Source organism: Globicephala melas, chromosome 15 (assembly GCF_963455315.2).
Source record: "Globicephala melas chromosome 15, mGloMel1.2, whole genome shotgun sequence".
NCBI lineage: Eukaryota > Metazoa > Chordata > Mammalia > Artiodactyla > Delphinidae > Globicephala > Globicephala melas.
Window position 1 is genome coordinate 78,540,801 of NC_083328.1, and position 72,089 is coordinate 78,612,889.

The 72,089-nt window shown below is 42.3% G+C and overlaps 1 protein-coding gene across 2 annotated transcripts; it reads left to right on the forward strand.

Moving 5' to 3' along the window:
* The first annotated feature begins 10,251 nt into the window (after positions 1 to 10,251).
* PFDN4 (prefoldin subunit 4) lies at positions 10,252 to 19,956 on the forward strand. 2 transcript variants are annotated; one of them, XM_060284674.1, is made up of 5 exons: positions 10,252 to 10,399; positions 16,622 to 16,729; positions 17,559 to 17,699; positions 18,963 to 19,144; positions 19,567 to 19,689. In XM_060284674.1, exons 1-4 carry the CDS (start codon positions 10,376 to 10,378, stop codon positions 19,116 to 19,118), a joined length of 429 nt encoding a protein of 142 aa, XP_060140657.1. In that variant the 5' UTR covers positions 10,252 to 10,375; the 3' UTR covers positions 19,119 to 19,144; positions 19,567 to 19,689. The 2 variants fall into 2 exon arrangements, with proteins under 2 accessions (XP_060140657.1, XP_030694995.1); XM_030839135.3 differs by lacking the exon at positions 18,963 to 19,144 and having other exon boundaries at positions 10,261 to 10,399; positions 19,567 to 19,956.
* The last annotated feature ends 52,133 nt before the right edge of the window (positions 19,957 to 72,089 follow it).

A 72,089-nucleotide genomic window follows, 5' to 3' on the forward strand; every position in this document is an offset into this window, starting at 1 on the left:
AATTCCTTGTTGTTTACCTATTTTTTATGTATAGCAGTGTGTATCTGTTAATCCCATACTCCTAAGTTATCCCTCCCCCCACCTTTCCCCTTTGGTAACCATAAATTTGTTTTCTATGTCTGTGAGTCTGTTTCTGTTTTGTAAATAAGTTCATTTGCATCATTTTTTAAGATTCCACATATAAGTGATGTCATATAATATTTGTCTTTCTCTGACTTATTTCACTAAGCATAATACCCTCCTGGTCCATCCATGTTATTGCAAATGGCAAAATTTCATTCTTTTCATGGCTGAGTAATATTCCATTGTGCATATATATATCACATCTTCTTTATCCATTTGTCTGTTGATGGACACTTAGGTTGCTTCCATGTCTTAGCTATTGTAAATAGTGCTACTATGAAGTGTTCTTACAAACAAGAGAAGAGTTATCTACTTATATCTATATCTCTACATCTTTCTTTTTAATATTGGGATAATTATTAAAAGTTTATAGATTTAGTTACAGGTTAAGTTGGCAAAATAATTTCTTATAGCAAACATATTTACAGATTAAGTGAATAAATGTAATTTCTTATAGCAATCATATTTTATGAGATTTGTGCTCATCACATTAAAGATTAAATTTACAGAAACATTTAAAAAATGTAGTTAACCGTTTAACATCTCAGAAAGCTTCTTGTTCCTTTTCAGAAACTTAGGGTGATAATGTTGAGAACTATTTAGATTTAAATCCTTTGCTTCTGATGATTGAGGTCCTGTGATTGGTGGAATGTGAGAATTACCTAACCTTTTTTATCTTTATTGAGAAGGTTAATAGCACAGTCATGTCTTTTAAAAAGAAGTTTCCCAAATATTATTAAAGTGATCATAATCATTAAATGAAACCTGAGAAAGTACAAATAAGAAAAAATAATTGCATTTCATGTCACCACCTGGTGACAACTACTGAGAATAGTTTTATATATTTTTTTCTATGTATTCTGCCTATGGGTAGATTTTAAAATTCTAGTTGGAATCACCATATGTCCATTTTATAGCTTGCTGTTATCACTTACCATTACATCTTACATTATTATGTATCAGCTAATATTAATTTCTACATGAATATAAGAGTAATCCACATTCACAAATTTAGAAAATTGTGAAGATGCAAAGTAAAGTCACCTTTAATCCCTGACACCTAGATATCAAATCACTATTATATAGCAACATTTTTATGGGTTTCATCTCTATATTTTTCCAAGTATATCTACCTATATCTATACAGATTTTTTTTTTTTTTGCGGTACGCGGGCCTCTCACTGTTGTGGCCTCTCCCGTTGCGGAGCACAGGCTCCGGACGCGCAGGCTCAGCGGCCATGGCTCACGGGCCCAGCCTCTCCGCGGCATGTGGGATCTTCCCGGACCGGGGCACGAACCCGCGTCCCCTGCATCGGCAGGCGGACTCTCAACCACTGCGCCACCAGGGAAGCCCATATACAGATATGTTTTTAAGAATAAAATTGGAATTGGGAATTTCGCATGCTACCTGTTTTTCAGCATGGTTTTCCATGTCACTACTTTTCAAAACTGTCATTGTGATAAATGCATGTCACTGTGGGTGTCTTATAGGCTGAACAGAGGGTAGTTCAAATGCTTCATTTTTATAAACTAACTGCTTTAATACCACTCTTGTACAGAGTCTATTTCTGGTTTTAGACTTATTTTCTCAGAATAGGTGGCCAGGAATATAATTATTCTTCAAACAATAAAAGTGCTCATTCATTTTCTTAAGCTGCTTTTCTTAAGCATTTCTAAGCATCCATCTCTCTTCCCGGGTGGCCACGTATGAGCATGAGGGCAGGGGTTGCTTTTTTGTTCCTCTCCTCAGCCTTAGTGCCTGCAAAGTATTTTGCTCTGAGAAAGACTAAAGAGACATCAATGATTGACAGCAAGGTTTGCCACGACATTCTCCGTCTTATCCTTTGCTTATCGCCAAAAACGAACCAGGTTTCTCCAGAGAGATTAGTCATGATGCCTTTCGAGGCTTTATAAGCATTAAGCAGTGGCTGAGGCATCACTTCTCTCTCGATTGTTTTTTCCACTTACACGTGTAACCCGTATAGCTGATTATTACGTGGTAATGGTGGGTGGTGTGCTGGCCTGGGGGCTTGCGGTTGACTTTGTGTGGTTTTGTTATCCCCTCAGCCTCGTCTCTTCATTAAAGTCTGTGTCAGTGTGACACAAATGCCACCTACAGGTTACTTGAGTGTGTGCTATAGACGATAAAAAACCTTAAAAGTCAGCACAAGGTCCCTGGCTGTAATTGGTGTGCGCCAATAGTTTTTTATTTTCAGATAGAATTTCACCTCTGTAGTTATCACATCAGAAGCACCGCAAAACAGCCTAAAGAATATCACAGCCCTTTGTCCTTCCAGCCCTTCATGATTGTCTTGGCTGAACTTACAATAACAAAGGAATAACTTTTCTCTAAAGATAACACCTCTTTAGGTTCTTTGTGGTAAATAACCCCTGTAGTAGATTCAGCAGATGGAGAATTTGGAAAAGGAGGTCAGAATGCACACAGACTCTTTGTAAGGGCAGAGGAATCCACGGTGGAGGCAAACACCTAGGGATGACGTTGAAATGACCTTGCAGGACTGCTGGCTGCTACAATCTCAGCACCTCCGAGCCTGAGTCACTAAGGCCAGGGCTTCTACTAGGACTGTCTTCCTGCTGCTTCAGAGAGCCCCAGCTTCCCCTGCTGGACTACCCTCATCACCAGGAGTGGGTTCCCCAGGCACCTGGCACCTCTTCTCATTGGTTCTCTTAGAGCAAAATCTCCTGCTGGTGAGTCTGATTGGCTGGACCTAAATCCACAGACCGGCATCCTAGCTTAAGGGATGCTGGGAAATTGAGTTCTGACTTCTAGAATGGAGAGTTGATGCCCATGACCTGGAAATTACCCCAAATATAGAGAAACGTGTTCAAGAGTTACTAGATGGTCACAAATACGTAAGGTGCCCACTTCGTTGCAAAACAGATCCTTTTATGAGCAGCATCTGTGTGAAGAGTTTGCCTGGCTCAACGCTAAGGGCAACCCAGGTTCTGGGCGAATCCTTGTTGAATGAATCACACTAGGGAATTTAGGGAATATATATATATATATATATATTTTTTTTTTTTAAATAAATTTATTTATTTATTTATGGCTGTGTTGGGTCTTCGTTTCTGTGCAAGGGCTTTCTCTAGTTGCGGCTAGTAGGGGCCACTCTTCATCGCGGTGCGCGGGCCTCTCACTGTTGTGGCCTCTCTTGTTGCAGAGCACAGGCTCCAGACGTGCAGGCTCAGCAGTTGTGGCTCATGGGCCCAGTTGCTCCACGGCATGTGGGATCTTCCCAGACCAGGGCTCGAACCCGTGTCCCCTGCATTGGCAGGCAGATTCTCAACCACTGTGCCACCAGAGAAGTCTGGGGATTTATATTTTAATTTGAAGATATGCCGTGACTGCTCCTTATAACAAGTTCTGACTCCTTTCTCAACATCAAGATCGCTATAAGCGTGTACCCTTGAAATAAACAGTTTGGTTCATGGCCTATTTTATACAGGCCTTAAGCCAGTGCATACACTGGAGGGCTTTGGAAAAACCAGTAAAAACTAAGTTGAGAATTCAAACTAGTGAGAGGTGGTTATATTTTGGTCCAAAGACAGAGAGGGTTCCTTGCTTTTGTGCAATCTTGCTTTGTGGAGTGTAGACGAGAATGTGGACAGTTCCTGAGGGTTTGTAAAGAGAAAAGTAAAAATGTCAGATTCTGGAATCACAAACCATCTGGAGGAAAGAGCTATTCAGGCAATGAGTCCACATGATGACAATTTGTGAGGTACGTTGTTTTACTAGATATACTAGCAAAAAAAAAAAAAAGGTGAATGGAAATACTCTATGGACTCTTGTACATTGTTACTGAATTAATTCATCAACAGCTGTATTGTATTATATATTACTGTATGAATTCCTAAATACAGAGTCACTCATTCATACACATTTATTTATTCATTAGCTAGTATTTGTCAAGCACCTACTTCCCTGTTGGTGTTGTGATTACAGAGATGAGGCAACAAGCATGGTTTGTTTCCCTTGGTGCTCCTAGTATAACGAGGAGACAGTTCAAAACAAAACGTGCTGGGGAGGGCCACAAGGGTGCTTCAATGGGGGATACTGCTCTTTCTGGGTGGTAGATGTGTTAAAGGAGAGCTTCCCTGACAGAGCGACACAGAGGTTGAGTGTTGAGGATGAGTAGACTTTAGCCAGGTGAATAACGGGAAATAAGGCCCGGAGGGCGGCAAAGGCTCTGAGGCAGAAGGGACCAGGTGGCATTCACAGAACGGAGGCCCGAGGGATGGAGAATAGTGAGTGGAGGGAAAAACAGTATGAAATGAGTCTGAGCAGAGGCTAGACCCTGGTAAGAAAACTATAAACTAAGAGCAACGAGAAGGCAGTGAAGAATTTCAAGCAGGGATTTCAAGCTTAGCCAAGTCCAAACTGACTACATTACCCAAGAAGAGTCAAAAGAAGTACAAGATAGAGAAGGTAAGGCATATACGGTGGTAGCTTAGAAAAGTACCAAATCGTGTAACAAGTGCAGAATTTATTTTTTGTTAAGTTATTTTTTTTTAAATCAAGATTGCGACATTTTAATTTTAATTATTTTCTTGGCCACGCCGAATGGCATATGGGATCTTAGTTCCCTGATGAGGGATCGAACCCAGGCCCTCGGCATTAAAAGCTCAGACTCCTAACCACTGGACCACCAGGGAATTCCCAAACGGGCAGAATTTAAAGATGGAAGAGGTTAGCAAGAACCAAGGAAGGCTTTAGGAGTTGGATTAAATCTTAAGATAGATTTAAAGACATCCTTGGGTGTCAAGAGTCATGCAGGGACACAGGAAGTTCATGATCACGGAACAAAGCAGGAAGGAGGTGAATTCAGGAGAGAATAATCAGGCAGCCTAGGGAGGACATTTTCCAGTAAGAGATGGAGTCCCTGATCCATGAAAATGCATTTAGGGATGGAAATTTTGGTCCTAAGAACATTCTAGAAGATGTGCACCTGGAGAGGTTTACCAGAGGTCACAAATGGGTGGGTGGCCTGAGCTCTCCATCTGGTTGGTACAAATGGAAGTTTCGAATTTATTTGAAAAGAGATTTGAGTAAAGAGTTTGACACCAGGAGACTTCGTGTAAAAAAAAAAAAGAAAATCTGTATTTCTGGTAAAAAGGGGAACTTCTAGTGGCTTTGAGTCCCCGTGGATGGAGTGGTCCCTCCCTAACCGGCTTCACTCAATTTACATTTCCTGCCAGGTCCCTGTGGGCCTTGGGAGCTGCTGCCACCCCCTCGACAGCGGGGGGTGGGGGGGGTGGGGGGTGGGGGGTTGAAGAGGGCACATCTTGCCTCCCCAAGGGATTAGGGCCAAGCATGCGAGAGGCCTAGAGGTGGAGAATTTAAGGAGGCACTCACTCCCGAGGCGGCCCTGACCCTAGTTCTCCAAGCTTCGATCAAATCTCAGCTGAAAGAACTTCTTCCGAGCCTCCCAGAGTGGAGATTTGCTTAAGATCTGCTCCTTTAAGCAGGTGAAACTCGTTTTCATTTTAAGTCAGAGATGTTTAAATGCTCTTTTAAAATATATTTATTCTAAATTTTAAAGAGAGATTATTTGTTTAAATTAACAAAAAAATTAGTTCTGCTGGTGTTTTGGCATAAAACTACCAAGTGGACTTGAGTGACTCAGGTCTGGGGAAGGCTACCACGATCCTCGGGCGCCCCCTGCAGGCAATGAGTAAATTACCACGTGATCACAGAGGTTGGCTTCTCTTTGCCTCTCACTCCTCTTTGAAGTCTTAGAACCGGGAGCCTGGCACGGATGTTGCAGGTTTTGGAGGGCACTCATGCACGTACGGCTATGAAATGAGCTCATTATCCCTTTGTGACAGAATCTAAATTAAGCTGGGACGTGTCTGGACAATTTTGTAGCTTACATGTCAATTCAAACAGAGGTTTTTGTCTTTTGTTTTTCCCCTTCAACATACTTGCCGTTTCTATCCTTGTATCTTCCTCATGGAGTTTTCATACTGGTAGTTACGTAGTCTTTTGTTATTATTTTATGTGTTCTTGTTATAGCTATTAATACCACATGAATAGCACCTTCTAACATACTGTATAACATACTTATATATTTTGAGTATGGTCTGTCTCCCATCACTAGAATGTAAGCTGCATATAACAGGGCATTTTGTCTCTTTTTTTCAGTGCTGTAGCCCCACCGCCTAGCACCTGCCCTTATTGATCAGTTCCAGAGGCTTCGTTGGTTGCCCCATCCAGACACAGGACCCTCAGCGTGGTCTCAGGGCTGCAGCCCCAGGTGCTCTGATCTGTAGCGATGTACGTGTGCCAACTGTAAGCTCCCTGCTGCAAAGCACCTTGTTTGATTCAGCTCTCTTTTTGCAATAGCATCTAGCATGGGACAGGTGTCAAACAAAGGCACGCACAAACCCCCTCATTTAGATCTGTTAGAACAGAAGCCTGGGGGTAGCCAAGTTCATACGCCTGGAAGGCCTGACAGGGAAGCACACAGATGAGGCAGGTAGGGACCTGTGGGGACCCTGGAGAGGGCCTGTGGGCTAAATGGGCCACGTCCAATCAGCACCAGCAGCTGCTGGCACACAGGAATGGGGGCTGAAGGTCACCGGAATGCTGCTTTTACAAGCTCAAGCAAAATAAAACTCTATTTATTATTATTTTTTAAAACTTTTTATTTTATATTGGAGTATAGTTGATTAACAGCGTTGTGATAGTTTCAGGTGTACAGCAGAGTGATTCATTTATACATATACATGTATCTATTCTTTTTCAAATTCTTTTCCCATTTAGGTTGTTATATAATATTGAGCAGAGTTCCCTGTGCTATACAATAGGTCCTTGTTGGTTATCCGTTTTATAGCAGTGTGGTGCTTCCCTGGTGGCGCAGTGGTTAAGAATCCACCTGCCAATGCAGGGGACACGGGTTCGAGCCCTGGTCCGGGAAGATCCCACATGCCGTGGAGCACCTAAGCCTGTGTGCCACAACTACTGAGCCCGTGTGCTGCAATTACCGCGCGCCTAGAGCCTGTGCTCCATAACAAGAGAAGCCACTACAGTGAGAAGCACGCGCACTGCAACGAAGAGTAGCCCCGTTTGCTGCAACCAGAGAAAAGCCCGCGCGCAGTAGCAAAAGACCCAACGCAGCCAAAAATAAATTAAATAAATAAATAAATACATAGCAGTGTGTACATGTCAATCGCAAACTCGCAATCTATCCCTTCCACCCCACCCTTCCCCCCGGTAACTATAAGTTCGTTCTCTAAGTCTGTGAGTCTGTTTCTATAAAAACTCTAACATTGTTGAGTGAAATCTCCTAAGTTTCAAATGTTGGTTCAATTAAAAAAAATACTGTATGCGTCAAAAAAAAAAAAAAAAAAAAGCAACCGAAAACAACCCATATCTTGCATCCAGTCACTGGGTGGCCACTTTTCAACCTGGTATAAGGGAATGTGTTCATTCATCCCTGGGGGATAGTATTTTCAAGTGCTTATTGGGGTTTACCTTTCTGACCTGCAGTCTCCTATTGTTTTCATTTGTACCCCAGGCTTCTTTCTTTTTAGTCCAAACAAGTACGGACACGCTCCAGCTGGAGAAAAAAAACAGAAACAAATGTTGGAAATACTCAATATTACGGAATGAGAGGATGCTTAGCAGAAGACTTGAAAAGTCCCCACTTGTACTTGCAGCACTGGTTTTCCTGCAGGAAAGGAGATTAGCTCAAAGGATGCTGTGGGCTGGGAAGCCACGGGGGTAGGGACGGCGGGAAATGGAGTGAGAAAGAAGACTTTGGAACCAGAGGGAGCCAATTCAGCACTAAGGTTGGGGTCGGTTCTGCCCACTGTCCGTCTGTCCAGGTTAAATGACACTCTCCTTATCTGCCCAGCCCTTTGAACAGCCCCGTCTGATGACTGAACTCCCAAGAAGAGGACCCTGCTGGCTGTTCATCCAACAACCCTTACTTCCTTCTTCCCCTTCCTTGTTTCCAGAAACCCAGCCTAGTTTTCTTTTTCAGCAGCCATATGTCCAGCCTCGAGGAATTAGCCATCATTGTTCAAGGTAATCATTAATCCGGTAGCTTTTGCCAGTGATTGAGGCGGGTGTAAGACAGACATAAAGGCAAGGGGGCTAGGAGATTCTAGGAAATACATTTCTCCTTGAGAGTGAGAGAGAGCGAGAGTGAGAGAGCACAGGACAGCGAGTCAGAGGAAGCATAAGCAGAGAGGTGCATGCTGACCCCTTTTCTCTCTGCTTGTGCACCTCTTGGATAAAGACATGACTCTTGCGGATGCAATAGCCGTCTTGTGATGATAAAGGGAAGGCCAAGGACGACAGCATATCCAGCTGGGAGCCGTAACTTCTGCTTTGGTCTGAATGCTTGCGTCTCTCTGCACCCCTCAGATTCATACCTTGAAATCCTAATGCCCAATGTGATGTATTAGGAGGTGGGCCCTTTGGGAGGTGTGGAGTTCAGGAGGGTGGAGCTTTCACGAGAGGGATTTAGTGCTCTTACAAAAGAGACACCAGAGAGCTCCCTCGCCCCTTCCTCCATGTGAGGACCCAGCCAGAAGGTGCTGGCTGTGAATCAGCCCACACGTGACCATGCTGTCGCCCAGATCTCAGACTTCCAGGTTCCAGAACTGTGAGAGATAGATCTCTATTGTTCATAAGCCACCCGGTCTGTGGTATTTTATTAAAGAAGTCTGAACACAGGAAGACAACGTCTTTGAGCTGCTGATCCAGCCCAGGAAGCTCCTTCCTCCATGAGAGACCCCTCCTCTCCTCTCTTCCTCCCATTCTCTGTTCACTCAGCGGCCACCTCCAAAGAGCCCCTTGGGACCACCCCTTTCTGTTCTTCTCTGTCTCGGCACCTCATTTGTTTCCCCCATCAGTTGCTTGGCACCATCTGTAATGATTTTGCCCTTTTGTGTTCTATCTCCCCCTCCACTGTCTGTTCTTGCAGCGCCTTTACATTTAGCTAGTGATCTTTTAAATGAATGAGTGTCATTGATGCAGATTCCACTCTAGGCCAGATCCTGTGAAAAGATCCAACCCTAAAAAAAACATCGTCGTTCAACAAGTATATATTGAGCGCACATGAGCTGAGCACAGGGAAGACCTAATGCAAAGGGCTTGGATTCTGGAGCTGGGACCCTGACGGAGCAGGCCATGCCACGTGGGGCTAAGGGCTGTGGCAGAGAAGGTAGGGTGTGCTTGCTATAAGGCCCCCTTATCCTCAATTCCCGAAGAGGAAATTGGGACTTCGAGAAAGGAGGCTTGTCCAGGGCAATTCTCAAACCCCTGGGGTCCCTGAGACCTATTCAGGGGATCCCCGAGGGCCTCTCTTTTCCAACGACATATCACGTGAGATCAGATTTTCTTCATATATAGCAATTAAACAACGTATTGCAAGAGGTTGAACGCAGAAGCAGGTATGCGAATCCAAACTTCCACTAAGCCAGACATTACAGAGATTTGCAAGAATGTAAAACTGTCATTCTTCTCAATATTTTTTTTGGTCTTGGAAAATATGGTTATCTTTAATTTTAAAATGTTGCTTACAATAACATGAAATGGATTTTAAAATTATTTTAAATTAATAAATACACTCAAAAATTCTGCTTCTAATATGATAAATGTTGAAGAATATAGGACAGAAATTCTTCAGGGTCCTCAAAAATTTTTAAGAGTGTAAAGGGATCCTGAGACCAAAAAAAATTAAGAATCGGGAGGCACATGTGTCAGAGTATACAGTAATTGCTGAATAATATTGTTGAAAAAAATTAACTACTAGGAGTACTTCCTCCTGTTTATCATCTGAATTATCAGGGCACATACATCTCTCACGCTATTGCCAAGGTCATTCGTTCTTAGCTCTTTTTTTAGGGATATGTATTTCTTCCACGGTTCGTGGGACTGGTGGAAAGGAACGGCCCTTCTGCTCTCTCGCGGCCCCGCCGCGCTGAGCGCCCCCTGCTGCCCGCTGCTGGAGCTGCGGCCGCTCGCCACACCCACCCAGTTTCTGTCGGCCCACAGGGAGTCGCCTGTCCCTTTAATTGGCACGTACCAAGTCTTTCCAGGTTACATGTCCTCCCCGAGTCCCAGACCTTAGGAATCACTGATCGAAGATCCAGTCAGAGGGAAAGTAGAGACCACTTTGTGTTTGGCGGGAGTCTTGCGTCGTCGGGGAGCGAGGGAGGGCGCGGGGCCGAGGCACACCTTAGCGGCCCTCCCCGCCTCGGGCCGTAGTCCAGTCCCAAGATGGCGGCCACCATGAAGAAGGCGGTGAGTGGGGCGCTCGGGTTGCGGGATGCTCGGCCGGCGGGCGGGGGTCGGCCGCAGGGGGCCGGCCGCGGGGTGCAGGGGGCGCGCAGCTCTGAAGCCCGGCGCGGGGCTCGGGGCCGAGACTCCCGACCCTGAGGGCGGCCCCGGGGCGAGGCCTGCCCGCGCCCGGCGTCTTGGGGTCTGGGACCCTTAGAGGACTCTGGGTCGCCTCTGGCGGAGCTGAGGATGATCTTGGAGAGTCTGAGGATCCCGCTGCCCAGTCCTTGTCCTTGGGGTGTGGGTAGCCTAAGGGTCCGGTTGACTGCGGCTGGCCATAACGCAGGTACTTTACCTGGGTCGTCACGTTTAACCCTTACAAGTTCACAAGGGTGGGCGGTCTGGTACCCTTCTTTGCAGGCAAGGAAGCTGAGGTCCAGAGAGGTGGAGTCACCTGCCCAAGGTCACGCAGCCGTAAGGAGCAGAGCAGGAACCCGCAATCCCCGGATTATCTGGCCCCTGAGCCACTCAACTCTACACTCGGTGTCCCTGCGCCCTCCAGGCTAAAACCATCTGTTATTGAGGATAGACGATGGGCCGGGGCAGAAGCCGTCCGTTTATTATTATCACGGATCCTTACAGCAATTTAGCAAGGGCACGTTTTTCCCCCACTTTACAGACGGAGAAACTTAGAGCGGTGAGCGTCTTCAAAGTGACTCAGCTAATAAGCAGAGGTGGAGTGCAAACTCAGGTGTTATTTTGTTTTTCCCACAGCCCACCTTTTATCCTACTAAGCAAGCAGAACGTGTCTTCAGGACTTATAATTTGTTAAGTCTACCCAGATGCTTAAAGAAATCTAGATAGAAAGAAAATGGAGAGGGACAAGGAAATAATATCTGATATTTATTGAGGCTTTACTGTGTGCTGGGCACCGGTTTAAGCACATTGTATACATTGTTTATTTTAATCTTATACTCCTTTAAGGGTGATGTTATGTTTAACCTTATTTTACAGATGAGGAAACTGAAGCACAGAGGCAAATTAGGATTTAAATAAATAAACATAGATGTTCTGCCTCCAGAGCCTGTGTTTTTAACTTCCATGCTGTCTGATTAGAGTCCCCTGGCTGAAGGGATTTGCTTTGTAGGTCTTGTGTGTGTTTCCTTTCATTCCACTTGTAAGACCACATGGGAATGTGCTTCCATTGCTTTCCTGCTCAAGGGCACCTCATAGTCTAAGCCCTCCTGCACTTGCTGTAGGGCGACCAATCCACCCAGGTTTGCCTGAGTTGGAGGGAGTGCTGAAACTGGGAAAGCCCCAGGCAAACCGGGATGCGTTGCTCATTCTACTGGTCTGTCATCCACGAATTCTTATCAGGTACCAGAGTTGGGTTTAGGGCCATGATGATTGACAGAAGCTATGTGAGATTCACTTGGCCTCTGTTTTGTTTTTATATTGGGCTCTCTGTCAGGTATGGCCTTTAACTCCATGGAAGATACTAGTTGTGGTTCACCCTCATTCGACAGATGTAGAAACTAAAGTACAGAGAGATGAAGTAAACGTTGAGGAAATGGTGGACGAATGGTTTGAACCCTGGGCTTGGTCGCAAAATTCTTGATCAACACTTTTTCCTTTCATTCATTTAACAAACTTTTTGAGCATGGTCTACGGCACAGTTTCAGTTTTAGGTGATCGACATAAGAATGGTGAACAATAATGAAGTTTTTATCCCCTTGTCCTTACAGCATTGTAGAACTTACACTCTTGGGGAGAGGCAGGCGTTAATCAACAGTCACACAGAAAACTGTAAAATTTGCAACTCCGATAAGAACTGTGGAAGAAAGGGGCTTGTGAAATGAGGGCTGGAATAAGGTCTGCTTTGAGGTCAGAGAAGGCTTTCCTGAGAAGGTGTGGTCTGCAGGATTCCATGAGGAGCAGAAGAGAAAGTTGGAGTAACTCCTGCAAAGGCCCTGCGTGCATTCAATGAAAGGATGGCCAGGATGACAGAGAACCGGGGCAGGGGACAGGCTGAACCATGGTGGTAAAATAACTTATAGAGGGGTAGGTGGCGGCCAAAACATAAGATTTTCTTTTTTATCTTAATAAGACTCTCATAGATGCAACATCTTCCTGTAGGTGTTTCCAGTGCTGTGGACGATTTCTGATAGGTTAGCGAATGTGCCTCTTTTCTCTGCCGACTGTAAGAGAAAACAGAGGCATGCCGATGTGTGAGAGTGAAATATCACAGGCTAGCCCTTGGAGTTTAAGGAAATTGTTTGCAGTCTGGAGTGCTTTATAACCCATTACCTCCCAGTGGGTCATGACTTTTTCTGGTGAGAAGTTAAGATGAGATGATTCAGTCGTGTCATCTCCAGAGTTCTGCTTTCTCAGACCTGGTTCTTGGCCGTGAAAGGTACTGCAGTCCGATTTCTGTTTATCGTCCTGAGTACAAATGACTCTTCCTCAGAGAAGCCACCTTTGGCCTTCCCTTCAGTCCCCAGCCCCTCAACACTTCCACCGCCTAAACTGTTTAGCTTTCACTGTCACATGTATCACCATCTAGCAGAAACGCTTACTTTTTGCACACCTCTTCCACTAGAATATAAGCGTGCCAGTATTTTTGAGGTGAGGACTCATGAATACCCTCCTTTCACAGTACCTCGTACATACGAAACACTAAGTAATTTTTTTTTTTTTTTTTTTTTTTTTGCGGTACGCGGGCCTCTCACTGCTGTGGCCTCTCCCGTTGTGGAGCACAGGCTCCGGACGCGCAGGCTCAGCGGCCATGGCTCACGGGCCCAGCTGCTCCGCGGCATGTGGGATCTTCCCGGACCGGGGCACGAACCTGTGTCCCCTGCATCGGCAGGCGGACTCTCAACCACTGCGCCACCAGGGAAGCCCCCTAAGTAATTATTAAATGAATGACTGTTCACAGGGAAGGTGTATAAAAATAAAAAGCAAAGTTTTATATTGTAGAAACTGGGTAGATACCTTTAAAAAACAAAAATAAAAGCAGACTACAATTGGCTGGAACTTCCTCCTACGTCTTTAGAACCTGAGGGACCCTGCTGTGGGTCCAGATTGTGCTGGTGAAACCCAAAGTCAGTGTGGGCATGACTGAGGGTGGGTCGCTTTCCTCCCAGGGTTCCGTGAGAGGCTGATGCTCCAGGTGAGGGTGCAGTCATAGCTCAGGGAATTTTAACTTTCACCTTGACTCTTGGGCAGTCATATTTCTCTTAAGCCTAGCAGAATTTTCCTCTGGGTCTGGGTCTGAGTCTGTTCTTCTTTGTAATGATTTTTGGTAAACGTTATTCAGGAAATAAAGCACTTAGCTGTCATTTATTGAAAGGCGGCTCCATCTCCAGGCCCTATGCTAGGTGCTCATTTTATCCCCTCTGCAAGGTGGGAATAGCTTCTGCATTTTACAGATGACAAACCTGAGGTGGCTCCAGAGAACTGAACAATTTGCCTAAGGTTCCTGCTTCCTTGGATTTGAATCCACTCTTACGCTTTCCACCACTCTGGTACTACTAAGTAACTCCTTCCTCCTTGAGTTATTTTGGCTTCGTGAGCGGTACTAACTACGTCGGGCTTCTCTCCTAACCTTTGGGGGCGTGGGTCCCTTTAAGAATCTGATGAAAGCCATGAAGACCCTTCCAGAAGGATGAACATATAATACACAGCATTTTGCATAGTTTCAGGGGTAAATGGACCTCTGACAGTCGGTGCACTCCCAGTTTAGAATTACTCCCTCCCTGCCAAATGGAGCTTCCAGCAACATAGGAGTGTTCTAGATCAGTGAGATTAAAACGGAAGCCACCGCTGTAATCAGGGAGGGTGCTGACTTCTCACTTTCCACAGTAAACAGCCCTTCCCTGGGTGGCACGCGGTTTAACCAGCGCGTGTGTTTGCCTCACACCCCGACTTGAGTCCTTAACCCCAGGGAGAAAACCACCATTAAGGAAATGAACTCCAGGGTCCAGCGTGTGCTGGGGGCTGCCGTTTGGTGAGGCTACAGCAGGAAACGCCTGCTTTGGAAAGGTAGAAGTCAGTTGGCCAGACTCTCCACAACTTTTCAGAAACCCTGTGTCGGTGAGTCTGATGGAACATGATTTAGATTCAAGCTCAGAAACAATGGATTAAGACTCAGTTGTGTTTCAGCCCTGTGCTGGGTGCTTTCATGGGGATTACCCCAGTAAAGCCTCACCATGACAAGTGCATCTGTAAATACATATTCAGGCTTTCAAGGACTCAATATTTGAATTCTGGAGGAGCAGGAACTCTAGAATTCTCTGTTCCCTGTTGGCTGAGAGAGTTGAGACTTCTTGTGCAGGCAAATGACTTGAATGCCAACATATCTGCATATGGGCTTTGCTTTGGCTTCTGTAGCATAGCTCAGTGTTTCCCAACTTCCATATTTGTAAAAATTATGCACCAGGGTGAACATTCAAAGCTGTACGTATATCCCACTGTAAAGGATTGTTTTTCAAGATATTTGCTGGGTGTCTGATGATGGGGCTGATGCGTGTGTATTGGGTGATGAGAGCCTGGGTCAGAGGAAGGCTGAATTCTAGGTGTCTGCATTTATATTCTGATCACCAAGCTCCGTACTGCTTGAGACAACAGGTTGCCTCAAATAAAGGAAATACAAGTCAATTGTCAAGAGAGACTGGGTGAAAGGATGGGGTGTGGTTATTGTGAACCATTACTGTTATTGGCAAAAGAGCCCTAAATAGTCCTTGTTGAAGCTATATCTGTCTCTTTCCTGCTTTAAATTATCATCGAGTGCCCGTGTTCCTCTTTTATAAATGAGGGGAAACTCTAAAGAAGTCTGTTATTTTTTAAAAAATGTTTAAAAAATATATAGTCCCTTGTTAATCAACTATATTCCAATATAAAATTTAAAAAAAAGAAAAGGGGAAGGAACCAAAAAAAAAAAAAAGGTGCCCCTTTGAGAATCTGATTAAAACCAAGGACTTCCTCCTCCTCTTCTAGGTATACATGATTGCGTGTATAAACACACACGCGCGCGCACACACACATACACACACACACACACACACACTTTTGCCTTTAATTTCCAAGAGCTCATGGACCTGTCTGGACTCTGGAGCCAGATTACCTGGGTTGAAACCAAGCTTTACCACTTACTTGCTATGTGGCTTTGGGCAAATTATTTAACCTCTCCATACTTTCTCCATCGGTAGAACAGTGGCACTAATGATCCTACTTAATAAGACTGATTGGAGGATTAGCAGAGATAATAAAGTACTTAGAAAGTTCTTGGTACATAATAAATGCTCAGTAAATGTTAGCTGTTATATGGTTTCATAGATACTTTGTTGTCTAAGTAGTCTCATTTTATTTACAAATTTAATCACATAGTTTAAAAATATTCAATTTTTATCATTTTACAGTGAATTACACCTTATTCATAATTAAGACACATAAACAAGTTCTGCATTAAACGTAATTTTTAATGTGTGTGTGTGGAATATAGTCACTGAAATGCATAGTGACCCTCAAGCCGGTGTATCAGTTAGATTAAAAATTATAGAAACAGACTTCTGATAGCCTCAATAAACTTAAGCAAGTTTTAACTCTGAGAGAATAAACTAGTCTGAGGCATTTACCAAAATTAATTATCACATCACTTTTGTTCCCTGGGCTATCTTAAAAAATTCTGCTCTAGGCCAAAAGTTGACTGACTTGATTCAGGACTTATTCTTTTTTTTTTCCTTGGGTTTTTATTTTGTGCCATACAGCTCAAAAGAGTTTGAATTGAGTTATATTTATCTCCAGAAATGGGTACACTCCTGTTCTTGTCACTTCCTTATTACAAAGCCTGCAGTCCCTGGAGAGTTTCTCTCAAGATTTCTTCCCTGTTTCTGATTTTCTGGTACAACCGTCAGCTGTGGAGGCTGGTGGAAAATAGTTTTAAAGGTAGTGCAGTTTTGCTCTGTGTCGATTCAGGACTTATTCTTAACTGTTATTTATATTTGAAGTGTTTTTGCACATTAGGCATTACTTCATAGCATATCAGAAGAGGTTATAGATTTATGAACAAATCTTAAGCTTGTGGAGCAGAAACTTAGTAAGGCCTGTGTTTGTGATGTTCTGTACCTCTCGTGATTCTGGACTCTGAGGGCAGGTAGTTTATTGGGCTATTTCAGAGTTATATTAAAAGCTAACCTATAACTTCTCCATTAAAATTAACTCTACAAAACAATGTATATGTTTTTTCAGGCTGCAGAAGATGTCAACGTTACTTTTGAAGATCAACAAAAGATAAACAAATTTGCACGGAATACAAGTAGAATCACAGAGCTGAAGGAAGAAATAGAAGTAAAAAAGGTACTGAAAATACAGATCTTATTTAAGAAAAATAAAAGTTCTTCATGCTATAGCTTTTTAAAACTAAATTCAGTAATATGTGATTATATTTGTCTGGGCTCTTTGTTGTAGATGACAAAATGCACTCTAGTGAGTTTAAGAAGGAAGACATTGTTTAAGGGAGGTGAGATAGCGTACAGATTGTTGAGGGGTGTGACCCACGGCTGAGGGTCTAGGAGCAGGTCCCAGAACCAGAGAACTTGGCTGGTGATGGAGCTGCTGTTGTCGCCACTGATCCCAGAGCCAGCTGCCCCCTCCACCATGGGGATGCTGCCCCTCAGTCCTCGGAACACTGGGCTGCTGCCGTGCCCAAACCTGTGTGTCAGAGGCTTGTGCCCAGCCTCTTCTCATGCAGCTCTCCTGGGTTGAAGTCCAGTTCAGGTGTCTTTGATTAGTGGAATTTATGTTATTATTTGCTTTCATCCTATCATCAAGCAAAGCTGAGAAATGCAGGTTTGTGTTTGTGTTCGTGTTTTTATTCTACTATAAGAAGGCAGAAGTCACAAGGTGGGAGACAAAGTAGGAGACATTTTGAGTGGCCATGGATACCTCCACTGTCCGCCACAGGGGGCTTATAGCAATCTGGAACTATCTAAAGGACAGTGTGTTAGTGAGCTACGTGCTTCCTTATGAAATGCTATCTAAAATGTAAGAAACTTATTTTAATGTGATGATACCTGTGTGGAAGAGTCCGTCAAAGAGTTGAGGTCCCCAAATTAAAATTGGCTTTTAGCCTCTATTAGGGAATTTTGAATACATTCTTCATTGCCGTTCACTTTTGTATTTACAGAAACAACTCCAGAATTTAGAAGATGCTTGTGAGGATATCATGCTTGCAGACGACGACTGCTTAATGATACCTTATCAGATTGGTGATGTTTTCATTAGCCATTCTCAAGAAGAAACACAAGAAATGTTAGAAGAAGCAAAGGTATGTTGGAGTCTCTCCCTGGGTGATGAAGTCTAAGCCTTAAAGTAGGATTTATGTCATTATAAAATAGAATGTGTAATTATAGGTGTAATGGAAAATAAGGGATGATAGCTAATATTTCATGCATTCTTACAATGTCCCAGGCCTGCTCTGAATGTTTTGTAAGCATGATTTTGTTTAATCCTAACGATGACTCTATGGGATAATACTGGGAATCCCAATTGAGAGTTGAAGAAGAATCGAGGCTTAGAGAGGTTATGGGACTTCCTCAAAATGACAAAGGGAATCCTCTTTGCCTCCAGAACCTGTGTTCTAAGTTAATAGTATTTAGAAAGTACAAAATATTGTAAAGTAGAAAAGTCACCCATAATCCCACTACCCAGAGATAATCACCCATAATAAACATTTTCATGTATTTCTTTTATGTTCTCTCCTCCTCTTTCTCTGTGTGTTTTTGCTTCACGTTTTGGTCACTTAATGTCCTAATTGGGTATTATCTTGTTCCATTTAATGTTCATTTATCCAGCAGATCTTCACTGGGAGCCTGTTCTAGGCCAGCTACACGTGCTTTAAAAACATCAATTTTGATGACTGTTCAATGTCATGTTGGTGGACATTGATTCAGCCCACTGTCCTCCTGTTGTTACATTAACTTGTTTTCGCTGTTTTCCTATAGGAATATTGTGGTGAGCATTCTTAAACCTAAACCTTTGTTCACATGTAGAAAGTTCTTTTAAGGAAATAATCAGAGAAGTGTAATTCCTGGGTGAGAGTATGGATTCACTGACAACATTTGGGCTTGTTAAAAATTCAGATTATTGAGCCCAACCCCAATAATTTCTAATTCAGGAGGCCTGGAGTGTTGCCCTGGAATTCATATTTCTCACAAGCTTCCAGGTGATCTGGGGGCCACCCTTTGAGAACCACTGGCCATATTTCTAAAATAATAATGTTGTCAATACTAGGCATTCTTCTTTTGTTCCTGATATTAATGGGTACATGTATCATTTGTGTGATTCCATTTTTTTCTTTGTCATGTTTAGGAAAAATCCTTTTGATCCTGGCCAGGAAGGAATTTCTGACATTCCATGCATTTTGTGTGGCAAAGCTGCTCTTTCATAAATGAGGCTCTCATTACTGCTCTTTCAAAGTCTTAACTCCAGGGGCCTCGTAGTTAGGGAAATTTCTGCCAGGTTTTTTGGGTTTTTTTTTTGCGGTACGCGGGCCTCTCACCGTTGTGACCTCTCCCGTTGCGGAGCACAGGCTCCGGACATGCAGGCTTCGCGGCCATGGCTCACGGGCCCAGCTGCTCCGTGGCATGTGGGATCTTCCCGGACCGGGCACGAACCCGTGTCCCCTGCATCGGCAGGCGGACTCTCAACCACTGCGCCACCAGGGAAGCCCTCTGCCAGGTTTTGACAATAAGTTGTTACTTTTAATTATTGGTGAGTGTGTGAATTTTTATCATTTCCTCTAGTTCCATAGTTATTTTTGTGGGAAGTTGGAAAAGGCTGTGTCAGAAGCCAGGCTCGTGGTAAACTGTTTACCCTAAATGTTTGAATGTCATTCTTTCTTTATTAGGATATGATAATTTAGGAATTAATTTTCTTTTCTTTTATTCTGTTTTTTAAGTCAGCCAAAACTGAGAAAAGCTTGATTTATTCTATAATAAGCAAATGTAGATCATGAATGAAAAATGCCCCACATTCAGACTTTTGGTTTAGATTTAATTATCAGTGTTATTTAGCTGCCTGTCCAAGTTTAGAAAGTTTTTGACCTAAAATTCTTCCCAAATATTATTTCATCCACAGATGCTCAGAAATCATCCAACTGAAGAGAATTAATTTAAACTAATTTTTTTTTCCAGAAAAATTTGCAAGAAGAAATTGATGCCTTAGAATCCAGAGTGGAATCAATTCAGCGGGTGTTAGCAGATTTGAAAGTTCAGTTATATGCAAAATTCGGGAGTAACATAAACCTTGAAGCTGATGAAAGTTAAACATTTTATAATACTTTTTTTAATTTGTTTAATAAACTTGAATATTGTTTAAAATGATAATTTCCCTTCTTCAAATGATATGGAAAGCAAAACTTTTTTTAAAATTTTCATTTATTTAATGGAAACGCCTATTTTCACATGTCTTGCTTATTTATTTTATATTTTTAAAAGAAGACAGTATTCATCTATGTATTTTGCATAACAATTATATCAAGTGTAGGGGCTTTATGTCATGTTATTAAAATCAGTTAAGCAATCGTTTACGTTTCTATATTATCATTTAGAATATTTGTGCAATTTTTATTATAAGAAAATTTAACAGTTAACATGTGTCATGTTGTTCATCTACTATGTCTATTTCAGTTGCCACTTAGAGATGGTAAAAGCACTGCAGAAAGATCCGGTCCTACATCTGTCTACTCTTACTCACTTCACAACTAAAACTTCGTCATATACTAAAACATATGTATATATTTTCTTTAAATATGTGTAGTATATATTACATTTAAGCATATGTATTTCACATATAGGTCTTGGTTTAAGAGTCCAGATGATGCTGAGACAAGTGAGGCATGTTGAACTTCATACACAGAGCAGAACAACAGAGATACACCAATAGAAAGAGGTGTTTGGGGTTTTTTTAAATTATAAGTTTTAGATTTTATTTTAGTGCTTTGCAATTAACTGGGGTTTGTATTGATAATGATGTGGAAGTTAAGCAGCTGTGTGTTTAAAAATAAGACTTTTTTCCTTAAAGAGTACATTTACTCCCTACTGTCCCTGCAAAAGAACCGTTTTGGGATTTAGAAGACCTAATTGTATTAACTTTCCAGCAGGTGGCACTGATATGCCAAAATACCAATGGAGGAATCATAATACCCAAGTGAGGATACTTCCAGGATTAAATGTCCGTAGTTTTAGAGGAAATGTCATTTTTTTCACTTTCAAGGCTAAGCATTGCATATGTATCTTTTTGGTTAAACGTTTAGAAACAATTCAGGCTTAAAGGTAGAATATTTAATTCTAAAATTCTTCACGACTTAAAGGCAAACTTTTTTTTTTTTTTTTGCGGTACGCGGGCCTCTCACTGTTGTGGCCTCTCCTGTTGCGGAGCACAGGCTCCGGACCCGTAGGCTCAGCGGCCATGGCTTCATGGGCCTAGCCGCTCCCCGGCATGTGGGATCCTCCCGGCCTGGGGCACGAATCCATGTCCCCTGCATTGGCAGGCGGACTCTCAACCACTGCGCCACCAGGGAAGCCCAAGGCAAACTTCTGAATTGCTGCAAATTTTCCCAAAGAGTGATATTCAAATTCTAGAAAATGACGCTTAGAAGGATATGTTTTCTTCTGTGCATTTGGTTAGAAGTGTGAGACTGGGAAAGTGTATTGTAGCAGGAAATAGATAACACCCTCAAATTAGAAAAGTTGGAGAAAATTTGAGCCAGGATTCCAAAGGTGGAGGGTAGCCACTAGGAGTGTCTCGTACCCACAGAGGCTGGTGGGGAGGGAGTAGCCACCCCCTTCACTCTGGAGCTCAGGGAAGGGCTGCCTTCATTTGAAGAGGGGCACAGGCAGCCAGGGACATCCCTGCAATGACAGAGCCAGGGGACTGGACACCCTGACCTCATTCTCCCTCCAAAAGCCAGCTAGTGTCCACCATTGGCCAAACCCATTGGGAATCCAGAGGTAGTCCATAGAAGTCGGTCTTTTGCGGGGCCCGGGGGAGGTGAATGGATGAATCTGGAGGGCCAGTTGGAAGATCCAGCCAGAGGCTGGCTAAAATTGAACCTTTTAGAAATGTTAGCAATGAAGGCTCATCTGACTTATGTGCCAGAAACTGAGTTGTATAAACTGGCCAGGACTGAAAATTTTGTAACCACATTAATGAATAAGCCTAATACAAAAAAACCAAACATCTAATGGGGGGAGGGAGGGGGATACATTATTGCTAACTTTATACCTTATTTTTTAAAGCATACCTGTGAAGTAAACTTATGAAGGACATCAGAAATATTTGATTCCCATTTTAAATTCATTCCTAAAGTGTCCGTCAGCCTTTTCTTATTTTTATTAGTAAATTCATTGGGCTAAGGTGAAGGCTATGAACTGAATGTACTGCATCTGATAAAATCCAGCCGCGTAGTTTTTTTGTTTTTGTTTTTTTTTTTTGCAGTACGCGGGCCTCTCCTGTTGCGGAGCACAGGCTCCGGACGCGCAGGCTCAGCGGCCATGGCTCACGGGCCCAGCCGCTCCGCGGCATGTGGGATCCTCCCAGACTGGGGCACGAACCCGTGTCCCATGCATCGGCAGGCGGACTCTCAACCACTGCGCCACCAGGGAAGCCCCGCGTAGAAGTTTTGATCTGGATTTGTCACCACTGTTTTTGGACAGTAATCCTGATTTTTATATACAATTACTAGTTTTAGAAAGTGCAACTTTTTTTTTTTTTAAAGCAATGCAGGCTAAACGAAAGATATTTGTAGAACAAAATTGACCATCAGGCTGCTGGCTTGCAAACTCATGTGCACAATATGCTACGTCTTATCCAGGCACTGATAGGAAGTAAATAATAATTTGCTCTGCAGTGAGGGTCTTAGGAGCTTGTCCTGCTGACTTTAGTTTTTAAATACTTCTCAAATCTGTCCATTTCTTTCTATCTCCACAACCACCACTAGGCTTATCCAAGCCTTAAGAGCTCTACTCAAAACCACGACTAATTAGGGGAGTTGGAGGGTGTTGGGGAGGGATACCATTTGACATAGAGTTTTGACAGCTGGAGGCCAGGGGGAATTTCTCAAGGGCTTTGAATAGAAAGGTGGTATGTATGATTGGAACAATATTTTAGAATAATTTGGCAGTTGATTGGTGGGTTTTACTACAAAGTGATGGAGGAAGGGATACCAGATGTTACTGCACTTTCTTTGGTGCATAGATCTAGTTGGCAGAGGAAAAGAAAGAAAAGTAAGCTAGGACCTGGAGAGAAGGTGAGAGACGTAGGTCTTGACAGTGGTTGGAGAGATGAAGGTTCAGGAAGGAGGAGAAACCAAAGAGAACTTGCTTTTGAGCACAGGCCAAGTACAGCCTGCAGTACGTTTTCTTTGGCGCTCCTAGTTAAAAAAAAAAGATATAATTTTTTAAGTGTCTTGCCACAATAAAATCAGGAGCTCTCACATAAATGCAGTTTGGCCAAACATTGGGACCACATTTCCAGCTGGCATCTTCAGCCGCTCACCCATTGGACAGAGCGGCTCGCCACTTCGCCCCGCCCACTCTCCTCATTTGCATACTTGCCGGGCGCCCGCGCACGCTCGGCTTTGCTACTCCCGGAAGCCTGTGCGCCCCCCGGAAGCCTGGGGGACCCCTGGAAGCCTGTGGAATGGTTAACAAAGGCAGGAAAGTCGGAAGTGTCTGGTCTATCCAGCAGGAAAGGGGAGACTGAGAGAAGAGCATGAGTTTGGCTTTGGACACTCGGAGTTGCTAGGACGCCAGTCCTGTGCCGACATAAACTTGGCTCTTGGAAAGGTAGGTTGAAACTTATTTTTGCCGGGGCTAAACCTGAGGCGCTGCTGCCTCTGGGTAGAGCTGCCGCTAGACGGCGGCGGCCTAACGCTGAAGTTGGGAAGACAGGTGGCCCGAGGTCGAGGCCTACGGAGCCAGAGTGGGTTTGGGAACCCCTAACTTCAGCGACCCGTCCTGGGGCCTGCGGAAGACGGCTGACCGACCAGGCCCGGGCAGCAACGCGCCGTCGGGGCTTAGAGGGGAACAGGCCTATAGGATACAGGCGGGAGTCTGCGTTTGAGCCCCTACTTCCCAGATTCCACGTGAACCTGGGGCTGTCTCCACTCCATGCAGGACTGGGGAGATATATTTTAGGACCATTTTCATCCTAGAGAAGTGCTTCTTAACGTTTCAAGTACACACACATCATTGGGGGATTTTGTTTAAATGCAGATTCTGGTTCAGTGGGTTCGTGCTGGTGCCTGGGACTCTGCATTTCTAATAAGCTTCCAGATTATTCTGATATTGCTGGTCAGTGGGCCATACCTTGGACACCCAGGTAGCTTTGTAATGGAAGAGAAGAGGACTTAGGAAAGAATGCAGGTGGGAGAAAAAGAACCATCAAAGGAGACAGAGGCTGCAGTAGTGAGGGGGGGGTGTAGAATCTTACACATCTTACAGATGCAAAGGTTTTCGCAGGACTAAACCCTGAAAAATCATTTTCTCCATTGGGCATGATGCTGAGGGAGATGATGGGTAGAATAGTTGCCTTCAACAACTATTTATAGAAACTGGGGGTGGAACCCAGTGGTTTAACAAGCCCTCCAGGTGATTGTGATTCAGCTAAAGAACTATCTCGGCTCCAGTAATTCAGTCTGTGTGGGGTTGGGAGGGAGAAACCAAACACCAACTGAGAATTCTCAATGCACAGTTATAGTGGGGAAAAGGTAACAAGATACCGGAGCGTCAAAGAAGACTGACCCACCCTGCTTAGGGGTGAGCGCAGCTAGAAGTGTCCTGCTCGCTGGGGGCAAACAGATTGTAAAAGATTAAGCAGTGGTGATTGAGACTTGGAGGCAGAAGTGAAAAGTATCTTTACAAGAAAGTTAATAGTGGAAGGAAGGAGATGGACTATCATTTAATGCCATTACCGTGTCGATGGAAGGACGTTTTTTGGGTTTGTTTTCGTTTTTAAGATCAGGGAATATATGAGTCCATGTAGGAGTAGATGGCAAGGAATCCAGGAGAGAAAATGATGGAAAAATCAAGGGACAAGAGATAAAGAAGCACAGCAGGGGAAGGGTCCGTGTGAAGGAAAAGGATGACACGGTGCTTCTATGAACAGTAAACCGGAAAAACGCACAATTAAGTTTACATTTTATAAAAGCTCTTCCTTGAGGAATAAATGATAGAAAAAAGATTCAGAATAGTGATTAATTCTGGAGGGGGAAGAAGATATGACTGGGGAGGCAAAGACAGGAGCCTGGGTCGTGGGTACATAGCTGTTTACTTTCAATATGTTATATTCAGTGTGAATCCTTCATGCTAACGTGAAATCACTCACAATAACAAGTGTTTATAGAACTGTGTTAGTTATGGCACAAATAAACCGGAAAGAAGTGTGTGTTGTGAGGTTGTTACCGATATTTAACTGCATCACTTTCAACATTTTTTGGGGTCATTTGACATAAAACCTTTTTTTTTTTTTTTTGCGGTACGCAGGCCTCTCACTGTTGTGGCCTCTCCCGTTGCGGAGCACAGGCTCTGGACGCGCAGGCTCAGCGGCCATGGCTCACGGGCCCAGCCGCTCCGCGGCATGTGGGATCTTCCCGGACCGGGGCACGAACCCGTGTCCCCTGCCTCGGCTGGCGGACTCTCAACCGCTGCGCCACCAGGGAAGCCCCACAATTCTTTATTAAAGATTAGATACGCACAGATACACAGACACACAAATGCACACGCACATACACCCGTACTGGGCAGAACTTGAAATTTGGTTTAAAGATTTGGTATAAAAATTTTGGAGGACAGTAATTAGGGCTTGTTTGTTTGTAGGTGTTTCTCAGTAACTAGTTCTCTTGTAGAGCCTGCATTCTGATGCCTGAAATTAATTCTAATGATACTAAGAACGAGCATTGAGGGCTTACATGCTGGCACTGTTCTGAATGCTTTTCATGTATTAATTCCTTTCTCATGATAACTCTTTGGAATAGATTCTATTATTACCCCTCATGGTACAGGTGTGGTAAAAGGTTTATAGAGGATAAGCAATTTGCCCCAAGTCTTACAGCTTAGGTAGCAAATGGGCTGTTAGTGAATGCATGGACTCTACTGCTGAGACTTCTTTTCTTTGGTGATTCTGTGTCCTTTGACTGATGAAAAAGACTTTCAGGTAGCTTCTCAGCTGTTCATGTAAATGTATATGTATGTATGTATAAAATATAACATTAAAAAAAGAGGGAAAAGGAAGAATGGAAATGAGTAAGAAAGAGAAAAGTAAATAAATTGGCCCAGAATCTGCACGTTAGATTAACATGCTCTGAGCTTCTGGCAGCTAAGGCAAAGAAAGAAAAATGATGAGTAAATACCACGTTAGAAAGAGTGATACCTACCAGTATCTCAGGAGAAAGGAAAAAAACGTTTTTCAAAGGAGTAAACCCTGAAAAAAAAATTTCCCCTATTGGTCATTGATTTTGAGTAGTGGAGTAGATGTTAACTTCAACACCTGCTTCGGAAGAACTGCAGGAGCAGAATTCACATGGCCAATTCTTGGAGCAACTTAATAGTTAACCTCAGTCCAGTGGAAGGAAATCAGAGGGAGGCGGATGATAACCAGCCAGCATCCATAGGCGTGGTCTGAGCACTTTATATACGTTCACTCAGTCCTCACGACCCTATAAGGCACAGGCTTTTATTATCACCGTCTCCATTTTACAGACGACAGAAAGGAGGCCCAGAGAAATTAAGTGCCCCGCTCAAGGCCCCACAGTCTTTAGTAGGGGAGCCAAGACTCAAGTTCAGGCAGTGGGGCTTCAATCTGTGCACCTAAACACTTGATTTCAATTCCGATATGCAAGTGTAGAATCTTCCAGCAGTCCCTCTAGATCCAAGGACAGCCCATAGGTAAGTTCAAATTCAGAATTTCCCCTAGAAATGGGTAGGAATTAGAGAGCAGAGTAGTGATGGCCTTGGTGTATGAGCTGTCGTAAAAGACCCATTTCAGTGGGAACCCATTTCACTGCAGTCCTCTAAGGTGAAGGAAGGTCTCTGGTTATGCCTGTAGAACATCTGGAATCTTGAACTTGGCCTTGTGCACCACTGTGCACAGTAATATTGGGTACATGGGGAAGGGTCATTTCTGTTGGAAGCAGACAGTGAATGCTAGTCATAATTTCTCATTTATTTTGTAATAATATGTCTAACATTCACAATCGTCTCGCAGTTTGCGGTAACATTGGAATTATTGGTAGAGTTTGTCTGGTAGATGTCAACAAAACCCATGAGGGCACAGATGTAGATGAGCAGATGTACTAGGAAATGGAATTAAATCCTCCTCAGGATGTGATGGCAGTGGAAAACAATTGGCAGTGGAAAACTTGGATTTAATGAATAATCTACGAATTATTATCTTAAACCATTCAGCTCAAACTTACGAAGTCCCAATTGCAGTAGCTGGCAGTGGCAAAAGAACTATAATTAAACTAAACTAGCCCCTAAATATGATGAAACTTGTGTCCAAGCTGACTCTTGATTTGGTCCACATTTCCATTGGTGGTCTCTACCACCTTGGTCCAGTGGCCATGATCGCTCATGTGGACTATTGCTCATTTCTTGTACTGAGTCTCCCTGACTCTGTCCTTCTTGACACACTCCCTTCTATTCATTTTTTTTACCTAGTAGCCAGATACATTTTTTTTTTTTCTTGCGGTTCGTGGGCCTCTCACTGTCGCGGCCTCTACTGTTGCGGAGCACAGGCTCTGGACGCGCAGGCTCAGCGGCCATGGCTCACGGGCCCAGCCGCTCTGCGGCATGTGGGATCTTCCCAGACCGGGGTATGAACCCGTGTCCCCCGCATTGGCAGGCAGACTCTCAACCACTGCGCCACCAGGGAAGCCCCAGATACATTTTTTAAGACTACAATTCTGATTCCCCTCCCCTCAAAAAAAAAAAAAAAAAAAAACCTCTTCTCAGTAGGAGTCATAGAAAAGAAAACACCTCACCTGGCCTGCTTAGTGTGAACCCTGCCTGCCTCTCCATTGCTGCTCACCTCTGCACTAACCACACTGGCCTTGTTCCAGTTCCCCAGGTTTGTCATGCTCCCTTCAGTCATGGGACTCGTACCTTCGCCAGATCTAATCCCCCCAGTTAACCTTCACAGCCCATGTGCCTCTCCTTTGCAGCACATGTGGCTAAAACACTGATAGTTATCTGTGCAGATTGTTGGTATGTCTTCCTCATTAGATGAAGTCAGGGACCACTTTGATCTTGTGCTCACTCTTGTATTCTCAGCCCGACCCACCATGCAATCTGGCACACCCTAGTGCTCAATCTTTATTATGGGCCAGCAATTCCACTCCTTGGTAGGGATCCAATAGACATGAGAGTTTGTGTCCATCAAAAGGCATATACAGAAATGCTCACAGTGACTTTATTCTATTCTGGAAACAACCCAATTTCCATCAACAGGAAAATGGAGGAATAAATTGTGGTCTATTCATAAAATGAAATACTACACAACAATAAAAAAGAACAAATTACAGTGACATGCAAGAAAACTGATGAGTCTCACAGATATAATGTTGAGTGAAAGAAGCCAGACACAAAAGAGTATGTTGTGTATGATTCCATTGATAGGAAGTTTAGCAATGGTGGAGGGTAGGGGAAGGTCACCTTTTAGAGAAGGATAATAATAAGAACCACGTAGGGAGTATTTACTAAACCATAGATAGAGCCCTTGACATGCCTTAACTAACACACCCTCCGCAAACCCTGTGACATTGATTCTTTTATGATTCCCATTTGTCAGATGAGGAAAGCTCTGGGAGGAGGGACACCTTGCTGAGACTTGCTGGTAAGTGCAGCGCTGAGTCCACTGCTTCTCCCTGTGATCTTGTTCTGTCCTGACAATTATATTAGCTGCTGCACAAGAACCGTTGCCTGGGGCTGCTAGGCCAAAAGATTGCATGAGATAGCAAACGCCAAGCATTCCCCAACAGGCCTGGGACAGGGTAAGGACTCAATAAATAGTGTCTGTTATGATTCGTCCTATGAAAAAATGGAGGCTCAGAGTGGTTGCTCAAGGCCATATAACTAAGTAACATTGCATTTGTACCGTTTTGACCGTGAATGCTGTTGTGTGGATTGATTCTAAGTGACTTCCATACTTAACCCTGAATGCAGCACCATATAGTGATTTTCATGGTCACTGAGCACTTTTGTCTTCCTGAACCTTTTCCTCCATAAGACATACTGAAAAGTATATTTTATGACTGCCTTGGCATAAAGACAAATGTAACTCAAGCTGGTTTGGTACATTCAATATTTTTTTTGATTTTAAAAGAAATGAAAATGTTTTCTTGGGTTCCTAAGTTACCGTATGGGCCCCAGGCATTATGTCCACTGGGACTAATGGAGAAGTAGGCTCTGTTGAATGCAGATGGGATTGTCAGGTGCCAGTGATGAAGGTGGTGGGTTTCTCTGGGGGAGTGAGGGAGAAAAATGCACTTGAAGATAGAATTCTTTTTTGATGGGAAGAGATTCTACTTCTTTTTTTAAATTGCCATGGTTACTGTAAAATATTCAGCCATCAGCATGACATGACATTTGAGTTCAAATGATAGTGAAGGCTTTTTGATGTAATAAAAAAGCAGAAAACAATCTAAAAAAAAGAAGAGACCACCATTCACAGAAATGGTGTTTTGTATCATTTTATCTGATTTGGAATGGGGTGGGGAGGAGGAATTGATGAAATGCTATAAAACACTAGAGTTTAAATAGGCCTTGATGTAAATAATGAGTCATGCCTTCAGCCTTTCAAAGTATACGACGCTAGTTTCAGGTTAAATAATAGTTTATTGGAGCCAATATATATATGTAGGGACTGATAGCATCAAGTATCACATAGAATACAGGTTTCCCTGAAAGTTTTAAATGACCTATTTGCCTTGAGTCTGGACCATTCTAGAAGGCCTTTGAAAAACCATGGAAGGAAAAAAAAAATCCCTCAAGCAACTTAGATGGTATTTGTCCATGGAATTTGAATTACTCTTACCTAGTAACTGGTGTTTGTAACATTTTATGGAGGTCTTTAAAAAGAAACCAACACAGGAATGGGGGAACTAAAGTAACGCGCTGCACAAGTTCTAAATTGTACACAACAGGGTGCTTACACATCTGCATTCTGTGCGCTTAATGACAGCTGTGTGCCACGCAGGACAAGGGGAAAGTGTAAGCTATGGGTTAATTTCGGCATTACAGCTGCTATTAACACAAAACCAAGACAGCACAGAGACAATAACCTGCTCTTCTGTCAAGAGTGGCAGGTGTAATTGCGCTAAGGACCAAGTAATGTGAGAACAGATGAACGTGAGACCGAGAGGAAAGCCGTTGTGAAGGCAGAGAAAATGGGTTAAGCCATCACGCAATTATCTGATGCCTTTGGTCCTCATCATGGTGAATGAGATAATCTTACCCCGAACCAAGGTGAGTTCAGACCAGAAATGCTAGGCCTGGGGCTAACCCAGATGTCTCCCTCCCGTGGAGCTCCCGAAAATGAACAAAGCAGGCTGGGCGAGGAGCAGCTGCCCTGGTTAGACGTGGCAGGTCTCCCTGGTTCACCACAGTTTATTGTCTCCTCAACGGTCAAGTCCCTGAGGCTTTTACGGAAGAGGGATTTCTAGTCGTCTTTCGTTTTAGGCTAACATTGTAGTTGTTAGAACACTTGGGAGGTGGGGAGGTGTCAGTGACAGTCAAGGACGTGCCCCATGTCAAGGAAAAAATGACCCTTGGCTTCAGCCAGCAGTTGTCATGTTGGAATTTGGGCAGGAGTTGCTGAGGCTTCGGATTGTTCAAAAAAAGCCAGAAATTGAATTTCTTTCAGTTTGAAATCTTCCAGTTTTAAATGTTTCCAAATCATTCAAAAATTTAAAATCTGTTAAGAACAGAACAATAAGGCATGAACAACCAACATCTGCAACCCCCAGTCCACAGACCACCAACTTGTAGCCAATTCATAGGGGAATGGAAACATCAATCAGTAGGGCTCTGTGAGGGCTGACAAAAGCCCTTTAACTAATAGTAGAAAAGAAAAGCTCATCTTTTCCTTTGGAGGTTTACACTCCCGAGTTTGGACACTCTTCAACAATGTGTTCCCTTTCTTCAACCTGAAGAAAAAGTTAGTAAATATATATGGCAGGGATATTTTTTACAACATCACTAAGTTGTTTAAATGTGGTTTTAGTTTCTGTCTTAGTTTCTGTGTTGGGTTAAAAGAGATTTCAATGCATTGCTCAAAAAAATGACATTTCTTCAGTAGATGAAAAAGCAGTAGCAGACAGAGTTTGTTTTTTTTTCTTTTAATAACGGTCAAGAAAACATCTAAACAATCTTGAATACCACCGAAGAGCGTTCACCAGTAAGTCAATAAAGCAAAAGGGTTATTAACCTCAAGACAGATGCTGTTGCGATCACAGAAAAACCATCTGCCGTGCACCATTTTTTTATTGACACTTCAGGGTAAACTAATAAAACTCTCCATTTCAATTAAATTTTGGAAACTCATGTGCCCTCTTTCTCAAATGCTGCAAACGGGCATAAAACTGCAGCAGCCATTTTTTTTTTTCTCCAGTCTCCTCTTGCCTTAGGCTGTAGAGCCCATGGCACAGTCTAGCATTTCCTTCACCACAGTCCTTGACTCAGGAGTCCATGAGATGTGATGTTAAGAGAAGGGGGAAAGGTTAAAACCTTTTTTTATTCTTGCAGGTGAGCTTGTAGAGCTGTTTTGAAATTAAATGTGGCTTTAAAGTGTGCTTTCTGTTTCTTTTCAAGACCTCCTAGAATCATAGGTTGAGCTGGAAGGGATCTTGGGGAATTTTAGTACAGCTTTAATGGAGAGGGGAATCAAGGTGCAGAACAGCTGACTCAGTCAGGGCCAAAGAGCAGAAGAATCCGTTTCAATTCCATGTCTGTGGTAGGCAGCCTGCTAAATCGACTCCCAGTGAGTGACCCCTGCCTCTTGGTATTCATGTTTTTGTGTAATCCTCTCTTTTTGAATGTTGGCTGGACCCAGTGCCATTCTTCTAATGAATAGAATACGCCAGAAGTTATAGGATGTCACCTTTGTGTAGGTTACAAAAGACTGTGGCTACCATCTTGCTTGCCCTCTTTCTCACTGGTTCCCTCTCTGTCTCTGTCTCTCTTTCTCTCTCTGGCTCTTCTCACATGCTTGCTCTGATAAAGCCAGCTGCAGCTGGGCAAAGAACTGAGGGAGGCCACTGACCAACAACCAGTCAAGAACCGAGGCCCACAGGCCCATAGCCCTGGAGGGACTAAATCCCACTCACGTGAGTGGACCTACAATTGGATCCTTCAGATGAGACCACATCCTCACCAACACCTTGGTTGCAGCCTCATGAGAGATCCTGAGCCAGGCACCCAGCTAAGCGATGAATCCCTGATCCATAGAAACTGAGAGGTGATCTCTGTGTGCTATTTTCAGCTGCTCAGTTTTGGGGAAATTTGTTACACAGCAATAGATAACTAATACAATGTCCCAGGACTCTTGACTTTTAAGCCACAGTTCTTAGTCCAGTTGGCTGCCTTTCTTTATATTCTTTGTGTATATTTTTTCAATTATTTTGTCCGCATCCTATTATCGGTCACTGGCAGGACTCTGTACTGGGCAATGTCCGAAAAACAAAGATGAGGGTGTCAGAGTCCTTATTCTTACAGAATTTTGCTTCAGTAATAAGAACCACATTTTTAAATAGCCATCTTGGTGGCCAAACAAAAAGACTTCTGTAAGGACCAATAAAGACCAGTTTCTTTGTTGGGAAAATGAATATAACGATGCCTACGCTGTTGGACTGTTGTAAGAAGAATTAGCAGAAGTAGTGCTTTATGTGTGCCAAGCATTGCACTAAGCATATTGTGGATATTAACCTATTTAGTCCTCACAACTTGATGATGCAGGCAGTAGCATTAGTCCCATTTTCACAGACAAGGAACCTGAGGCGCAGAGATGTTAAACAAGGTCACAGTGGTAAAAATCGGCAGAAAAATGATTCACGTCTCAGGTGTTTGGGTTCTCGAGTCTGCATTTTAACTACTTGACTCTCCTGTTCCTAGAGAAATGAAGAATAATGGGATTACATATGTAAAATGCTTAGCACAGTATCTGATATTTTTAAGTGCTCAGTATGTGGTTGCTATGGTGATGATGATGATGATTATCAAAGATACACTTCTGTTGCTGCATTAGCTGGCAGCAGCAGATCCTGTATCTAACAGAGACCTTATGAGTTTCTGATGAAAGCTGACCCAAAGCACTCAAATCCTTTAGGATGTCTGTCAAGTGAAGGAGGTGAATATTTTTAAAATGTTTGTACCTGAAGGTATTAAGATACTTTTCTATTGAATGTGATATAAAAAAAAAAAAACGCAAAACAAATAACTGGCCCCAAATTTCTCCTCTAACTGGTTTCAGCTGGAAAGGAAATTGATTGGTGTGTTAACTGAACATTCAGAGGCAGGATTGGCTGCAGGCAGGCTGGGTTTGGGGCTCACACAGTGTCGCTTGGATTTATTCCTGATGCCGTCTTCTGTGCTGGCTTTATTCTACGGCTCCAGGCAGTGGTGCCCAGTATCTCCGTTGCATGCTCTTCTGTCATCACGGAGAGATGACCTCGGTGGCCCTGTCTTCATATCTTTACAGGTTTAAGCCACTGGGGAGAATAAAAGCCTTCTTGGGGGCACTCACGAAAAACAGATTCACTCTGACTGGACCAGCTTAGGTCACGTGCCCGTCCCTGACCCGACTCAGGGAGACGTGGTGGTTTGATGGGTGAGGCCTAGGCCACGTGCTTTGTGCTACAGCTGCAGGTGAAGCCGCATCCAGGTCCATGAACTGAGAACAGGAAGGGGAATACTATCCAAAGATGTGGGAATTCTTTTTTTTCTTCTAAGTGACTTTATTATTTTATTACTTTAAAAAAAATTTATTTACTTTTTGGTCCTTGTTGGTTATCTATTTCAAATATAGCAGTGTGTACATGTCAATCCCAAACTCTCAATCTATCCCTCCTCCCCACTCTTCCCCGTTGGTAACCAGAACTTCATTTTCTAAGTCTGTGAGTCTGTTTCTGTTTTGTAAATAAGTTCATTTGTATCATTTTTTTTTTTAGATTCCTCATATAAGTGATATCATATGATATTTGTCTTTCTCTGTCTGACTTACTTCACTTAGTATGTTAATCTCCAGGTCCACCCATGTTGCTGCAGATGGCATTATTTCATTCTTTTTTATGGCTGAGTAATAGTCCATTGTACAGAGGTACCACATCTTTATCCATTTATCTGTTGATGGTCGTTTAGGTTGCTTCCATGTTTTGGCTATTGTAAATAGTGCTGCAGTTAACATTGGGGTGCATGTATCCTTTTGAACCATGTTCTTCTCCAGATATATGCCCAGGAGTGGGATTACTGGATCATATGGTAGCTCTATTTTTAGTTTTTTTTTTGGGGGGGAGGGGTACGTGGGCCTCTCACTGTTGTGGCCTCTCCCGTTGCGGAGCACAGGCTCCGGACGCACAGGCTCAGCGGCCATGGCTCACGGGCCCAGCCGCTCCTCGGCATGTGGGATCTTCCCGGACCGGGGCATGAACCCGTGTCCCCTGCATTGGCAGGCGGACTGTCAACCACTGCGCCACCAGGGAAGCCCTATTTTTAGTTTTTTAAGCAACCTCCATACTGTTCTCCATGGTGGTGTACCAATTTACATTCCCACCAACAATGTAGGAGGGTTCCCTTTTATCCACACCCTCTCCAGCATTTATTGCTTGTAGATTTTTTGATCATGACCATTCTGACTGGTTTGGGGTGATACCTCACTGTACTTTTGATGTGCATTTCTCTAATAATTACTGATGTTGAGCATCTTTTCATGTGTCTCTTGGCCATCTGTATGGCCAAAGAAGTGGCAGGGGATATCAGGGAGGCCAATGGAGGATGTGCATTTCAAAGTGGTGAAGCCTTGAAATATCTACAAATTCCATAACCAGTCCATTTAGTTAATTTATTTTAATCCATTTTAGACAGAGAGTAAATAGATGAGCCTTGCATCATTTTGATCCTTCTTTTTCTGTGTACTCTCTTTCGAACATGATTTTCAATAGTCAGCTTTCTTATACAACTCTATATTTACAGTAAGTTATTGTAGCAAATCTTTTCTTAAATATACCTGCAAAATAAGAATTGACTGCTTTTTCTGGAAATGTGCCCAGTGCAGTCATGTAGACTATAATTACCCCTTAGTTTTCTTGTTTAACCTTTTCAAGTGTCTTACAGCCTTCTCTCCTTCTGTATTTACATCTCTTTGAAAGGAGAGAAAAATGAAATGAATTCTTGGCCTCAGAAGGAAGTGAGTACCTAACAAAATTGCATCCCTTTGGAAACCAACTCGGTGGATAACCACACTTTGGCTTATTCGTAGTTGAATCCTTTGTATGGTTGACACGTCTTGGATATTGTATAAGGGATTCAGTTACATCTTGTATTAGTTATCTGTGGTTGTGTAACAAATCGCACTGAGACGGAGCGGCTGGAAACAACAAACATCGATTGTCTCACGGTTTCTGAAGGTCAGGAATCTGGGTGCAGCTCAGTTGGGTGCCTCTGGCTCAGAGTCTCCCACAAGACTGTGACCAAGGCATCTACCAGGGGTATAGTCATCACAGGGCTCGATGGGGGATGGGCCTGCTTCCAGGCTCACTGACGTGGCTGTTGTCAGGCCTCAGAAGGTCTCCTCCATGCTCACTCACATGGCCCCTGAACTGGTCTGCCTCTCAACATGGCTCTTGGCTTCTCCCGGAGCAAACAGTGCAAGAGAGAGTGAGAGAGAGCACCTGGTATAGAAGACACAGGTTTTTGTAACCTAATCTCAGAAATGACCTCCCATCACTTCTGCCATTTTGTGTTCCTGAGAAGCAAGTCCGTGAGTCCAGCTCATGCCCAAGGGGAGCAGATTACCTGTGGGGAGAAATACTGGGAAACCAGAAGGTAGGCTCCCTGGGGACCATCTCAGAATGCTGCCCATTCACCTCTCTGTAAGAGGACCGCGTTATAGCACAGTTTAATCTCGAAGGTAACAAAAGAACCTGATTTATAAGGTGAGTACTTTTATAAAATTCCAGTGTTGACTGTGTGAGCATTTATTTTTCAAAATGGAATTGACATTTTTCTGTCTGGTGCACCATATTGACCCAGTTTGAGTTAAAAAAAAGGACTAGCTGAATTATTGATTTCCTTTGAAAAGACTTTTTTAGTATTTGGTGACTTCTAGTTATACTTTGGGAATAGACAAAAAGAGACAACTGTGGATTCAGCTACCGAAGAAATGGCTTTCAGTTTCATAAGATTCACTTTATAGCTTTGTAGAAATAAGGTATCTTGAAGGAAAACTGAAAGGAAGCAACTTGGAAATGTCTGAACAAATTAACAAAGGCTGTACAATTTGAGAAAAACTTGTGTTTCGTGTTATAGAAAGTGGGGTTATAGAGATGAAAAATGCTGTATAGATGGGTTAACACATGGCAACTGTACCATTTTTCACTTTGGCATATTAACATGCTTTTGATTCTATTCAAAGTCTGACTTTTCTGGGAAAGGAAGGAGTAAGAGCAGCTGGAAAGTTGTTCATTCTTATTTATGCTTCGGAGTCAAAGAAAATGTGTTCCTCTTTCTAAAAATGTGTGTGTGTGTGTGCGTGTGTGCACTTTCCTTTTGCTTGCGGTTACTTACAAGGCACATGGAAATAATGGAATTAAATTTCCTCCTTTTCTTAAGCTATAAACCTTTATAAAGGTTGCTATAAATGTCATAACTACTTTGTTTCCTGAAAAGTAATTTTCCTGTCAGTCTGATCAGTTCCTTGGAGAGACCATATTATTAGTCTGTGATGATTTCTTTAAAGTGCATCAAAGTATATGCTGCAGTGTGCTTTTATCATTTCGCTGCCTTAGAGTGAATTTTTCACTAACTTCAAGGCTTGTTTCTAAATCACTAATTATTCATAAAGATGGCAAAATTGCTTTATTTTATCCTCCAAGTACAATGCATTAAAGTTTAAGGAAGACCTTAACAGAGCTTAAAATGCCAAAAAGAGCTGAGGAAATGGAAAGTCATCCCCAGCTAAAATGTGAATTTAAAAGAAGAAGGAAGAGGCTGGGGAGGGGGATGAGGAGAAATGGGGGGGGAGGAGACAGACTGCGCTTAGAAATGGGGATGTGATGAGACCTGCAGGGAAGTAGGAAGAAGGAGAAGGTAGAAAGAAGCTATGGTTGAACATTTATCAGTAATTGAGCATTATCCTCAATGTTCGCAAGGCGCATTCGCAGACAATCCCAGAAATGAACAGAAAGGTCAGGAAGGCAACAGGGATTGTCATGCTCTTAAAACAGAGCATCTAAACCATCACTTTCTTCAGCACGTCTCTGATGTCAGGAAGAATACTCCCTAAGAAGGAGAGACGATGTGAGGAAGAAAAATCTCATGTTTTTAGCTGTCCATCAAGAACTAATAGGCTCGAGCTCACAAAATGCAATCGTATTTTATTATATTTTCTAGTTATCCAAGGTTCAACTATAACAATCTTTTAAACAACACATTTAAACAGAATGTGAGTGCGTTGTGTTACACAGTTAATGTCATTGACTTAGAATCTCTAAGAAAAACCAATTTTCCTTTTTTTGTGTGAGACCTATTGATGTAAGACAAAAAGCAGTAATTGATCCTGTCTTCGGAGGGCAAAGGTTAACTTATGAGAGAGGAAATTGACTAGGAGAGAGTGGGAAAAAATATATGAAAACGGTCTGTACGTAAACATCTATTTCTGAAATTTAATTTCTTATCTCCAAGTTTTATCTTCCCCAAATGGTTATCTTCAAGGAACAGAGGTCATTCAAATTCAGATACACATACACATGCAGAGAATCTGTATGTATACCATTGGGGCTGAGTCCCTCTGTAAAATAAACAAGAAACATAGGGCTATTAACAAATTAGACGAACCAAGAATTACAGGCACAAATGCGCCATCCTCTCTTTGAATGTTTACACTGAGTTTTCTTAAGCATTGAAGACCTTGAAAGGGTTTTAAGATGCTTCATGGTGCCCTTTGTCTAATTGGATATGGAGGAATGCAATGACTTCTTAAAGAATACATTAATTCAGAGCAAACGAAAAGCTATTTGTAATTATAATGAGTAGGTTTCTCTGCCTCCTTTTAGGATTGATGATGAGCTTGCTGGCACAGTCCCTCACTGTCTGCACTTTATCTCTCTTTTAAATCTCCTTCATTATCTGCTATTTATTTTACTAAAGGTAATCACTGCTTTATTAATCACTGCTTGACTACAGTGGGATTTGAAGTGAGTGTATTTGGACTGTAAAAATCATGCCTGCCGGTAGTGGCTCCAGCTTGGACCTCTTGACGTTTTTCTTATCCCCTTGACTTCTAGAAGAACTTCCCTGCGCTCCTGAAATGTTCCACGTGCCCTTGAAAAGAATGTGTCTTCTGTCATTCTTGGGTGGACTGTTGTTTTATGTCAGTTAGGGCCAGTGGGTTGATAATTGACCCAAGTCATCTGTATCCTTACTGATTTTCTGTCTACTTATTCTATCGGTTTTTGAGAGAGGGGTATTGAAATCTCTTACTATAATTATGGATTTATGTCTCCTTTCAGCTCTCCAGCAGTTTTTCTTCATGTATTTTGAAGCTCTGGTACTAGGTGCATTAACATTTAGAATGCTTGGGTTGAAGGTCAGCTACCCATACAGAGACAAATTACAAGTAGTATACTAGTACCCCCTTCAGTTCCAAGACCCTCAGTGGATGCCTGAAACTGTGGATAGTATCAAACCCCATGCATACTATATTATTTCCTGTGCATACGTACATATCACAAAGTTTAATTTATAACTTAGGTACAGTAAGAGAGTAACAAGAATAGCTAATAATAAAATAGAACAATTGTAGTAATATACTGTAATAAAAGCTATGAGAATGTAGTATCTCTCTCTCAAAATATCATATTATAAAAATTGAATGCCTTTTCCATTTTAACTAAGTACTTACCACACAACGTGGCTGTGATTTTCGCAGTTGGAGGTGCAACGGCAAAACTGGCACGAATTTCTTTTTCCTTCTTCACGATTTCACGGATAGAATATTTGTTGTCTACACAAGTCATCAATAAACAATCTATAATAGGGATAGAAAAGAGTTTTATTTGAGGCAAACCGAGGACTATAGCCTGGGAGACACAGATTGAAGAGCACTGTAATTATGTTCTGCTGGTCTACAAAATGGGGGGGGGGCTTACAAAGGCAAAAGCTGCAAGATTACAGCTAGCTTCATGAGTTGTTTATCAAGAATTATAATTGCAGCTGGTGAGAAGTAAGGGTACTTGTTAAGTAAGGGTCGGTTGGGGTCTGAAATAGTTGCATAGTTACAAGGGGAGATCTTGAGACCATAAGGTTGCAGCTGGCAGCTACTGGAAGATATTGTTTTGAGAATGGATGATAGTGTCCAAGAGTTTGATACATTTCAGAAAATTCAGGTCCTCAGTGATGCAGGAACATGTCTGAAACCACATCCACAATGGCCACCTTGCTCTATTTTGAAAGTAACCACAGTTACTCTATTTTAATCTATAAATGCTTTCTCTTCTTTAGTAGTTAAAGCAGATGTACAATGCATGTTTGACAGGCCACAAGACAGGCTGTTCTAGTTAGCGTCAAGTTCAAGGCAAATCATGTATAAGCCAGAATGACTTCCCCAAACTGCAATATGTAGAAAGAAATGCAAGGGAAAGGAATATGAAGAAAGAAAGGGGGGTTTGAATTCTAATGACAGTGGTGACATGGAAATTGCAAGGCAGGATGAAGTGGGTTGAGGCAAGAGCTCTAGAAGACTGAAGATAGCAAATGTGACCCAGAATTTGATGTTTAATGTGGAAAGAGCCTCTGATACAGCAGTTGTAAAAGGGCAAGCAAGGCTGGACATCTAGTGGTGTAATGTATCAGTCTTTTGCCCCTCCATGTCCCCCCAAGCAAATACATGTCATATTAACCTATCACAGTGGTATTAGGTATAAAGGATTGATCCCAAAGACACACACATGGTTCTGTCCTCATGGAGATTTCAGGTCAATGCGAGTGGAGAATAGATGTTCGTGGAGCATTCCCACACATCACGAAGAACGATGAAGGAAAAAGTCAAGGTTCAACAGAGCATGTAACTGAAGGCCCTTCTCTAATCTACTGCATTAAAAAAAGAATTTTTAAGGATTAGCTTTTTGAGTTGAGATTTAGAGGAGGTTTCTCTGTCAGCTCAGGCTGCTGTAATAAAATACTATAGACTGGGTGGCTTCAACAACAGAAATTTATTTTCTCACAGTTCTGCAGGCTGGCAGTTCAAGATCAGTGCTCCAGCATGGTTGGTTTCTGGTGAGAGCTCTCTTCCTGGCTTGCAGACCGTCCCCCTTCTTGCTGTGCCTTTATATGGCCCGGAGAAAGAGCAAGCTCTCTGGTATCTCCCTTTAGAAAGGCACTAATCCCATCCTGAGAGTCCCACCCTCATGACTTCATCTAACCCCAGTTACCTCCCAAAGGCCCTACCTCCAAATAACCACGTTGGAGGTTAGGGCTTCAATATATGAATTTTGGGAGGACACACACATCCAGTCCGTAACAGGGCTGAAGGGAGAGTTTTCCACGAGGGAAGTCTGTGCTTTCCTCTCTCCCCATCATCACTCTCCTCTGACTGTTGCTGAGATCAATTTCATATCTCAAACCCAGAAATGACAACACACAAAGACACCAGCCTCCCCCTTCATTCCCCTCCAGTGTGGATACACCCACCTGTCCTCCCACCTGTGCCCCTGCCTGCATCCCCGCCCACAGATAAGGAAACCTGGGACCTTTGGACACATCGAGAGTATGCTTGGGTTGAATGGCATCCATCCATAGAGAGTAAAACATTTTGCGTGTTTGGGCTGATTTTTTTTCCATCTACCTTATTCTTTGTCTCCGTGGTGTTCAGTGAAACCAGAACATGAGCAGACAGATGGTCTGGTGGGTGAGTGTTTTAGCTTCATTCCAAAACAGTTGCCATCTCTCCCACCCCCTCCTCCCTCTCAGCTTAAATGATGTCACATCTCCCCGGCTCCCTGGCAGACTTTGGAAACCACAAGGGGACCTTTCCTAGTACCGTTTTTTTTTTTTTTGGCCGTGCCGCGCAGCTTCTAGGATCTCAGCTCCCCGACCAGGGATTGAACCTGGGCCATGGCAATGAAAGCCACTAGGCCACCAGGGAACTCCCCTGGTACCTTTTTGAGAGATCAAGTGTATGAAGAAAATCTCAGAATCTACAGATCTTTTCCAGAAGACCCTTACCCAGTTAAGATCTCTTGGATTGATAATCTCTTGATGACATTGTGAAATGACACAATAATAACAACAATAACAACAACTAAAACATTTATCGAATACCTAAGTATCAGGTACAGCGCTGAGTACTTTTCGAAGATTCTGTTCTCACTGCCACTCTGTTAGGTAGATGCTTATAGGCTTATTTTAAGATCACAATAACTTATAGCCAGCTAGTAGTTTAATTTATGTGTTCCCTCCCTCCTCTCAAATGTTTATGAAGTATCTGTAACAGGAAAGAGACAAATCTGACTACATGTTCCATCTGTTTCTTTTACTTTAACCTTTGCTTCCCGTTGCTTTTGTTCACTAAAAGGATACTGTCTATACATAATGGCCTGCCTCTGGGAGCCCTGCCCCTCTGCCTGACTGTTAAACCCAAGTGCCTTTGTTCAGGGAAACATCCGGACCCTGTCCACCTGTGATTGGCTGCAAGAAAGAAGAAATTAACACATCCCCTCCCCGAGGCCGGCCATTCCAGGGGATATTTGCAAAACTTACGGCCTTTTTACTTTACTTCATCTCCCCCCCTACTCTGTGCTATAAGAGAAACTGGCATCCAAACCCCGTAAGATGGTTGAGACATTAGTCTGCCATCTTCTCCGTCTGCTGGCTTTCTGAATAAAGTCGTCTTCACTGCCTCAACACCTCGTCTCCGGTTTATTGGCCTGTCATGGGGCAAGCAGAGCGAGCTTGGACTCGGTAACATATCTACTGTACCTAAGGTACAGTATATACAGCTTGTTACAGACTTTTGAGGAGCTTTTAGCCTTAAGTAGGGAAGGATTAAAACAACTAACATTTCTTGAGTTCTTACCATGTCTCAGACACTGAGCTTTTCAATCTTTAGTTACTCAATGCTTTTGAGAATCCTCTGATATGGATATAGGTTCTGTTTTCTGCCCCATATTCCTCAAACAGTGAAACGAGCATACGAGGTTAAATGAGATGACCCCTCCAAATCGCATGTTTTCTAAGTGGTAGAGTTCAGATTTAAACCCTGAAGCCTGTCTTTGGATCTATAAATCCTGCATACCTAACCACATGCCATGCAGGCCTAGTTTACATTTTAAATGTAAACACACACACACACACACACGCACGCACGCACGCACTCACATCTGTAATGTGAACCAATGCAGAATAAGAGCCCTTTACTTTTTTCTCCCTGCAGTGAGATTGTCAGCTTCTGCAAGCAGGGAATCTCACTCATCTTTGTCCTCAGTGCCCTACTGCAGAGATTCAGGGGCTACTGGTGTTGATTTTGTTCCCCAAGGAACATTTGCAACGTCTGCAGACATTTTTGGATGTCACAACTGGGGAAGAGGGATGCTACTGGCTGCTAAGTATCCTACAGTGCACAGGACAGGCCCCACAGCAGAGAATGACCAGCCTCAAATGTCAGGAGCAGTGAGGCTGAGAAACGCCGCCGTAATATAAAGTTTAATACAGTGTAGGTGCCCAATATATGTTTTGTTGTGTGAATGTGAACTTCAAATCACATACCAAGGACCTCCACCAAAGAGCAATTCCTAAAAGATAAACTTCCACTTATCTTTCACAACCCAGCTCAAGCATCATGTCTTCCTGGAAGCCCCTCTGACACCCTCAGGCAGCTTTTCTTTCTTTCTTAACTCTAGTAAAATATTGGCTGATTTTACTAACTTTCCCTTTCACCACTTGGCTATTTCAGCCCTGCTCAGTGAATGTTGATGCTAGCCTAAGGATGACACAATCGGGCCAAAATATGTTTCTTAAAAAGTTATCGGATACATTTCAATAGCTGTGGATTTTCCATGGCTCTGTAGGTAGCAGGATGGGATTTAAATTGTAAGTTTCTGACCATAACCAGTTATCCAGCTTTTAATGAAATGCAGACCCTCTATCCAGTTGCTCAATCTCATGAGGTGGTTTCTGTTTTCTTTAGTTCTCGGTAGGGCATTTTTAAATTTTTTTAAAAGTCAGGTTTATTGAGGTAAACTTTACACACAGCAAACTTCACCCTTTTAAAGTACATAGTTCTATTTATTTGGACAAATGTATGCAGTGGTGCAACCATAGCAAAACCAAACTCAACACACACACAGTTAACAGCGAACCTTTTATTTTTTAGCGTGTATTTTAATTTTTTGCAAGAAGCATGTATTAACTAGTATTTTCTGTCTGATCTATGGAGGTATAATTTACAGACAGTAAAATTTATCCTCTGCAGTTCTAAGAGTTTTGTCAAATGTTTGGGATCGTGTAGTCACCACCGCAATCATGATAAAGCAGATTTCCGTCCCCTCTAAAAATCCCCTTGTGTCCATTTGCAGTCAACCCTCTGTCCTCCCCATACCACCAGCGCTGTCGTCTCCTGGTGTGATTTCTGTCCCTGTACTTTTGCTTTTTCCAGAATCTCTTATAAATGAAATCCTGTAGTAGTAAGTGGCATTTTGTGTCTGGCTTCTTTGATGGGGCCTGATACTTTGCAGATTCATCCACGCTGTTCAATATATCAGTAGTTTTTTTAATTGCGTTTTGTTCCATTGTGTGGGAGGACCACAGCGCTTTATCCATTCACCAGTTGTTGGGTATTTGGGCTTCTGACAGTTTTTGGAAGTTGCGAGTAAAGCTGTGATAAGTTATTACATGCAGGGTTTCACGTGGACATAAACGTTCATTTTTCCTGAGTAAATGCTAGTAGTAGGATTGCTGGGTCACGTGGTAAGTGCGTGTTTGACCTTGTAAGAAACTTCAGAACTGCTTTCCAAAGTGCTTGTGCTATTTTATTTTGTCTTCCCACTGGCAATGCATGACAGTACCACCTGCTTTAAGTGTCCTTGACACTGAAATTGTCAATTTTTTAAAGCCATTTTACTAAGTGAGCTGTGGTATGGCAACACTGCCAGCACATCTGGCCCAGGTTTCAATAGATCAACTTTCCTAGGCTGGTAGGAGGCGGTTTGTAGAAGGTCCCAATCTCAGAGTCCACGCTGGAGGTTTTAACCAGAGAGGTGACAATTGCCAGTATCTCAGGTGGGAATTAAGGGATGGAGGTGTGAGGTTAATTGCAAAGTGTCCAAAGATGTCAAAGCAGGAACGGGAGGAGGTGGCAGAGTTGTGAGGATCACACTGATTTTGTTCTGGGGAAGAACGGAGGCTCTGGCGTTGGCGAGGAAGATTAAACTGGGGGTGACGGGTGTGTGGGAGGGAAACTCAGAGAATCCAATCTGCTCAAGGTGACCCTTGCTTTTGTCCTTTTACGATGAAAGCACAGTAGTACATACTTGTGGTTAAAACCGTTAGCAGAAAAGGCGAGTAGAAATTACAATGTAAAAGTCCTCCAAACTTCCCCGATGCCCCAAGGAGAATTAACAAGGTCTTCTTTGTTTGATTCCACAGAGTTTTCTGGGTGCATACAACTATATCATATGTGTCCAAAGATCAGGCATTTTTTTGTTGTTGTTCCCCTCACCCCAGGGAATCATGTTACTTTCAAGTCCTTCCAAAGTCTCTCATATTTCAGAGAGCTCATTCCCTTGTTTTATTCTGAATAACAAAGAGCTCTTTGTTGTTCACCTTGGCTGCAGATAAAGATCACCTGGGAATCTTGTTCTGTTTTTCAATGACAGAGGCTCAGGCCCCACCCCCAGAGAATTTGATTCGGTCTGATGGGTCTGAGGCGTGGCCTGGACATTGGAGAGTGGCCCACGTGATTCTATTGTGAAGCCCAAATCAAGTACAAGTGGTTTTCAAGCCTGGTTGTATCAAAAGCACTTGATTTTCTTTATCTATGGCTGACTAGGCCCCAGCCTCACGGAGTCTGATTGATCATTTGGGGGTTGAGGCAAGGAAGTGGTATTTTGTCAACGCTCCCCAGGTACAGCTAGGGTGGAGCCTCCCTGCTGTCTGAGATGTTTGCAATCAGTGCTAGTGGGGTGTGCATGGAGACGGCACCCATCCTAATAGGCATAAAAGGAGGCAAAGACATTGACGCGGGCTTGGTCATTCTCGGTAGGAGCTCACAATTGTAATTAGTGGCCGCTGTAAACAAGCCGCTTAAAGATCGCTTTAATAGGCTGTGGTACTCGTGCAGGATGAAAGAGAAACGTGACCTCGCTAACAGTGTGTGATTGGTCACTTAGGGCTCCAGATCCCACCTCGAGGAATAGCATCCCTCATTTGGATAAAAGTGAGGGTCATCTGGGTCACTACGTTCAAGCAGTGCTTCTCAAACTGGAATGTGCACAGAAAGCATCTGGGGATTTTATTAAAATGATGTTTCTGATTCAGTGGGTCTGGGGTGGGGCCTGAGAGTCTGCGTTTCTAAGAAGCTCCTGGGGGATTCCAAAATGGGTCCTGGGATAACACTTTGAGTAGCAAGGTGTCAGATCACCCAAAATATGGCTCTGATGTGAGAAGAGTTTGAGTTGTTTTGTGTGATCAGAGAGTGGAAACTATTTAAAGTTGACTATTATTTTATACAGATGATTTCAAATGGATACCTAGCTACCATAATAAATGAATAGATATTGGATCGTTCAGCTAGATACTAAGCTTATGTTCTGGCCCCAAAGCTTTTTTACTTAATTTTTAACTCTTTTCACTAGGAATAGTTTTGCTTTATTTGGGGGGGTGGTCCTGTGATGTCCTGGCACATCACGTATCTCCTTCGGGGATGAGCATCTGTAGACCTAGATGATGCTCTGTAAGTACTGGACAGATGGCAGAAGGAAGTAAGAAGTCAGTGACTGAGAAAAGTCTGGGCTGCTTAATAGCTGCCTCCACCTGAAAAAATGGGGATAATGTGAATACTTACCTCAGAAGATTGTTGGGCAGATAAAATGAGGAAATGTGTGTGCAAAGCACATAGCACAATGCCTGCTTCGTAAAAGGCCCTGGAGGTTGGCTGCTTTCATTATTACGTTGTCAGTCATTCAGGAGGGTGTGGGCTGTTGAGAAGCATGGTTGGTCACTTTTAGAACAAAATGGTTAAAAATGTTTTTCTTCATTAAAAGCTATATATTTATAATTTTGCATAAATCCACACATGTGAACATTTCACATATACCTTTTTATGTTAGTTTAGCCTTGTTCTGTCCCTTTGATCTTTGGGTCCTTCATCCTCAGATATCAGCCCTGCCTGCATTCCTAGTTGACCCAGGTTAATAATCTAATTTGTATGGTTTTTTGGTAAACAGCTTTATTGAAGTATAATTTACATACAATAAACTTGTACATATTTGAAGTGTAAAATTGGATACATCCTATAAATCCATGACCAAAATGAAAATAACGAACTAATTCGTCACTCCCGAAAATTTCCTTGCGCTTGTCTGTGATCAATATCTATTATTCCTTCTTGCACCCCTTGCGGGCCCCCCAAAACCACTCTTCTGCTTTGTGTCACTATGCAGTAGTTTGTACTTTCTATAACTTTATAAAATTTGATTCACACAATCATATATATATATATATTTATTTATTTTTATTTTTATTTTTTTGTCTGGCTTCTTTCACTTAGTATAATTACTTTGAGATCCACCCACGCTGTGGTCATTGATTTGAGACCTACCTTCTTTTCAAATATAGGCAATTAATGCTATAAATTTTCCTTCAAGTATTGCTTTAACAGCATCTCACAAATATTTTTGTTGTGTTTTCATTTTCATTCAGTTCAAAGTACTTTCTGATTTCCCTTTTGATATTTCTCTCTGGTCTTTGGGTTATATTGGGGTATATTATTAAATTTCAAAATATTTGTGGATTTTTCTTACTGATTTTCTGTTGACTTATTCTATCAGTTATTAAGAGAATGGTATTAATATCTTTGACCATATTGTGGATTTTTATTTCTTCTTGCAGTTCTCTCAGTTGTTGCTTCATGTATTTAGAAATTCTGTTACTAAGTATATAAATGTTTAGGATTTTATGACCTATTGATAAATTGACCCTTTTATCATTTTTTTGAATTTTATTTATTTTTTATACAGCAGGCTCTTATTAGTTATCCATTTTATACATATTAGTGTGTACATGTCAATCCCAGTCTCCCAATTCATCCCACCACCACCACCACCCCCTCCACTTTCCCCCCTTGGTGTCCATATGTTTGTTCTCTACATCTGTGTCTCAATTTCTGCCCTGCAAACTGGTTCACCTGTACCATTTTTCTAGGTTCCACATATCTGCGTTAATATACAACATTTGTTTTTCTTTTTCTGACTTACTTCACTCTGTATGACAGTCTCTGGATTCATCCATGTCTCTACAAATGACTCAATTTTGTTCCTTTTTATGGCAGAGTAATATTCCATTATACATATGTACCACATCTTCTTTATCCATTCATCTGTCGATGGGCATTTAGGTTGCTTCCATGACCTGGCTATTGTAAATAGTGCTGCAGTGAACGTTGGTTTGCATGTGTCTTTTTGAATTATGGTTTTCTCTGGGTATGTGCCCAGTAGTGGGATTGCTGGGTCGTATGGTAGTTCTATTTTTAGTGTTTTAAGGAACCTCCATACTGTTCTCCATAGTGGCTGTATCAATTTACATTCCCACCAACAGTGCAAGAGGGTTCCCTTTTCTCCACACCCTCTCCAGCATTTGTTGTTTGTAGATTTTCTGATGATGCCCATTCTAACTGGTGTGAGGTGATACCTCATTGTAGTTTTGATTTGCATTTCTCTAATAATTAGTTGAGCAGCTTTTCATGTGCTTCTTGGCCATCTGTATGTCTTCTTTGTAGAAATGTTTATTTAGGTCTTCTGCCCATATTTTTATTGGGTTGTTTGTTTTTTTAATATTGAGCTGCATGAACTGTTTATATATTTTGGAGATTAATCCTTTGTCCATTGATTCATTTGCAAATATTTTCTCCCATTCTGAGGGTTGTCTTTTCGTCTTGTTTGTAGTTTCCTTTGCTTTGCAAAAGCTTTTAAGTTTCATTAGGTCCCATTTGTTTATTTTTGTTTTTATTTCCGTTACTCTAGGAGGTGGATCAAAAAAGATCTTGCTGTGATTTATGTCAGAGTGTTCTTCCTATGTTTTCCTCTAAGAGTTTTATAGTGTCTGGTCTTACATTTAGGTCTCTAATCCATTTTGAGTTTAATTTTGGGTATGGTGTTAGGGAGTGTTCTAATTCCATTCTTTTCCATGTAGCTGTCCAGTTTTCCCAGCACCACTTATTGAAGAGGCTGTCTTTTCTCCACTGTATATCCACTGGATATCCTATATCCAACTAGAGAAAGCCCGCGCACAGCAACGAAGACCCAATGCAGCCAAATAAATAAATAAATAAAATTAAAAATAAATAAATAAAATAAAAATCCAACAACCCTATTACAAAAAAAAATAGAAAATAAAAAATGCCAAATAAATCACTAGATCTTTCTTTTTAGAGACATTGCCTTAATTATCTGGATGTAGTAACTATGTCAGCTGGGAACCTGATTCAGGCTGTTGGCTTCTCCATAAATGTTCAATGATAATGGGAAAAATAACAACATTTTCAGTTTCCTTCTGGAGCACAGAGGTTTTAAGAGTCTTAGGAAAGTGACAGCTTTCCATTTCTATAACATCTGAAATACAGCCCCCCAAAAACTGAGCTCAGAGGTTTGGCCTCAAGGTTAGATGTTTGGATTGGCAACACATAAGTTATGGCTCAGACTTATGCCCGCCCCCCCGCCCCCCGCCCCGAATCCCAGCTGTCTTCTCTTCTCCTTACATTTCCCCTAGGACAACTCCTGTGCTTGGTAGATGAGGAATAAACAACATGCTTCTCTCCCACTCACAATGAGTAGGTAGAAATTTCTCCTCTTTTTTCTTCTTTCCAAGGTGTCATATTGTTTAAGTTTTATTGATGACACTTATTTTCCCTTCCTTGAAATAGTTGAGCATTGGACAGTTCATGCAAATAATACATCTACCTAACTTTACACATTTCTGGTGAGAAATAATAAAGCTGGCCAATAATAATAACATTAGAGTTGAACATATTTGCTCAGAGGGGCACTTGGTAGGGAAATCTGGCAATTATAGTCAGCAAACGGCCCTTTGCCAACAGAATGTCTTTCTTAAAAGCTCCACAAAAATAATTTTGGGGAAAATAAAAAGGCATAATCTGTGAAATGCTGAATGCAAACTATACCGCATGACCTAGTTAAGCGGACTGCTGTGGAGTCTATTTCCAAAATAGTCAATAAAACGAGCCTCATTATAGCAGTTTGGGGAGAGGCAGCCTGTTTTTGTTTTTGTGTTTTTTTTTTTTAACATCTTTATTGGAGTATAATTGCTTTACAATGGTTTGTTAGTTTCTGCTTTATAACAAAGTGAATCAGCTATACATATACATATATCCCCATATCTCTTCCCTCTTGTGTCTCTCTCCCTCCCACCCTCCCTATCCCACCCCTCTAGGTGGTCACAAAGCACTGAGCTGATCTCCCTGTGCTATGTGCCTGCTTCCTGCTAGCTATCGGTTTTACATTTGGTAGTGTATATATGTCCATGCCACTCTCTCACTTTGTCCCAGCTTACCCTTCCCCCTCCCTGTGTCCTCAAGTCCATTCTCTAGTAGGTCTGTGTCTTTATTTCCATCATGCCCCTAGGTTCTTCATGACAATTTTTTTTTTTTGGATTCCATATATATGTGTTAGCATACGGTATTTGTTTTTCTCTTTCTGACTTACTTCACTCTGTATGACAGACTCTAGGTCCATCCACCTCACTACAAATAACTCAATTTTGTTTCTTTTATGGCTGAGTAATATTCCATTGTATATATGTGCCACATCTTCTTTATCCATTCGTCTGTTGATGGACACTTAGGTTGCTTCCATGCCCTGGCTATTGTAAATAGAGCTGCAATGAACATTGTGGTACATGACTCTTTTTGAATTATGGTTTACTCAGGGTATATGCCCAGTAGTGGGATTGCTGGGTTGTATGGTAGCTCTATTTTTAGTTTTTTAAGGAACTTCCATACTGTTCTCCATAGTGGCTGTATCAGTTTACATTCCAACCAACGGTGCAAGAGGGTTCCCTTTTCTAAGGGAGCCTGTTTTTGGAGGTGCAAATTCCGGGAGGTATAATATTAAAAGAAGATCAATTTAAAGGCAAAAGAGGTTACTGTGAAGAGCAGATAAATGAAGTGTAAGCACATTTTGTGTTAAAGGTAAATTTTTTCCATAGCTACAATAATATCTGGTACTGCAGAACTTGAGCTTTCTTTTCACGGCGAAGACACTATGTTTAGATTGCACGTTACCCAGCTAGTAGCCTTGATGTGAGTCTTAATAATACTGAAGACTTGCTATTCCGCAGCCTAAGGGTTTCAAAGTGCATCTCTGACCCCATCACTGGACTGAGGAGTGTGGCAGTGCTTATTCAGCCTTGTTAATGAACGAAGCAGTTGATTGCTCTGTTGCTCCCATCTGTTCATCCATCTATCCATCCATCCACTCACCCATCCATATTTTCATTCATGTTAATTGAATTCCTGTTATGTCCCTGGTGCTGGAGACACAGCAGAGAATAAAATTTACAAGGTCCTGTTTACCTGGTGCTTACATTTTACTGGAGATTGGGATGGAGAGAGATAATGAACAAACAAATAATAAGCATATGCTATATAGGTAGGAATAAATGGCAAGAAGGAAGATAAAGCTTGCTAAAGGGATAAAGCTTGGTGGAGGTGTGTGTGTGTATATGGGTGTGTGTAACATTTCAACAGAAACCAGAATGAAGTCAGGGAGAAAAGCTTGAGCTTACCTGGGGGAAGATCATTGGAAGTGGTGCAAAGGTCCTGAGGTAGGAATGGGCTTGAGATGTCCAGGAATAACAAAGAGGCCAGTTTGACTAAAGCAGTTTTCAGGAAGAAAAGCTGTTAAGAGTCTAGAGCAAAGAGATACCTTGCTGCAAGACCATGTATTCTGGGCCTTAAAGGAAAAGGATTTTATTCCTAGAAGGATTGGAGGCCAGTAGAGGGTTTTGAGTTTTTAGTGGGTTGATCTGATTTATGTTTTAAAATACTCCGTCCGGTACTTTTAGATACGATGGTAATATCCCGTATCCTGATTGCCGTGGTAGTTGCATAACTGTATGTGTTTGTCAAACCTCATGGGAATGGACACCTGGAAATGGTAAATTTTGCTGTATGTAAATCAGAGCTCAATAAGCCTGACTTTAAAAATGTTCCCTATAAGTGCTGTGTAGATTATAAGGAGCCAGAGTGAAAGTAGGAAGACTAGTTCGGAGGCTGCAGTGAAAATTCAGGTGAAATACAGTGACGCTTTGAACTAGGATGGTACCAGAGATTTTGGTGAGAAAAAAATGGGTTTTGGGGGCTTCCCTGGTGGCGCAGTGGTTGGGAATCTGCCTGCTAATGCAGGGGACACGGGTTCGAGCCCCGGTCCGGGAGGATCCCACATGCCACGGAGCAACTGGGCCCGTGAGCCACAATTACTGAGCCTGCGCATCTGGAGCCTGTGCTCCGCAACAAGAGAGGCCGCGATAGTGAGAGGCCCGCGCACTATGATGAAGAGTGGCCCCCGCTTGCTGCAACTAGAGAAAGCCCTCGCACAGAAACGAAGACCCAACACAGCCCAAAATAAATAAAGTTAAAAATAAATAAATAAATACTCCTGTTAAAAAAAAAAAGGGTTTTGGGTAAAATTTTAAGATAGAGCCATTGGGATTTTGTGATAGATTATATATACATTCTCCTCTCATTCTTCACTCTTGCAAATTTCAGCAAATGCTACTACTATAAACCAGTTACTTAAGCCAGAATCTGGTAGCCCTCTTTGACGCCACCCGCTTTCTCATTCCCCACCGCTAAATTCTGCTGGCTCTTCTTCCAAAACGTGGCTTGAATTCTTCCGTTTTATCCATCCTAACGACCCAGTCCAAATCCCATCATTTCTTGGCAGAACAATGGCTATTGCCTACTGGCGTCTCTCTGTATTTGTATTCCTACTCCATTGAAATCCATTCTCTGTACAGCAGGCAAAATAGTCATTTTGAAACTTTTGTTTAACAAATGTTTATTCATTTATTATTTTCCTGGCTGGTTTAGAGCCAGGAGAGCTACCAGGAACAAAACAGATCGAAGTCTTTATATGAGCTATTTAAGTGGATTTATGAATCCAAATACCTAAGCTCCTATTTTAACCTTTAAACAATGAACAAGTGGCTTAAAAATATCCTTGCCAAGAAACTATGAGAGGGTGTGGAGAAAAGGGAACCCTCCTACACTGCTGGTGGGAATGTAAATTGATACAGCCACTATGGAAAACAGTATGGAGGTTCCTTAAAAAACTAAAAATATAGAGTTACCATATGATACAGCAGTCCCGCTCCTGGACATATATCTGGACAAAACTATAATGCCAAAAATACACGCACTCCTATGTTCACAGCAGCAGTAGTTACAATAGCCAAGGCACGGAAGCAACCTAAATGTCCATTGACGAATGGATAAAAAAGATGTGGTATATATATGTATATATATGTATAATGCAATACTACTCAACCATAAAAAAGAATGAAGTCATGCCATTTGCAGCAACATGGATGGACCTAGAGATTATCGTACTAGGTGAAGTAAACCAGATAGAGAAAGACAAACATCATATGATATCACTTATATGTGGAATCTAAAATATACAAATGAACTTATTTACAAACCAGAAACAGACTCACAGACATAGAAAACCAACTTATGCTTACCAGAGGGGAAAGGGGTGGGGGAGCGATAAATTAGGAGTTTGGGATTAGCAGATACACACTACTATATATAAAATAGGTAAACAACAAGGTCCTACTGTATAGCACAGGGAACTGTAGTCAATATCTTGTAATAACCTATGATGGAAAAGAATATATGTACATATATGTTACTATATATATACGCCATATATATGTGTATATCTGAATCATTTTGCTGTATACCAGAAACTAATGCAACATTGTAAATCAACTGTACTTCAATAAATAATTAAACACATAAATAAATAAAAGTCCAGTGCCAGAGGTGAAACTTGTTTCTGCAACTTGGTCAAGGTTTGCAGAGAGAAACACCCTGTCTCTCCTTGCATGAATTTACCTTGACCATCTGTGGAATTTATAATCTATGGCTTTTGGAGGAAAGGCAAAGTCTTGCAGTGGGAGGAAACTCATTAGGGGTTAGGGTTCATGGCTTGGGATTCCATGACCGTGAGGCACATGAATCTGGAAACTGGCCTCAGTGAGCATCCAGTATGCTGACAAATACACACGACATTTATAATCCATGGAATCTCCTTCCCTGAATGGGAGACCATGTCGTGCATCTTCCCCTGTATTCTCCAGAGTTGCAGGAAGAGTGTTAGCAGTTCATCAGTTCATTTACACCTCCTCCTTCTTTCCAGCTTCCTCATTCAACCTGGCAATCTCAGCTACTAATGTAATCCAAGCTGATGAGCAGGTTTTCAGAGCAGGGTTGAAAGAATTGGTACACAGTGGATGGGCATCTTGGTCTTGGCCAGTGTGCTTCTAAACCGGAAGTAGTGCCCATCCATGTGGGGTGTCAAGAGTTTCATCTGTCAAGAGCAGCCCTTTTTGCCATTGTGTATAGCTCTGCTGACAGCTGCAGAGGGCTGAATTAGGTTGTGTGTGCTGCAGATATCAGAGAAGGAAACAGAAAGAAACACAATTATATTCTATCCTATAACTTTTGCCTGCCTTGAAAAGATTTAGCAGCTCGTTCCCAAGATTGGTTATTTGATATAGTAACTTTTCAGGTCAGCCAATGATGTCTTCTTTTTTTTTATTTTTTATTTTTTTTTATTTTCTGCAAAAGTCTCTCATTTCTGTCAAGACCTCAGAAAAGTCTGGGATTTTATTCTGCTTGCAAGCTGACAACTTAGCCTGCAACAACTTCTTAGATGCTGGCAGAAAACAGGAGACTGCTGGGTCAGAGACAAAAGATGTTTATTACAGCATAGCAGGCAGCATGAGCCTCATGTTCATATCAAGTTCCCTTTCCCCAAGTTCTATGGGAGCGATAGGAAGCAGGCCAAGTACTCTGGGGGTGGGGTGGGTTACATCACAGCTGAGGAGCCCTGAGCTTAGGGAACCTCAATCTTCTGTTTTTTTTAAATTTATTTTTATTTATTTATTTTATTTATTGTTGGGTCTTTGTTGCTGCGCACGGGATTTCTTTAGTTGCAGTGAGCGGGGGCCACTCCTCGCTGCAGTGCGTGGGCTTCTCATTGTGGTGGCTTTTCTTGTTGCAGAGCAGGGGCTTTAGGTGCGGGCTTCAGTAGTTGTGGCGCGTGGGCTCAGTAGTTGTGGCTCGCGGGTTCTAGAGCGCAGGCTCAGTAGTTGTGGCGCTCGGGCTTAGCTGCTCCGTGGCATGTGGGATCTTCCTGGACCAGGGCTCAAACCCATGTCGCCTGCATTGGCAGGCGGATTCTTAACCACTGCGCCATCAGGGAAGTCCAGGAAGCCCCAATCTTTTATAAGGGGGCTGCTAGCAAACCTTTGCCTGGAGGGAGAAATTGTTTTTATTATACTGGTCAGGAAATAAATCTGCCCTCTGCCCCCAAGGCATCTACTGTCTCTATCTTCTAAGCCCTTTTGCTTTACAAACATCCTTGAAAAGACAGTCTGAAACAAAAGCTTCTCACATGCCACAAAGTGAGAAACCCAACAGTCACAGGAAATAATTCAGCAAGACCTGTTTACTAATATTACAGCGCATGCCTCCATTTCAGATGTGAAATACTGACAGTTATTTTTGAATAAAAACAAATGTAAAAACATCTTTGGCTCAAATGTTAAAACAAACAAACAGTAGCATGAAACTTGCCTGAAGAGTACAATCTGGGATAACATCCTGTCATTATATTTAGGTCCCTTCAATTAAAGTGCCAATTAAAATATTTATTTCAAGTAAATGTCCTATTTGTTTTTAATTACAGTATACTCTGTCAGTCATTGTATTTATATTGGAAACAAAATCATTAAAAGATTATTTGTCTTATACATTGTTAAATAAGGCAAGGCCCCCAACCCACAATTTCCTTTAATTTGAGAGGAGCTGGGAGAAAAGAAAATAATGGGATAGCTTATCTTCTGGAAAGTGGAGGTTCATCTACCATATGGCTATTTGAATTGCTCTCTCATTTTTGTGAACTGCGGCTTCATTTTTACAAAAGAAAAAAACATTTCATGAAGAGATTAACAAATGGCCCCACTTCACTATCTTTCCACTTAAGACTTATCTCCACGCCTTTTTCTGTATTGGATATTGTGATTATATGATTCTTTCAGGCTGATCAGTGTAGCATGTAAGCAGCGCCAATTCTCTCAAATATCTCTTGAACTTTATTCATTCTCCTTTTCTTTTTCTTTTAAAAATTTCTTTCTTTTAACTGCTCTAAATTAATCTCAGTAATCGTTTTTATGTGAAGGTCTCATCACACCTATTGACACAATCACCTTTCCAAAATTCAGATTTCCCAAACTTAGGCAACTTAATGAGCCTCAAGCTTATTTTACCAGCATCTTGTATTTTTTTGAAGGATTAATGGATAACTTCATGTGATCCTTCGAGGCACTGACCAAAGAGTTGTGTTATTTTTTCCCCCTGTCCTAAAAACCATCCACAAAGATTCTTCCAGCAGTTTTTGTCTCCTTGATATTTTATCTCTCTTTTTGTAGAGTTTAGAGAAAAGAGAGAAAAAAAGAATCTTTGGAAAGATACGTTGTGATCTTCAGTGTATATTTGAGATGTTGGGTGACAACACAGCAGCTTACATGGCACCTGACAATAATATTTGTTAGACTTACATCTACTCTGAATTTAATACATAACTACAGGACCCCAAGGGGAACCACCAACAAGGTGTCTGGCAAAATCCCAAACTCAGGGCTTTTGCTTCTGTATTTCTTTGTTCACTGACAATGTAATTGAGAATCCCAAGTTATGATAAGCCTGAGAACCAACCGTATCTATCCACTGGAGACCGAATAATTGCTAAAATGATGGTCACCATCATTAGGCTCCTATTGTACAGAAAAGTAACAGGCAATGTTTCTGCTATTTTGCTATAGTTCTAATTACTTTCTTGAGATGGTTCTCTCTCTCTCTGTCTCTCTCTCAAAAGAAAAGGTTGAAGATTTCAGATTCACTTTCTTTAGGACTTTTTAAAGAGTAATTACTGTTTTGTAGATAGGTTCCTTTTGTGCCATACTTGAGATTCCACATGTAAGTGATCTCATATGGTATTTGTCTTCCTCTTTCTGACGTACTTCACTGAGTATGATCATGTCCAGTTGTATCCATGTTGCTGCCAGTGGCATCATTTCATTCTTCTTTATGGCTTAGTAGTCTTCCATCGTCTATACGTACCACATCTTCTTCTTCTTTTTTTTTTTTGTGGTACGCGGGCCTCTCACTGTTGTGGCCTCTCTCGTTGCGGAGCACAGGCTCCGGACGCGCAGGCTCAGCGGCCATGGCTCACGGGCCCAGCCGCTCCGCGGCATGTGGGATCTTCCCGGACCGGGGCACGAACCCGCGTCCCCTGCATCGGCAGGTGGACTCTCAACCACTGCGCCACCAGGGAAGCCCCCACATCTTCTTTATCCATTCATCTGTCGATGGACATTTAGGTTGTCGTACAGCAGAGGCTGGCACAACATTGTAAATCAACTATGCTTTAATAAAAAAATAAAATTAAAGAAAAGAGCGATTACTTTGATTTTTTTAAAAGATGTTACTTCTTGTTTCCTTCCATTATTGGACAGTTATCGGGTGGAGAACTGTAAAATGGCTACTCACAAGCGTAATGCACTAGGTGAGCAGTTCCCTGGTGGCAGTAGGCACGTCATCTTGCCTACACTCAGGTGGTGGTATTGTGTTCACGTCTGTGCATCCTGTCTTCCTGTGTAGGTGGGCAACCTCGTAGGAAGGAACAGACCCTTTTGGGTCTGCAGCCCCACCCCCTCCCTTGGAGCCCCACCAGTCTAGGGTGGCTGATAGAACCAGTGCCATAGCCACATCTTGGCACAAAAGCTGGATGTGAAAACACCACCACCAAAAAAAGACAGCTCTGCTGCTGCGAGTCATTTGCCTGATTGATCTAATTTACCTTGAAGGTTAATGTATTCTAAACTAACTCAGAGATTAATAACCACTTAAAGATACAAGAAAGACATTTAGCTCTCTGTGAGCACTGTGTCATAACCTCGTTTATTGCCTCCTCAATGACTTCGGGAGTCATTTGATGAGATTTAAAGGGAAGTCTGATTGTAGGTTATGGAGAGTGACAGGTACAATGCATAAAGGGCTCTGGAACTTATACTTGTTAATAATAAAAAACAAGCTTGTAATTTGATTTTCAATAATGTGATCTTCAGAAGCAAATATTTATTTTCAAGGTGGAAATCATTTTTATCTGTTGAATGAGATAATTGAATATGCCATTTTGCTAAAAGGGAAAGATTGCTTTTAGGATGAAAAGTGACACATGTGTTTTTATTTCACCTCATTTCATTTTATTTAATCACGGCAAGCAGCCAGTTGCTGAGAGATCCCCGCACGTGGGCATCCTAAATGGACGTTCATAAAGAGTGTTTTCTCTCCTTGTTTTCAATCAGTTGAAACGTAGTATTTACCAATCTAACGTGGTTAACGTCATTTGGGTACCTTAAAGACGAGGCATCCAGCCCAACAAACAGCAAGATCATCCCCAACAGACCTCTGTCTCCTCTCCTTCTGATATTTACCCCTCGACTTTTATTTACCTTTTATTTTTTGTTGTTGTTCTCCTTTTCCATTTAACTCTGCTTGCAATTCCCAAGTTCAAAGTGAACACTGATATGTAGTCAGGGAGATTGCACTAGAGAGGGAGGAAGTGGAGGGAAAGCGCTGTTAGGGTTTATAGTTATTGGAGTGGCATGGAATGAAAATTAGTGTTTCCCTCACCTGTGCTTTAAGCTGTGATCTGTAGCTGTTTGAAGAGAACAGAGTTGAATTTAGGCTTTTGGACAAATCCTCGTCATCCTCATATCCTCATCCCCAGTTCACTGTACATGAGAAATTTCCAGGCATCTTCTCTTTTATTACTTACATCACTTTCACAAGGAAGGTGACTTTATTATCTCCCATTTTATGGACAGGGAAGCTGACTTTTCCTGTTTCCCGGCAACTGTGTCTAAGGTCCAAAGTGAGAACAAGAGTTGCTCTATACCATCCTACCCTTTCCTCAACCTGAACAAGTGAGTTCTTCGAGGGAATCATGAAAGGTATGGTTGCACCTAAGAGGCGTCCCTTGTTTTATTTCCTGTTCGGTTGCTGCTCAGGTGGTAAACTTTTGGTTTTGTGTCTCTTCCTGAAGAGGGTCACGAAGGGTTTGGAAAAAACTCATGGACTGAGCCTGGGGTGGTCTTTTACGTCCAATGTGTGATGCTGCAAAGATGTGGCGGTTTCTCTTAAGTCTCTTAAGTAGTAAGGAAGCCCAGTTGGCTCTTTCTCGCTGCTGTGTCTCCCTGAGGGCTGCCAACTGGACAAAGAAGCTACGGGAAGTGGTAGGTAGACTGGGTGGCATGGGAAGACCCCACAGAACCCTACGAAACTCCCTGTGAGCCACGGAAGGCGGCATTTAGATGCTGCCACCTGGAAGGCACTGACGGCCAGTAAAGGACCTCAGAGAGGCAGCAACAACCACTGAGGAGGGGATGGGACTGCCGGTTCAGTAATGAGCGGCTTCCCTTCTTCCTAATCCTTGTTCCAGTCCCGACGCCAGAGTGTGACAGTGATGAGAGAAGATGGGAGAGGCGTGCAAGGCGGTGCACAAGCCCTTCTCCTACCCCAGGCGCCTCTAGCCACAAGTCTAGCACGCACTAGGAGAGGTGAATTTGGAATTGATGTGAGATTGAGGTTCCAAGTGGTACTGGACAAAGTCTTAGCAGCCAAGGCGACCAAGACCTTTTGAATCTGCACAAAACTGTTAAGCGATTTAGAAAGAGAGTTTCAACTACTCAGAGAAAAGGAGTGATTGTGGGGAAAAGATAGTTTCCTGTTTATACCCACCTTAAAGAGTTGACTCCACCATAAATTGTAAAATGCTGTATATATGTAAAGATCAGTTACCTCTCAGCAATGGTGATATCATTTATTGGCTGTCACCTGTTGCTGTGACCCAATACACAAAATAACATATGCAAACTATATTTGAATTCTGAAGCATGATAATAAAATGGACAGCCTCGACCTTACCACCCAATATAAGAGGTAAAGCACCACCTTTATCAGTAGAGCCTTTGTATGTCCCTCTTTGATCTCTTCTCCTCTGCTTAATTTATTTACCATTCGAATTTTTTGCTTATTATTCTCTTGATTTAGGGAAAAAAATGTAGTTTTCCTATTTTAGGTTGCTGACGGCAAGGGACTCCAGTTGACATCTCTGTGTGTGGAAGGCAAGGCTCCCTTGCTGGAATGTAGGCTGCATTCCATCTACAACATAAGATGTTATCTGCCTGATTCACTCTCTCCAGTGTCTAGCTTGTTGCCTGGCACAGAGTTGGTGCCCCCCAAATATTTGATGCATATCCAAATGTGGGATGCCAAGTATTATGATGACAACTGTGGCACTGATTGCCTCTGTGCAACATATGCTCTAGGCCAGGCTCTGCCTGTCTATCTTTTTCTCTTTTTTCTAATCCTCACAAATACCCTGTAAGGTAGTTTGTATGAATACCGTTTTACGTATGAAGAAATGAAATCGCAGGGAAGCGCAGTCATTTAATAAAGCTACACTCAGCTAGTTAATGGCTGGACCCGAATGGAAGCCAGCTCTTTCAGGTGGCGAAGCTTGCTCTCTTTCCATGATGCTAACTTGAACTGACCTCCTACTTCTCGGTGCCTCTCATAGGATCAGGTCTAGGGCTTGTTATATAATTGAGATGTAGAGACTTCCAAGTGGTCTGATGATTGACACAAGTGTGACATACGACTCCCCGGCACTACCTTCCTTGTGAATTCAAGGTTTTCTATTGCTATCTTCGCACTGACATAAATTCTATCTTTGATTGGTAACTACTAAAAAATGATTTAAAGGAAAAGTTGCCTCAGGAGGTCCAAACTGGTTATTTATCTGCAGCCTTTGTTGCATAAACATCGTATGTACAATGGGAGTTGTGCTAAGAAATGATTTATCTCCACAAGTTATTGATTCTCTCATGAGTCAGGAACGGTGCAGCTGAGCAGAGCAATGCATGATTTATGGAGAGGTAGCAACAAAGAATAGAAATAAGGTGTCTCCATAGTTGGACCCATTTTATGTTTCCTCTTGCTGCGTTAAACCCAGATGCATTTCACAATTAAATCAGTTACCTAATGTGGGTACCATGCCCCAGCCACCTGTTTAGAAAGGCAAGTTTAATTGTCCACAAGAATAATTTATCATTGATAAGATCCTTTAAATTGTACTTGTTACCCAAGAAGTGTTCTTTACAAATGCTACAAGGTTTCATATCTCTTCTTTCACAGTGAATTATGAGCTCAATTTCTTTTAAGCTTGAGCCTTCTTAATTTGAAATTCTTGCTGCAGGGCTTGTATCATCTCCAGGATATTCTAATATCTTGCTTCATCTCCTTGAATCTTTGCTGATTTTATGTATATGTATAATTAATATATTATTAATATATAATATATAGCAATGTATCATATTAGTATATTAAAAATGTTATAAATTATATATTATTAAATATATAATTTATATTTATGTATATATGTGTGTATTGTGGAAATTTAATTTTGCCACTGCTTTTATTTTAACTGTTGGTTGGCTAAAAGCCTCTGTTGGGGTAAATTACTTAAGGAAAAAGCAGTGGCATCCCATGGAAACTAGATACATTTCTTTGAAGGAGGTATGTGACAATGGCTTTGGAGTTCCAGTGCCAACATTTATTTGCCACGTGACATTGGCAAATAAGCTTCACACCTTTAAGTCTCAGTTTGCTTAACTATAAAGTGAAAGGATTGTTCTCTGTGGAAGGCTTCTGTGGTCACGTTCGCTAGAGCTAATACATGACTTGTTCAGTGTTTAGCCAATAGTGAGCCCTCAAAATGACAGCTGCCGCCGTCCGTCCTCAGTTTGGACTGTGATCATAGGCTACACCCTGAGTGTGTCAACTTCCTTGAAAACATGTGCTTAGTTCACTATGAAAGTTCACCTTTGTGTTATGAGTCAGTTACTGAAAAAGATAGTATGTAAGAGACCAATAATAATCCTACGGTACAAATTCTTTGGCCAAGAGCCAGCAAATAACTGAGCACCACCCCCCCACCAAAAATGTCAGTGAACTTGGAAGCAGATTTTCTGGTCCCATTTGAGCCTTGAGATGACTGTAGTCTCTCTGACAGCTTGACAACTGCCGTGTGAGAGATCCTGAGCCAGAAACATCCAGCAAAGCTGCTTGTAGAGTAATATGTGCTTGTTGTTTTAAGTTGCTGAGTTTGGGGGTAGCTTGTTACACAGCAATAGATACTTTACCAGCCATTGCAAACTGCACACTGCTTTTGCCCTTGACACTCCCAGCCTCCCTCCTCTGCTTTTTTTCTTTTCTTACCATCTCTCTGTCTCCCTCTCTCTCTTCCTTTCTTTCTTGGTCTATAGCACTTGGCCTCTTCTGACATTTATTTATTCATTACTTATGTTTATTGTCTATCTCCTTCCAAAGCGTAAGTTTCACAAAGGTAGAGGTTTTGATTTGTGTTGTTAACTGTTATAGCTTCAGTGCCTGGTAAATAGGGACTCAATAAATGTCTACTGAAAGAGTAAATAAAAGAGACATACAGGGCTTCCCTGGTGGCGCAGTGGTTGAGAGTCCGCCTGCCGATGCAGGGGACACGGGTTCGTGCCCTGGTCCGGGAAGATCCCACATGCTGTGGAGCGGCTGGGCCCATGAGCCATGGCCGCTGAGCCTTCACGTCCGGAGCCTGTGCTCCACAACGGGAGAGGCCACAACAGTGAGAGGCCTGCGTACAGCCAAAAAACCAAAATAGACATGCAGTTGTCTTGATTAATTATGGTTTAGAGGAAACTTTCGTGTTGTGTTTTTTGGTTTTGTTTTGTTTAATTTTGGTCCCAGCTCAGATCTACCTTAGACTTGGAACATTTTAGAAATTTTAGAAGCTTAGGTTCAGATAGCTGAGAGATAGGATTCCTGCTGTTTGAGGGATTTTTTTTTTTTTTAAATCATTAAAAATCTGAATCTTTTTCTAGGTGGTTATAAACTTTGGTAAATTTGCCTGCTGGGGAAACAAATGGCCTTCTGCTTAAATAACTTTCACCTGAATGTAATTTCATTTGTGCATAACTTCAGTATAAAGTTGGTTTAGGAGACTTTAGATAAGAAGCAAGGCAGAAGAAATGGTAGCAATCACAGTGAGCTGTGTGTGTGTGTGGGGGGGGGGGCACCCAAATGGCTTCCGTCTTTCTCTTTTTTCCTTATTGGTTCCAGCTTTTCATCTTCTCTGCATTTCCAAAGAGATGCTGAATTTCTAAGTTTGTCCTTCTTGGATACTTTCAGTGCTCACCAATTGTTCTGTCTGCCTTGCCACATGTGTAGTTTGCAATTCCTGGGATTAAACATGCAATTAAGACTTAAGTGAAGTAAACTACAAGAAAACTTGCAACTAGGATGAAACTGCAACACTGGTGACAGATTGAAAAGTCAATACCTCCCATCGGAATCGGAAATGGGGTTTTCCTCTTTCAATGTTGAGTCTGGAAAACCCTCTGTTACACGTTATTAACCAGAATCAGGTGAAACCAGAATTCAGTGTCCTGATAGCAGCTCCTTTCAAGCTTATAATGGATTTACCTGGGGTAATTTTTGGAGTGATCTGTAGGCTTCCAGGGTCCATGTGACACAGTGTAAATGATATTATTTTAGTTTGTTTATCAACATGTCATAGCATCTCTCCTCACTTGGTGCCTTGCGAGGTAAATCTACCATTCACAGGTGAAATCTCTGTGATCCACTAGGGTGCCTTGAGTTGCAGCAACATTATTGTGAAAAAGTACATTCATTTGTCTACATGGAAAGGATTTAGGGGTTGCCGCATTCATTTTTTACCGCAGCCTGAGTACTTAATCATATGGACATTGTTCAGCAAGAAAATGATCTCTTCCTCTCTACCCATTAGCAACATTCTTTCACTCCTAAGAAATATAAATATGGAATCATATTAATGAAAATGACATCCAACGCTGATATATTAGAGCTCAAAAAGTGTGATTAAGTTCGCTCTTAATTAAGTCTTTTTGCCAGAATCATCGTAAATGTGTCCTCATATTTTAGAGTTCTTTGAACTACCGGGAAAAGTTAGTAGATTGGCCTGAGATAGTTGGAAGTCAGACCTCATTAGTTTAATTAAATTCCATTAACATAACAAAACAGAGTTTGCGTCTTCAATTTAAAAAGTATCCTAATAGGGAGAATCATGGTCGTTACAATAGCAACTAGGAAGTATGGAAGTTCCTCTTTTTTAATCCGCAGCTTCCATCATTTCTCCAGTGCATTTTGCTGTCACTGTCATCGTTCATGCAACAAATATTTATTAAGCAGGTGCTGGGTTTAGGCACTGTTCTAGGTGATGGGGTTAGAGGAGTGAGTGAAATATTCAAGACCTCACCTCACATGACACTTACATCCTGGTGTGGGGGGCAGACTATAAAACAGATAAACCAGATAATTATGGGTGGTGCTAAATGCTATGAAGGAAAAAAAAAACAGGTGATGTGATACAGAGGGCCTGGGAGGTATGTGAACAAACATTCATTTTATTAAACCATCATTATTAAACCATCCTCTTTAGGCTAGCAGGTTGCATACACACTCTCTGAGGAGGTGACATTTAAACTGAGACCCCAGTGATGAACTGAATGAAGGGCTTGACAGGGGAAGGAATGACTGGGGAAAAGGAAGACTGGAGCCTGTTGACACGGGTGGGTGTTGAATGATGAGGGGGGCTGGATAGCAGGAATCTGGGCACTTGGACTATGGTGAAGAGTTTGGATTTTGGTCCTAGGGCAGCGGGGGGCCATCACAGGGCAGGGATATGATTTGGTTTAGATTATTTATATTGACGTTGGCGCTGTTGTTTGGGTGATGGATATAGAGGATCAAGAAGTGAAGTGGGAGGACCATTTAGGAAGCTAATGCATTATCACAGTAGTATATGATGGGGCCCCAAGCGTGGAAACAGCTGCCTGGAAGCTGAGCGTGATTATCCTACTGGATAAACCTCATTCTGGCCTGAGGCCTCTCTAATGTTTGACCCCTGCCTTTTTCCCCAGCTTGATTTTCTGCTTCGTCTCACCACTGCAGGGGATGAAGATCACTTGATACTCCGTGGTGACCTCATGCATTTGTATCTCTTACTTCTGCGCAGGGTATGGGTCCTGCCTGAAATATTCCACCTTCTCCATTATCTAGGTCCATCCTCCCTTCAGGATGGAGTTGGGCACTGCTACCTCCGAGAAACCCCAGAGCCAGGCCAACCTCGAACCTGACATCTGAATCCAGATCAATCTGATTTCAGACCCCCTTCAACAAAAGTCCTGAGATGCTTGTTAAAATCATACGGTTCTGGGCTTCCCTGGTGGCGCAGTGGTTGAGAGTCCGCGTGCCGATGCAGGAGACGCGCGTTCGTGCCCCGGTCCGGGAGGATCCCACGTGCCGCGGAGCGGCTGGGCCCGTGAGCCATGGCTGCTGAGCCTGCGCATCCGGAGCCTGTGCTCTGCAACGGGAGAGGCCACAGCAGTGTGAGGCCCGCGGACTGCAAAAAAAAAAAAAAACCAAGGAAAAAAAAGATCGTACAGTTCTGCAGCTCACGCAATATGATGTGCAAACTCAGGTGTTTGGATGGGGATTAGGTGTTCTAGGTGATTCAGAGACCCACTTAGGGTCTAGAACAAATGATCTCATGCTTCTTGTCTGTTGTCTGGTAGCATTCGTTGTTTCTGTGATTCATGTGTTTGCACAGGAGAAGCCTGCGTTCTTTGGGTTTAGGATGATCTGGGTTTGTATCTCTGCTCTGCAGTTAGCAGCTGTGTGTTACCAGGCAGGTCGGTGTCTCTGAGAAGGGATGATCTCCGCCCCTAACCCCCCCTCCCCCCGCCCCGGTCCTGGATTGTTAAGATTAAATGATATGTGTATGTGAAGTAATTGACACTGTGCCTGGTCTGAGCATTTATCATGGTAACGACACCACTAGATAATTAGCATATGTTATGTAAGGGCCAGCAGTATTCTAGGCAACGCTTCAATTGCTTTATACGGAGGAACTCCTTTAGTTTTCACAATGAGTCCTTAGCTTCACAAAGAGGTCAACTCTGTTGCTACTTATCTCCATTTTGCAGATGAGGAAACTGAGGCTCAGAGAAGTCAAATAACTAGCCTAATTGCAGACAGCCAATAAATGACTGAAAATAACTGTAAATAATAATAACAGCCCATGTTCTTAGCTTGTTATGCCACCCTGCCCTTCTACCGAGCAGCAGAGAAACCTGGGTGGGGACTTCATACACTGAAGCTTTTGTTTCCTTGCTACAGTTTTTCATTAAGGAGGGAGAGCTGTTATGCTATGTGCTCAGTATACGGTAACGCGACTTATAACTCTTCTGAATTCTCCTCCTCACACCCTTGAGGTTCTACCTTCCAAAGCTTTTATTTTCCAAAGTGACTTACACGGTCATCTTACATATGCAAAGAGGTCAACAATATTTGTTGAAGAAGAGGCTATGGAAGTACCTAAGCTATAGTACAGCACGCGAGATGGGGAAGGCCCTCAGTGAATGTGTGCTGAGTGAGTGAATGAAGTTAGTCATCTCTACCTCTGTTTGCTCTTGACCTTCCTTAGGGTCGTTTTACCTTTAACCTTGGTACTATCATCTAAATAATCAATAAGCTGGACCTTGCATTGAACTGACCACCTTTCCCCCAACTTCCAACACACACACACACACACACACACACACACACACACACGCACACTGACATATTATCTGTCTCCCAATTTTTCATGTGCTAAACCCAAGCATCCAAATACCAGCATGTGTTTTGGAAAGTAATGAGCTTACGTAGCTGTTGATTTTTATGACGACACCGAGATAGCTTTAAATCTCTCTCTCACACCGAATATATCTACCAGGAAGAATTAATTTGTTCTGAAGTCCTGCCTAAAGTGTATCGCCTCCAGCAGATGACAGCTGCTGTTTCTCTATAAAGAGAAAATGGTACTGATGGACAGATGTAGTTAATGGGAAATAATAGGGCTGAGATTTCCAACAGCTTGGGTGTCTCTTTGGGTTGTAAGTGACAGAATGTGATCACAAATGAGCTTGAGCACAGAGAGGAATGCATTGTAAGGATTCTGAGGTATTTCTCCCACAGTCTCAGGACAAGGCTGTGGCTCTGCCTCAGGGGTACCTAGAATCAGAGACTTACACGCTGTAGATGTTATGCTCTCTGTTCTTCTGTCCTGCTTCTCTCTGCACATCTGGTTCATCGACTTTGGTTTTCTCTTGGTTGCTCCTTTACTGGTAACCCTGGCCATTTCCAGGTCTCGAGGAGCTTTTCTGGGCTTTAGAGCTTCTAGTCTAGAACGTGAGTCCAGCTTCTTTCTTAGTTACAGTTCTCAGTTTCCCCAGGAGGTCCTTCCTGGTGTAGTCTGGATCAGGAGCCCACCTCTGGACCAATGAACAGAGGATGGGTGACTATAGCACAGCTGCTCCTATTACAGTCACACAGATGGTGGTTTGAGGAAGAAATCACTTCAGAAAGAGGCAAAGGGGGAGCTTGCAGATGGAGGACAGAGCTGAAGAATAACGCTGGGCAGATTAAACAGTTAAGCGTTTATTAAAATCTATCAAGAAGATCTGATTGGTATTGCCACCCAAATAATTGCCTCTGATGGATAAGGGCTGTTGTTTTCTCTGTAAAGAGAGATGAAGTGGTATTGTGCTCTAGGTGCGTTTCATGGGAAATTGTTAAGACTGGGATTTCAGATGGCTAGAATGCCAAAAATCATTCCTTAGCTTTCAGAGAGTCTTTGTTTCACACAGTACAGAGCCGTCTTGATAATAAATTTCCAGGACATAACACACACAAAAAGTTAGCAGATTGCTGATTATTTATCTAACACAGATATCTTATTTAATCTTTTCAACAGTCCACTGGAGTAAGTTTCTTTAGGATTCCCATCATACAGATGAGGAAACTGAGACTCAGAGATTAAATTGCTCAGAACAGGGAGCAGAGGAGCCTACTCCAAACAAACCCTAGATCCACTTAGCTTCAGACTTCTTGGTATTTAAATAGATGATAGATGGAGAGGACCTTTTTAGTGGTTGTGTGATATTCTGTAGTACTGAGTGCAAGTTAATAAATCCTTCAGGGATGGTACTTGGCGTTAGTTGTTAAAACTAAAAATGTCCCAAATTTGTATTTCTTAGAATATCCTATAAAATATCCCCCAAACAATGCAAAAATGTATGTATCCTGGAACATTTATTATATAGCTATATAATATTCATCATGTAGCTTTGTGTCTATTGTAACAACAACAAATAAGGAAGCTGAATATGACTCTATTTTGGTTCTTGATCACATCTTTTAATTACGTGTTATTATTTTCCCGAGTGCAATAGCATACCAGTAATCACTAACTTTAAGCCTACTTTTTAACTTTCTTTTTTTTATATAAATTTATTTATTTATTTATTTTTGACTGCATTGGGTCTTCGATGTTGGGTCTTCATGGCTGCGCACAAACTTTCTCTAGTTGCAGCGAGCGGGGGCCACTCTTCGTTGCAGTGCGCGGGCTTCTCATTGCAGTGGCTTCTCTTGTTGCAGAGCTCGGGCTCTAGGCGCGCAGGCTTCAGTTGTTGTGGCACGCGGGCTCAGTAGTTGTGGCTTGCGGGCTCTAGAGCACAGGCTCAGTAGTTGTGGCGCACGGGCTTAGCTGCTCCACGGCATGAGGGATCTTCCCGGACCAGGGCTCGAACCCGTGTGCCCTGCATTGGCAGGTGGATTCTCAACCACTGTGCCACCAGGGAAGTCCCTTAACTTTCTTTTTAAACAAACATTCTGCTGTTGTAATGACTACATCTTGTGTCCCTTTGCTAACTAAATGCTTTCACCAGGAAAGTAATATAGAACACTGAATCATCCGTACATCACTGTCTTTATACACTCTGTGGTTATTAATGGACTCGTGGACTGTAAGGGTTTAATGAATAGAACATAAATGCAGAGATAGAAAAAGATATTAGCTTTGCTCCCCAGAGTGATATACTTAATTATACTTAACTCCTGAGGTTATTAGGATAACTACCTGCAGAAGAACTTATAATCACTCTCTCATGAAACAAATGAATTTTCTTGAACAGATTGAATATTGTTTTATCATGTACTTCAGAGAAAAAAGTTGACTGGATTTACTGCGAAAATGGTAATTTCATGTCCTTTATTCAAGTATTAGCGCAGTTGTCACATTTATTCAATAAACATTTATTGAGTGCTTACTTTGTACCAGGCAAGGGTGCTGGGGTTATAGCAATTGAGAGAAAAGACAAAATCTCCTAAAATAAATTGAATTTTAGTGCTGTAGGAATTAAATGAAATTTCTACATGGATGGCCCTAACTGAAACTTAGAGGAAAAAAATATATATGTTTGGCGACAACCTGGACGTGACTCAGTGACTTACATTTTTATTGAAATGAGTGTTTCTCTCAATTACAAGTAATTGAGAAGAATCAGGTGCAAAATGTTTAGAAACATTTCTGTCATAATAGTATTTGAAACTTCAGAGAGGAGAACGCTTAGTGGAGTTATATTGAAATTTACTTAAAATACACTTTTTATCAGTTATTTTTTGCTGCATAACCAACCACCCCAAAACTTAGTGGTTGAAAGCAGCAATTTCTTCCCCTCCCTATTCTGTGGGCTAGCAGTTAGGGCTGGGCTCGGCTGGAATGGTTCTTCTCTGTTGCACATGGCGTTGGTTTGGCTCAGTCGGGCACTTGCATTTAGTTTGCAGGTAAACTGGGGGCTGCCTGCACCTCGATGGCCTCGTTCACATTCTGGCAGCTGGCTGGGGCTCCCCATGCTCCTGTGTGTTGCCTCTCCAGTGGTCATCTTGCACGTGTTCTTGTAGCAACCGTATTGCAAGGAAATGAGAGCAGAAGCTGTAAGGCTTCCTAGAGCCTTGGCTCTGGAATCAGGCAGTTACATGTCAACTGTATTCTGTTGGTTAAAGCAAGTCACGAGGCCAGTCAAGTACAAGGAAGTGGGGAAATAGCTTCTGTGTCTTAATGAGAGGAACTACAAAGGAAGTGTGGCTGCTTTATCCCACAACCAGGCATATATCCGGAGAAAACCATAATTCGAAAGGATGCATGCACCCCGATGTTCACTGCAGCGCTATGTACAATAGCTAGGAGGTGGAAGCAACCTAAATGTCCATCAACAGAGGAATGGATAAAGAAGATGTGGTACATATATACAATGGAATATTACTTAGTCATAAAAAGGAACAAAATAGTGCCATTTGCAGAGACTTGGATGGACCTAGAGACTGTCATACAGAGCGAAGTAAGTCAGAAAGAGAAAAACAAATATTATATAATATTGCTTATATGTGAAATCTAGAAAAATGGTAGAGGTGAACTTATTTGCAAAGAAGAAATAGTGGGCTTCCCTGGTGGCGCAGTGGTTGAGAGTCCGTCTGCCGATGCAGGGGACGCGGGGTCGTGCCCCGGTCCGGGAAGATCCTACATGCCGCGGAGCGGCTGGGCCCGTGAGCCATGGCCGCTGAGCCTGCGCGTCCAGAGCCTGTGCTCCGCAACGGGAGAGGCCACAACAGTGAGAGGCCCGTGTACTGCAAAAAAAAAAAAAAAAAGAAGAAGAAATAGAGTCACAGATGTAGAGAACAAACTTATAGATACCAAGGGGGGAAGGGGGGATGGGATGAATTGGGAGATTGGGATTGACATATATACACTACTATGCGTAAAATAGATAACTAATGAGAACCTACTGTATAGCACAGGGAACTCTACTCAGTGCTCTGTGGTGACCTAAATGGGAAAGACATCTAAAAGAGAGGGGATATATGTATATGTATGACTGATTCACTTTGCTGTACAGCAAGAAACTAACACAACATTGTAAAGCAGCTATACTCCAATAAAAAGAAAAGAAAAGATTAAAAGAAAGTGTGGCTGTTTTTACTCAACCACAGTCTGTTTTATTCTGTTAGTAATACATTGGTGGGGACAACATATAAAATAGAACCTAAATTTTATTATGTTTTGATCATACTTTGGTTTGGTTAAATTTGTCTGAAAGCCAATAGAGTTCTCTCCCTTAGACATCACCATCATTGAACAGGGAATAAAGTCTCCATTCTCTTCATAGCCAGTTAAGCGCAACTTACCATTTCCAATAAACTGCACTCTCTCTCTTCCCGGATGAGTTCTGCTGGTCTGTTCTTGTCAGAAAGACACACGAGCAGCAGCTCACCAGGTGGCTAGGTTAATTTTTAATTGTCATCTTTATTTCAGTGAAAAACAGATTTGCCTGATGAGCTGAGAAAAATGAAGGTGATGTGAAAATGGTGGGTCGAGTTCTTATGGTGGACGATTCACTCTCTTGGAAGATACACAGTTGTCGTGTTGATGAGGGTTTGGGAAGCAGGTTTCCTTATATTGTGGCGATGAGACTGTAAATTGACAGCCCCATTTTGGAAGGCACTTTGGAGATTTCTATGATGTCTAACCATATATCATATTTTAACGGTCCTTACCTGTTTCCTCTTGTTGGGCATATTGAGGGATCATTTTCTAAAATGTGTTCCAAAGGACACTCATTCCAGGAGAAGAAAGTTAATGAATGATTCCAACAAATGACCAATCTAGTCTGGGAAATACTTGATCCCCTGGTTGTTCTTTGAGATTTGAACAGTCTGTTCGCATTTTCAACGCTCCAGGGAGCTGAGCAGTAGAGAATCTAAATAACTGCACCGCAGAGTGTATGGAGCTTCCCCAACTTAAGTACGGGGTATTCTCCTTCACACCTCCCAATACACACATCCATACTCATTGCGCAACTACTCACTTCCTACGTCCAGCCTCCCAAGCACCCATCTGGGAACCTGCTATAGAAGGAACATGTGCATCAAAAGAATGACTAGATTAGAAGATCTCTGTTAGCCTTGGATTCTGTTTCCTTAGCCTGAGCTAGAATTCTGAACTATTTTCCCCTTAGCTTCTACCTTTTAATGTACTGTTTTGTCATATGTTTCAGTGACTCATTTGTTATAGTTTGTAAATTCCAGGACAGCATAAACTGGCATTTGTGTTGGTGAATATTTCTTACTTTCAGTGTCAGCACTGAAGTTAATTCATTACAGTTGGACCGTGCAAATACCATCTAAAATCGTGGGGGGGGCAGTAGTTAGCTGGCGCCACTGAGTTGTGTTGCATCTGTTTGTGGCGAAATAGTTAATGTGGGTTGTAAATGAAGAGCATTTGAGCTAGGTAATTTGTCACCTAGTTAGGCACTTTAAAATACTAATTACAAAATCTAACGACCGTGTCCAATGATGGCGTACTTAATGGGAAACATTACTAAGCAATGTCTGGGAAGGTTGAGAGCCTCCTGAATCTTTTTGTTCTGTTAGACCTGCGCGGTCTCCTAGGAGTTTCGACTCGCCCAGGAAACAACAAGAGTCGGAAGTCGATGCAAAACGCAAGAGGTTTATTGAAGGCCGGTGCACCGGGGTTCCTTGGTCCTCACGCAGGAGGTCGAAGAAGGAACCCTTTTGGGCGCGAATATATCAGTTTTATAGGTTCCCACTTCCCCGTATGTAAATTATAGATTTGGTTGTGTTCTCCTGCTGATTGGTCCCGGCTTAGGCTCGGACCAGAGAGGGAACTTGTCCCCAGCTGCCTGATTGGTCTTTGACAGACACCTTTTTTACATTTTGTTATCTCCCTCCTTCTCCCCAGCTGCCTGATTGGTCTTTGACAGACACCTTTTTTACATTTTGTTATCTCCCTCCTTCTCGGAAGGGGGCCGGACATCCTGGAAATTCACCCATTGTCTAAGCAGCCCCTATTGTCTGGAGAGTTCTTAATCAT

Bases quoted from the DNA above. Each gene is read 5' to 3' on its own strand.
- PFDN4 (XM_060284674.1), top strand. From the start codon at position 10,376: ATGGCGGCCACCATGAAGAAGGCG. The intron at 10,400-16,621 runs GTGAGTGGGGCG...ATGTTTTTTCAG, and splicing joins CGGCCACCATGAAGAAGGCG to GCTGCAGAAGATGTCAACGT. The intron at 17,700-18,962 runs GTATGTTGGAGT...TGCGGAGCACAG, and splicing joins AAATGTTAGAAGAAGCAAAG to GCTCCGGACATGCAGGCTTC.